Source organism: Lotus japonicus, chromosome 3, assembly GCF_012489685.1.
Source record: "Lotus japonicus ecotype B-129 chromosome 3, LjGifu_v1.2".
Taxonomy (NCBI): domain Eukaryota; kingdom Viridiplantae; phylum Streptophyta; class Magnoliopsida; order Fabales; family Fabaceae; genus Lotus; species Lotus japonicus.
The window spans coordinates 63,934,210-63,999,332 of NC_080043.1; the positions used below are offsets into that span (position 1 = coordinate 63,934,210).

At 36.8% G+C, this 65,123-nt stretch overlaps 4 protein-coding genes, 2 long non-coding RNA genes and 1 pseudogene across 14 annotated transcripts; 4 read left to right on the forward strand and 3 right to left on the reverse strand.

Annotated features, from left to right (window-relative positions):
* Positions 1–5,322: 5,322 nt before the first annotated feature.
* On the forward strand, positions 5,323–5,989 carry LOC130744502 (uncharacterized). The gene is made up of 2 exons (XM_057596680.1): positions 5,323–5,691; positions 5,801–5,989. The coding sequence occupies exons 1-2, from the start codon at positions 5,323–5,325 to the stop codon at positions 5,987–5,989; spliced, it is 558 nt and encodes a 185-aa protein (XP_057452663.1).
* Positions 5,990–14,490: 8,501 nt separating this feature from the next.
* Positions 14,491–16,021, reverse strand: LOC130749834 (trifunctional UDP-glucose 4,6-dehydratase/UDP-4-keto-6-deoxy-D-glucose 3,5-epimerase/UDP-4-keto-L-rhamnose-reductase RHM1-like; annotated as a pseudogene).
* Positions 16,022–23,443: 7,422 nt separating this feature from the next.
* LOC130745255 (bidirectional sugar transporter SWEET2-like) lies at positions 23,444–25,502 on the reverse strand. 2 transcript variants are annotated; one of them, XM_057597434.1, is made up of 6 exons: positions 25,263–25,502; positions 25,090–25,126; positions 24,628–24,844; positions 24,373–24,531; positions 23,896–24,015; positions 23,444–23,787 (listed from the first exon to the last, which is right to left on the reverse strand). In XM_057597434.1, exons 1-6 carry the CDS (start codon positions 25,321–25,323, stop codon positions 23,674–23,676), a joined length of 708 nt encoding a protein of 235 aa, XP_057453417.1. In that variant the 5' UTR covers positions 25,324–25,502; the 3' UTR covers positions 23,444–23,673. The 2 variants fall into 2 exon arrangements, with proteins under 2 accessions (XP_057453417.1, XP_057453418.1); XM_057597435.1 differs by lacking the exon at positions 23,896–24,015.
* Positions 25,503–28,555: 3,053 nt separating this feature from the next.
* LOC130745254 (probable sodium/metabolite cotransporter BASS1, chloroplastic) lies at positions 28,556–32,165 on the forward strand. The gene is made up of 7 exons (XM_057597433.1): positions 28,556–29,183; positions 30,321–30,414; positions 30,490–30,523; positions 30,607–30,661; positions 31,309–31,392; positions 31,478–31,765; positions 31,887–32,165. Exons 1-7 carry the CDS (start codon positions 28,680–28,682, stop codon positions 32,037–32,039), a joined length of 1,212 nt encoding a protein of 403 aa, XP_057453416.1. The 5' UTR covers positions 28,556–28,679; the 3' UTR covers positions 32,040–32,165.
* Positions 32,166–32,303: 138 nt separating this feature from the next.
* On the reverse strand, positions 32,304–45,210 carry LOC130745256 (uncharacterized). Of its 6 annotated transcripts, none has more exons than XR_009021612.1 (5): positions 44,726–45,210; positions 44,485–44,558; positions 37,622–42,776; positions 37,381–37,449; positions 32,304–32,919 (listed from the first exon to the last, which is right to left on the reverse strand). It is a non-coding gene; the product is annotated as an uncharacterized LOC130745256 (long non-coding RNA). The 6 variants fall into 6 exon arrangements; XR_009021611.1 differs by having other exon boundaries at positions 37,381–37,454; XR_009021610.1 differs by lacking the exon at positions 32,304–32,919 and adding an exon at positions 33,283–36,340 and having other exon boundaries at positions 44,726–45,209.
* A 1,082-nt stretch (positions 45,211–46,292) lies between these two features.
* On the forward strand, positions 46,293–54,056 carry LOC130745257 (protein NEOXANTHIN-DEFICIENT 1). 2 transcript variants are annotated; one of them, XM_057597436.1, is made up of 11 exons: positions 46,293–46,404; positions 46,490–46,556; positions 46,674–46,757; positions 46,928–46,991; positions 47,350–47,396; positions 48,806–48,860; positions 49,319–49,357; positions 52,175–52,343; positions 52,797–52,863; positions 53,408–53,464; positions 53,591–54,056. In XM_057597436.1, exons 1-11 carry the CDS (start codon positions 46,293–46,295, stop codon positions 53,856–53,858), a joined length of 1,029 nt encoding a protein of 342 aa, XP_057453419.1. In that variant the 3' UTR covers positions 53,859–54,056. The 2 variants fall into 2 exon arrangements, with proteins under 2 accessions (XP_057453419.1, XP_057453420.1); XM_057597437.1 differs by having other exon boundaries at positions 46,308–46,404; positions 46,490–46,584; positions 53,591–54,049.
* A 2,644-nt stretch (positions 54,057–56,700) lies between these two features.
* On the forward strand, positions 56,701–58,809 carry LOC130749835 (uncharacterized). Of its 2 annotated transcripts, none has more exons than XR_009023113.1 (4): positions 56,701–56,944; positions 57,333–57,412; positions 57,524–57,734; positions 58,103–58,809. It is a non-coding gene; the product is annotated as an uncharacterized LOC130749835 (long non-coding RNA). The 2 variants fall into 2 exon arrangements; XR_009023112.1 differs by having other exon boundaries at positions 56,708–56,944; positions 58,344–58,800.
* Positions 58,810–65,123: the final 6,314 nt, after the last annotated feature.

Here is a 65,123-nt window from a genome sequence, read left to right on the forward strand (position 1 = left end):
ATAAAGCAATATAAGTTTGAGGGTTTGTTGTGTTTAACATACTTGTGATGAAGAGCAAGAATTATAATTCAGATAAAGAAGTACCCTGGACAAAGCTCCACTTAGTCCAATTATGGTTCTCAAATCAAATTCTTATATGAAGTTCAGAATCCTTATCCATGATGTTATAGCCTCTACATCTACTTGTTAATTCCTTAATCAAGTAAATCATTCAATTTCATTTGCCAAACCTAATGCCTTAGTGCCTAGTCAATTCAATTGAAGAATGAAGTTTATAAGTTCAGGCCAACACAATAAGTTTCTACCCTTATTCCTAAGTGATAGCAAACAAATCAATCTAATCCCAAGTCCCTTAATCCTCACCAACTTCCGTTGTGCAAGAAGAAAGCAAAACACTTGTGTGCACTCAAGAGAATATTGATTCAGAGAAAAGATACATGGAAAAGAAACTTTATTCATATAAGAAAATAAGAAGTTTAAACCATAATCAGAACTAAGGTTCACTTCACCCAAAGTACAAAGAGAAACTAGCCAAGCATGGCTAAGGAATTCATAATGCAAACTAAATGAACAAAAACCTGAAAGAAGAGGGCCAAGAAGCCTCCCACAAGCTCCAAGGAACTAAAACTCTAAGTTTTGTTCAAAAAAGTACAAGATACCTAAAAGAAATAACAAAATCCCTATTTATAGAGTTTCCAGCGGTAATCCACGCATGTGCGGGGTCTCCACCAGGCACATGCGTGGGCAAGACGCTCAAAATCGCACAATTCACAGCATCAGATTTTGCCACCACGCATGTGCGGGGTCTCCACCATGCACATGCGTGGCCAATCTGTCAATTTTCAGCTTTTAAGTCTGTTTACCACGCATGTGCGTGGCCATAACGGCGCACATGCGTGGTCTTCACGTTCCAGCCCCTTCCTCATACAGAACCACCACGCATGTGCGGGGTCTCCACCACGCACATGCGTGGTCTTCACCAGTTTTTTCAGCAGCTTTGTAACTCCCTTTCCCACAATTATCATTGCTCATTACTTTGCCTTCAACCATCATCATTAGCCATCAAGAGTCTATCAAACCTGAAAAGCATCTCAAGAACTCTATGAGAACAACCATGTAACTCCTGAATATATCTCATTAATGAATATTTCATCAATCCCCCATTCAATCCAGCAAACAAAAACCCCCAAAAGCTCATCAACACTCATAATCTCACAAAGTTTCAGTTTAAGTCTGACCAAAAGAATTAACCCCAAACTAAAACTAATAGAAACTAATAAAAAGATTAAGTAAATAGATTAAAAAAACTAAACTAATGCAAATGCATTTATGAACTAAAAATGGACTTAACTTGACTAATAACTCAATAAAGGACTAAAAAGGTAAAAGAAAGAAACAAGAAGGACTCGACAAAGATAGAATAAACATCGGGTCATCACACCACTATACTCAACGACAGCTTGTCCTCAAGCGTAAACTCAAGGTAGCTTGTCCTCAAGCACAGAATAAATCACCCCTTCTTCAGCTGCTTAAGCTTTTCAAAACAAGATACTTCACAAAACAAAAGAAAGGTCAAATAAACACTACTAAAGATGAGAAGTCAGCAAGAGTAAGCAAGACTTCCAAGCAAGAGCTCATCAACTTCCTCACATGTCAAGCACTTTCCTCACATTTTGGTGCTCTAACATACAAGCACAAAACTTCAGCCATGGTAATCAATCAAATCAAAGTTAGTTGCAAAGTAGCAAGAATCAGAGAGAGACTGAAAATGATTGTAACTTTGGCTAGGGTACAGGTAGGGAAACCAAGAAAAAGGGTAGCACAAGGGGCTCTCAAAACATGTTGGGGTGAGTGACTTCTTTATTCAACACAACCTGAGCAGAATGTTTAGACTTTGGGATTTCTTCCTTCTTTTTATTTTATTTTCTTTTTCTTTTGTTTTTCAATTGTCAAGGCACTTGCCCTTCTTTTGACAATTCAGCTAGCTTTTTTTTTTCTTTGTTAGGAAGGAAGTCCTTTTATAATTTTACCTGCTCAAACAAAACCATAAGACACTCACCAACAACACAATTCACCATAGTTTGGGGGCCAAGAAAAATTATTCAATTATAAGGCTCAACTTGGGCAACTAGGGGAAAAAGTGCAATTTCAACAAAATTATGAGGCCAGAAAGAATTTCCTACCAAGTCTCTTCAACAATTCAAGCACACTAAGCAACAACCAATATGCATTTCAAAACAGAGCTAAATGTGTGCAAACATGTTAGGAATAAACTTTGAGACACTCAGAACTCAACAAAAACAATAGGGTGTTGAAGTGAAACACCCTTTCTTATGAACTCAAGCAAGTAAGATCAAGCTACCTCACCTCCCAATCACAATAGCATGTACAAAGACCACAAGATAAAAACATGGAAGTATCATCAACTTTCAATAAGAAGCAGCTAAGTCAAAGGTGAAACCACTTAAGCAAGTTCAGCATAGCAGCAAGAAACCCAAGGATATTCATACTGACTCAGAGGTAAAAAGCAAAACATGCAAAAGACTCGATGCATTAACTACCTAAAAAGAAAATGTTTTTTTTTTCTTTTTTCAGAGAAACACAAAATTAAAGCAAACTCAAATTAAAGAAAAGAAAATCTGGACTTGGGTTGTCTCCCAAGAAGCTCAAATTTTAAGTCTTTGATAGACTACCCGGACTCAAAGTTCTATCCAGGGTTTATAGCAAACTGCATTAGATCCTTTAGATCATGCAAATTTTGACACAACTGCATCATCATATTACCTGAATTTCCAGATATCATGGAAACATAAATCAAATTAAGAATAGAGGATTTAAGAAAATTCTCACGGATTTGTTTCCATTTTGTGTTGAGAAAATTCCACCCTCTTGCTTGTTAATTGCCATGCTTTCCATTGATCCACAGGTCCTTGAGGTTGATGCTAAGATTTGGAGTTTCCTCCTCATCTTTCTGCATTTTGTCTCCAAAGACAAAATCCTCTATGGATAAATCATGAACATCATCACATTCAATCACATTTTTCATTTGTTCACCCATTGTATTATCACTTTCTGTCTCAAGAACATTGGTGAAGTCTCCTTTTGTGGGAGGCTTCTTGACACCACTCTGTGACTCCTCACTTTTCTCCACAATGTCACTTTCATGGATAGTAAGTGATTGCTCTCCCTCCTCCAAAGCTTGAGAGCATAAACATTCTGGGACCCATTCAGCTATGGTTTTGGCTAAATGACCCAACTGAGTCTCCAAATTCTTGATGGAAGCTTCTTGATTCCTCAAGCTGATCTTGGTTTCATTCATGAAACTCATGGTTTCGTCCATGAAAATCAGATTGATAATTACCAAATCAGCCACAATCTCTTCCAAGCTCTTTTTTCCGCTCTCGTGATATTGATGGGGTTGTTCTTGATCAAATGGTTGACGTTCAAGATCTCCATAATATTGATGACTTGGTAGATCCCATGGATTGAAATTATCATCACATTCCCAAAAGATATCGGGTTGTCCTTCCCATCCTTGGTCATAGTATTGATGTTGGTCATATCCATGGAATCCACTCAAATCAAAAGCATCAATTGAACCTTGTAAAAATCACTTTCACACACAGGTTAGTAGCACCGATTCAATGAAGCAATGGTAATAAAATTTCCAAACAGCAAAACTCAAGACTCAATCAACAAAACAAAACTATCCCCGGCAACGGCGCCAAAAACTTGATAGCAATTCCGCAAGTGTACGGATTGATCGAAGTAATACAAAAGATTGTCGAACCACAGGGATAGTTGTTCATCAATTGCTTCTAAGAGTTTTGTGTTCAGAATGTGAAAAATAAAGCAATATAAGTTTGAGGGTTTGTTGTGTTTAACACACTTGTGATGAAGAGCAAGAATTATAATTCAGATAAAGAAGTACCCTGGACAAAGCTCCACTTAGTCCAATTATGGTTCTCAAATCAAATTCTTATATGAAGTTCAGAATCCTTATCCATGATGTTATAGCCTCTACATCTACTTGTTAATTCCTTAATCAAGTAAATCATTCAATTTCATTTGCCAAACCTAATGCCTTAGTGCCTAGTCAATTCAATTGAAGAATGAAGTTTATAAGTTCAGGCCAACACAATAAGTTTCTACCCTTATTCCTAAGTGATAGCAAACAAATCAATCTAATCCCAAGTCCCTTAATCCTCACCAACTTCCGTTGTGCAAGAAGAAAGCAAAACACTTGTGTGCACTCAAGAGAATATTGATTCAGAGAAAAGATACATGGAAAAGAAACTTTATTCATATAAGAAAATAAGAAGTTTAAACCATAATCAGAACTAAGGTTCACTTCACCCAAAGTACAAAGAGAAACTAGCCAAGCATGGCTAGGGAATTCATAATGCAAACTAATGAACAAAAACCTGAAAGAAGAGGGCCAAGAAGCCTCCCACAAGCTCCAAGGAACTAAAACTATAAGTTTTGTTCAAAAAAGTACAAGATACCTAAAAGAAATAACAAAATTCCTATTTATAGAGTTTCCAGCGGTAATCCACGCATGTGCGGGGTCTCCACCACGCACATGCGTGGGCAAGACGCTCAAAATCGCACAATTCGCAGCATTAGATTTTGCCACCACGCATGTGCGGGGTCTCCACCACGCACATGCGCGGCCAATCTGTCAATGTTCAGCTTTTAAGTCTGTTTACCACGCATGTGCGTGGCCATAACGGCGCACATGCGTGGTCTTCACGTTCCAGCCCCTTCCTCATACAGAACCACCACGCATGTGCGGGGTCTCCACCACGCACATGCGTGGTCTTCACCAGTTTTTTCAGCAACTTTGTAACTCCCTTTCCCACAATTAGCATTGCTCATTACTTTGCCTTCAACCATCATCATTAGCCATCAAGAGTCTATCAAACCTGAAAAGCATCTCAAGAACTCTATGAGAACAACCATGCAACTCCTGAATATATCTCATTAATGATTATTTCATCAATCCCCCATTCAATCCAGCAAACAAAAACCCCCAAAAGCTCATCAACACTCATAATCTCACAAAGTTTCAGTTTAAGTCTGACCAAAAGAATTAACCCCAAACTAAAACTAATAGAAACTAATAAAAAGATTAAGTAAATAGATTAAAAAAAACTAAACTAATGCAAATGCATTTATGAACGAAAAGGGACTTAACTTGACTAATAACTCAATAAAGGACTAAAAAGGTAAAAGAAAGAAACAAGAAGGACTCGACAAAGATAGAATAAACATCGGGTCATCACTTACAATATGTAGATGAAGTGATAGATGTTGTTGGAGATGGTAATTGTGGCTACAGAGCGGTCGCTGCATTACTGGGACATGAGAACGGTCAGGAAGGTTGGCGAGGTTAGGGAAGAGTTGATTGGAGAACTCTCACTATATGTGAATGACTATACATACATGTGGGGTTATGATGTAGTACATGCCATGCACCATCGTCTCATTCTCCCTCCTGGTGATAGAGCCACCGAAGACAAATGGATGCATCTCCCGAAGATGGGGTACCTTATTGCTACCCGGTTTCAGGTGGTTTTCATCTCCATTTCGTTAGACTCTAGTTACACTTACCTTCCACTAAGAGGAGGCGCCCCACCGTTGGAACATCCAGTCATAGTTGTTGGTCATGTGACCAATCACTTTGTACAGGTATGTCTTCTGTTAAGTACTCTAATTTTTTATTGTTACACTCTCTTGTCACGTTAAACAATTTATGTTTGAAAGTTATCTAATTTTATTGTTATACTCTGAAATGTAGCTGAAGTTGGTGTCTGTACATCCTATGCCGCCAATTGCTCTCCAATGGCCATACAACGCCGTACCACCTGCGACTGAATGGTGTAGCCCGTATGAAGAGCGTTTTGCCAGATTTATGGTTGAACACACTGCTTGGATTGGTCCTCGTGTTCCTAACAAGAATGATTACATAGACATCACAGAAGATTGATAATATGATTCATGTTTGTAATTTTTCCCATGTTTGTCTTGGGTTTCACATTTTAAAATTTGTCTACATGTATTAAAATAATGTTCTCGTATTTTAATTCATTATGCACTTGCAATGTTTCTGCATTGGACTTGCAATGTTTCTGCATCTGGTATTATGCACTTGCAGTATTCCCGTATTTTAATTAACCCGCGACCGAATGGTGTAGCCCGTATGAAGAGCGTTTGGCCAGATTTATGGTTGAACACACTGCTTGGATTGGTCCTCGTGTAAGAATGATTACATAGACATCACAGAAGATTGATAATATGATTCATGTTTGTAATTTTTCCCATGTTTGTTTTGGGTTTGACATTTTAAAATTTGCCTACATGTATTAAAACAAAGTTCCCGTATTTTAATTCATTATGCACTTGCAGTGTTTTTGCATTGGACTTGCAATGTTTCTGCATCTGGTATTATGCACTTGCAGTATTCCCGTATTTTAATTAATTATGCACTTGCATTGTTTCTGCATCTGGTTGTATCTGGTTTGAAAGGTCGGAATATTTAAGTTTCGAATGTTTCCGGTTTATCAACTCTCGAACGTTTAACAAAAGGTGTGTTAAATTTAAGTACCAAAGCAGTTCCAAACTTATGGTCCGAATTATTAAGTTTCGGATTAATCCGATATATGAAATCTCGGACATTTTAAAAAGGGTGGGGTGGCAAATTTAATTATCACTGAGGTTCGAAACTTATATTCTTGGAGTGGTTCGAAACTTATATTCCTGGATCACTCAAACCAGATGTAACCAGATGTAGGAAGTTAAAACCAAATGCCTATTCCCCAATTACACTCTTAACCACCATCACACAACCATCTCTGACCACCATTACTCTTCACCACCAACCTTGCCACCAGCCCCATTACTGCTTCATCCTACACCATAAATCTCTTACTTCAACATTAGTCCCCCATGCCCCAAAGTCTACACCATCACTCCTCTACTTCTTCTTCCCTTGTTGCAGCAAATCACCAAAAGGAATGGAACAAGATCCACCATCAACCTTCATTCGCCCTTGCAAACTTCGAGACAACCCTTCCTCCAACTCTCGTCCTCTCATTCCCGGCCTTGCTGGCGCCGTCCAAGCTGCCATGATTCACCGTAGATCCACCGATCTGTCACTCCTAGACGGCCACGATACCGATCCCGATTTCCACTCCAATGCTTAGCTTTCAGCCCTGCAATTAGGCGGATCTGTCACTCCTTTGGGTGCAATCACTCACCATCATGAAAGAGTAGATCACGTTGTCATTGTCATCAAATCCTGCACTCTCAATGGGTTTGGAGCTGCGACAGTTACCCTCAAGGTATTTCCTTCTTCCTCCTTATATTTCAATGAAATGTTATCTTCATGTTTTTCTCTCATGACATATGAGATTGAGATTCAGGACCCTACGGGCACTATTGGCGCTAGTATCCATCACAAGGTCTTCACTGAAAGCGTATTTGCGAACGACATAACTATTGGATCTGTTCTGCTTCTCCAAAAGGTTAATCTATAGGCAACTTTAACATTGTTTCTTCACTTTTCTTGCAAGTCGTTGTGTTCTCTCCTAGAAACTTGATGACCCTATCTTAGTATTGTTTTTAGGGTCATTTCTTTATTTGTTTTGAGTCTTTTTGTTGAGTCTCATGTAATGTTTCATGCATTCTCATGCATTTTTATCTTTATTTGTGTTTTTGCTTTGTTTTGGTAATTTTGTAGTTTTCTAAGGGCCTTTCTTGAATTTTAAGTAAATTTAGGACTTGCATATCTTTTCTACTTGAATTGAAGGTTCATTATGCTAATAAACTCTTGGAGCTCCTAGATATTTTCCTTGCTTTGTTCCTAGGTAATCAGGTCTGAAACTGATGAAGAAAGAAGGCCAAGAGGCTTGAAGAATTGAAGGGAGGCTTAAAGAGGAGTTAAGAAGAAGATCAAGAGGCTTTCCAGCGAGCAATGGGCGCCTAAGCGTGCTCCATTAGCGCCTGAGCGCCAATTGGAGTCAAAGCTACTGTTTCAGAAAATGGAATTGGCGCCTAGGCGTGCTCAATTGGCGCCTAGGCGCTACTTACCTCCAGAAGCTACTGTTTGTCATTTTGAATTGGCGCTCAGGCATGCTTTTTTGGCGTCTGAGCACCCAGACTCGTATGTTTTGCCTATAAATAAGGCTTTGATCATTTTCTTTGATACACTTAGACATTTTACACATTTGGGATCAAGTTTAGAAGCTGAGGAGAACCTTGGGGCTTGTGAGAGGCTTCCATCTTGTTTCCTTTCTCAAGTTCTTTACATTTTATTGTATGAATTCACTAGCCATGAGTGGCTAGTCTTCCTTCTTGCTTTGGGTTCTTTGTAAGACTTTGGATGTTTTAGTTATAATTCCTTTTCTATTCATGTTGTTCTGAGTAAACCCTTGAATCCCACTCCTATGCTTTATCTTTTATGCTTGAATGCATGCTAGCTTTATGTTTTTCTATAATAGAACGAAAGTTTGTTATAGATTAGGGACTTGTTGTGGGATTACCCCTTCTATGCTTGCTACTAGTAATAGAGGAAGGGTTGGGGTTTGTTGGCCTGAATTGCATGCTTAGTGCCTTTAGCAAATGTCTAGGTTGTCAAGGAATTGTGCCTATCTTTTGACTTGAGAGGGTTGTCTATGCGAGGCATCGATAGATAGCTAATTAGGCAAGAACAACAAGGAGAGACTCCGAACTTTGTGAGTAGAAAAGGTTTGCTAAAACTGAATTAGTTGAACAAGAACCCAAGGCATCCTCAATTCTGAATTTCACACATTTACCTTTATTAGCTTGATAATTAATCAACTCAACATTCAACCTTTGAAACTTACTTTTACTTGTTTTCCAACCTTGAACTTGAATCTTAAACTGAATTCGCAATCCAATATCCTGTGGTTCGATAAATTAAAACCGGGTAGATTCTGTGCACTTGCAGATTGACCAACAAAACTCTACTTGTTATCTGAATAAAACATTGCCTAACGTAGTCAAGGTATGAGAATCTTTTTCCACATCTACAATAAAGCATTTCAATCTTTTCACACTTGTGTTCTCAATCTCAATTATTCGTTTATGTTAATATACAGGTATTTCCAAAGGAATGTGCACCTCCACCTGGAACCTTCACAGACATAACAGAAGATTAATATTAGTTATTTGCTAATTCTATATTAAGGACTATTTGTAACTTTTCAAATGCTTAACTTGAATTATGTATGTTATTTTGCTTGACTTCAGGATTATGTAAGTTATTTTGCTTGACTTCGATTTGAAACTCATGTTATTCTGGCTCCAATTGGACTACACTTATGTTACTGAACTGTCATTAACTTATTCGAAAGTTTAACTCTCAGACGTAGTTCGAAACCTCAACTACCAGACTAATTAATAAATTACGACAATTTAAATCCCAGAGGGTAGTCCCGACATTTTTTTAAAAAGCCTGGGGTGGCAAATCTAATGCATGGGGTGGGAAATATAATTCCCATGAGTTTCCAACTGCCCTATAGGAACTCCATCAGGGCACAATCCTAACATGACTGTGAGCTCCCTCGTCTACTACTAACCAGGAAAATGGGATACCCCAAACTTATGTCCCTATTTCCCATACCCATAATGCTTCAAACTCTACATTACCCAGCAGGAAGACAGGTTTCACTGGCCTCACTCCAAGAATGGAGAATACACAGTTAAAACGGGCTATCAAGTGGCTTACTCCCCCAATCCTCACCCACTAACAACAACCCAAGATGATCCACTGAATGACCCCACTTTCTAGAACCACCTATGGAGCATGCGAGTACCAAAAAAAAATAAAAATGTTCCTATGGAAGTGTTGTTTCGATGCCATCCAGTTAAAGCTGATCTATTCAGTAGAAGGCTCATTAATAACCCCACTTACTAACCATGTTCCTATGGAAGGCCTTGTTAAACACGCCTTGGCTGAGCTTGCTCTCGCAGCTGCCACCGCTGTCAGGGTAGAGGCCAGACTCACCGTCGGGACCAGATCTGGATCTGAACCATTAAAAACAGTGACAGAAGTTTCTGTAAGAGTGAAATGCACATGCGAGAAGGGCGGTGTAGGCTTGGAACGCTATAGCAGTGCGGTAGTTATGTCTGGAAACACGACGGTAGCGACGACGGAATGAGAGGAGACTCCATCGTTGTCGGTGTTGACTAGATCGACGGTGACCTGGGTGTTCAGCAGCGAACCTGGTCTTAGTAACGACAAAGGTGTGATGAAGACGTTGGAGAGCCAGCAAGCCACAGTGGATCCAGTGAGAGAGGGATTGATGATGGTGGTGCTAGGTGGATTTCGTGTTGGGTTTGTAATTTTGAAGGGAGGAACAACTCGAAAGTCAAAGAAAGTTGCTTATTCAAAATGAAAACCAAGGGAAGCGTCTTCAGATGATGTTTGAGAAACATATCAAATCGGATGAGCCTTTGTAACGCCCCGATTTCTCGAGGGTCACTTTAGTAACCTTTCCAAAAACTAAATATGCTGACTAAACTTTCGAAGTCGATAATAACCAAGTATTTTTTTTCCAAAACATGCTCTAGCGAATGCACAGTAATTACCCAATAATATATAACTTTATATCCAAAAGTATGGGTACAATTGAGTCTTTAAAGAGAAATATCAAAAGACTTCTTATGCCCAACAAGCTCCTTGATATCTCCATACTGAGTAGACCACAAAATAGCAAAACATCAGAACCTACCATTTCTCTAAAACCAAAAGAATACAAACTCCTATGATCATCCTACAAGCTTCAACCAACAACGGTAAGCTTTCTACCCAAAAGGCTCAAGCCGTGCACAAGACTCTATTCCTCCTCCGAGGGATTCTCCTCGACGGTCGAACAATAAATCTCTCATAAGATCTGCAACAGGGTTCTGGCATCAGCAGACATGTAGTCAATCCCACGAACGACTTACTGTGCGCTTCACCGAACTAATGCAAAGACATGACACTTCATCCGATCATCATGGATCCTCCTCATAAGCAGCGTCACAGCAACTTTCCCAGAAGCATGGTGCTTGATCATGTTGCCGCCCATCACCTGGCAGTCGCCAGCCGCCCAAACACAAGCAATACATACAATGGCGTGCGAGGGTCAACTTCCAGAATATAGGTATATATATATAATAGTAGGTCACACAGTATACACATAATCACATATTTATACGTTTCACGCTCACACACGCAGATCTATCGATCACGTGGCTAACGTAAAATATGAGGGTTGTCAATGACAAGCCTCTCCCACACATATAACAATTAAATAACATTTAGCTTATCTCAAGCATATCAAAACTCATAGTACATATAAGCTCAATCGACAACCCTAAGGTTAGTCTATATGCTCGTGCAAATGCAGTGCCACAGAGGCACATCAAATGATCCGGATATAAACGCCTGTTCCATGAGGTAGGCGGGACAACACTTAGTCGGTCTGATACCCACTCCAGTATCGACCTCTGACTAGTGAATGCCACTTAGTTGATACCCACTCCAGTATCAACATAGTTGATACCCACTCTAGTATCAACATGGTTGATAACCTCTCCATTATCAACATCTGAAGGTACGACCACTACATCGTCCTCAGAAGACAGGCATGGCCACTCCACCATCCTGACAAAATGCATGCATGCATGATATGAATCATGGTTAGCCAAACAAACGGGAACTCCCTCTCCAGTGTTCACGTCTATCTCTAAGAAAACAGTCATACTAAAAAACCAAATCTAGATTCAACATCAACGGTTGCACTCCGCTCCAAGTGATCGAAGTTCACACAACGACAGGTTACTCCACTCCAAGTAACCGTGTCGTCGAGTCTCGTCTTTCTTTTCTCAAAAATCATCAAAGAAAGTCCCCCATTGAAATTCTCTTTTCTATAAAGAATTGATTGAAGTCCCTTTGAAAGTATCCTTCTCATTCTTTAAAAGTTTTTCAATGCAAATAAACTCTCTTTTAATTTACAAAATATGTGTACCCCTTGATTATTTATGAAATTTTATAAGTAAATCGTGAATAGGTTTGTTCCTTTTCGAAAACTTTGGTAAATTAAATTAAAGATCCCACCCTGTATAAATCTTTTTGAGAAAATCTCTTGATCAAAAACCACAGTAGATCTAAAGCATCGTTAGAATCTCCTCTAACCGAAACTTGTAAGAACCCTCTGGTTACACAATCGAGTTGTCAGACAATCAAATTTCACAATTCAGGTTATAGCATAATCACAACAAGCCATTATATCAAATAGCAAGCATCAAGGTGCTCTCACAACAATCATCTAGCATATATTCAATACTATAAATAGTCTAAGCGAATAGCTCACAACAATCACATAGCATATATTTAATAATATAAATAGCCGAAGCGAAGTGCCCTCACCTTAGCCACTTTCCTTCCAAAGTTGCGACTCTGATCCGATCACGTCATCGCTCATCGTACTGGCTCGTTTTCTTTCATTCTTTAGCCCGACACGTACGCATTCTCGCTCTTCGTATCCTTAGAAAATTAATTGCTTTCAAAAATGCTGAGCTTCAAGATCCTAGTTTCCGCTCCCAAAACTTAAGAATCTCTCACTCAAAACAAACACTTAAAAATTTTCACCACAAACTAATAACTCAAAACACTATTCTTTATACTTCCAAAACTTCTCTACATTTCCATTGGTTACCATTCTCATATGCGGCTTGCCAACTCTTTTATAGTGCAATGTCTTTGATTTTTTTAATTGGCCACCTCATGCTTACTAGACCCCTAGCTTTGCCAGATGAAAAATTCGATGCCTCCACGTAAAAGTATCAATCCTTGTCACACTTACCATGCAATCTTCCTTGTTACGTTTTCTGGCTAGCTATTGTTCCTTCCTTTCTTAATACATATATATTGATTTGAGTAGTGTAGAAGTGTTAACAAGTTAGATATACATATATATCTATTCTTACACTTCGTAGTATTCTTCTTCTTCTCTTTTACTTTTTATTTTCTATTCTTCCCTCACAAACTGAATTGGTCCTTACGTGATCTTTTTCTTTCTTTCTTTTTACTTTGTTTTCTTTCTTTCTTTTTTATCTAGTTTGGGAGAAAATACTAATAATATTAATAATACTTCATTTGCATAAAGCACGCAGGGTACAAAGAACATATCATCTTAAACTTAATCGCGCTTATCGCTCTTAAGCCGATAAATAACTAATTAATTAAACGTTTAATCTTACCTAGGTCTTACAGCCTTCTACTTCACTATCAAAGAGATATTTGTTGAAGATTATTAATTTTTCCTCGAGGTTGGGCGGTTGTAGAATGTTGAAGATGATAAACAATAAACATTTTTTAAGAAACATTTAAGAAATAGGTTAGAAAAATATTTTTTTATTTTTTGGATAAAAAATAAATAAATATTATTAATTACGTGGTAAGGGAAGAACCCACCCTTGTGTAAGGTTACACAAAAAAAAAAACTTAAGCTTCCTAGAGGGCTCTAAGAGCAAATCTAGGAACTGTTTCTTCAATTTGGATGCATCTATCTCATTGTTGGTTGGTGAAGCAACCAATCTCATTGTGGCTCACAGCCCCAGGATTTGTGAAGTTCCAAATGGCCCTCATGTCCCGCATCGCCATCTCAATTGAAGTTCATTCAAAATAGTCATGTTGTTTGGAATGTTAATTACTTTATTATAACGAGAAATCTTGGCGATGAAATAGCTTGGATTGATAAGTTCAAACGCTAGATACATCGTTTATTATATCTTAAATGATAAAAATTTCAAGAGTATAAGTGTAACAGATAAAACTTTCATGTGAATTATATTTTAGGAAATAACACTTATGACTCATATCCTCCATTGTCTGATGATTAGTTGCAAGACAATGCTACAAGACAGTCCACACAAGAGAAGAAAGGTCAAGTTTCAAGACAGTCTGCACAAGCAAAGAAAAGTTAAATTTGCTAGATCGTCTGCACAAGAGAAGACTACACTCAGTGAAGGCTTTCATCGTCTATCTAAAGCTAACCAATGGAAGCAATGTCCGGAGAATAAACGCCATCTTCAAATTAAAAATATCTCAGGTTGCCATATTTGCTCATCTTAAAGCAAGATCACGTAATCTGACAAAGCACAATGACCAAAGCTGAAGTTCAACTTTGTCACCATCAGGTTGCCATATTTGCTCATCAACAGATAGAAGCAAAGACCAATGCTACTACCACCTGACAAACTATATCTTTTAGGCAAAAGGTCTTCATTAAACAGTGTCATGCATTTAATGTACTTGACACAAAGTACACATAGTATCGTTTGATCCAACGGATAGAAGCTCTGTGAAGCACACGCTCCAACGGCTATCTTTCATCTCACAGAAGATTCATAAGTATAAAGAGGAAGATCTAAAGGCAATGCCTGCAAGTTTTCAAGCATATAATTCAAAAAGGTCAATCAATATCGTCTACTTTAAGAAGAGATAATTCTCATTACTATCCATCACTTACTCTCTCATGTTTTAGAACATAAAGTACACTCTTAGAGTCAAATCTTACCTTCAACACTTTATAGTTCATGGACTTAAACTTCTCTACTGTCCCTCTTGTATGAAGAGACCTTTGTAGAAGCAACTGATCTTGAAAAAGATTGCTTAAGGAGAAGTCCTTAGAATACTTATGGGATAAGTCTTAGAGAATACTTCTTAGCAGAAGTCCTTAGAATACTTTTGGGAGAAGTCACGGAGAATACTTGTTGGGAGAAGTCCTAGAGAATAATTGCTGGGAGAAGTCTTGGAGAATACTTGTAGGAAAAGTCATTGATACTTGGTTAGTTAAATATTAGTACAGCCAAGGGCTGGATGTAGCCATACTGTTCTGGGGGTGAACTAGGATAAAAGCCTGAGTTTCATCTGTTTACTAATCTGCTTGCTTATCCGCTCACCAAATGTTCTTGAAAAACTAGTTGAAATTGTTAATTGTTTGAAAAACAAAAGTTTTTGAGTGGCACAATTCAAATCCCCTTTTCTTGTGCTATTTTGTGCATTTCATGGATTTCTCAGGTCAGAGGAAATCGACATGAAAACCCTGAGGGTATTATCCTATTCTTTCAAGAGTTCTTCAACCTAGCAAGAATTCATAGACAAATTAGTACAAATATTCATGATCATAATGAAAAGGGAATAAAACCACATCATGTTTGCAAGCTTACCATGGCCTTAGTTTTGAAATAGAAAGAACAATGAAGTTAGGTTTGTCTTCCTCCTTAAAACCAATGCAAGAACCCTCTGGATGAGCTTCATCATACTCAAATATGTACCTTATCGCGTAATTTATCATCAAGAGCCCACACTCTCTGCTGACATCAGCCAATGTCAAAGTGTCAGCAACATTGGCGTGGGTGGTCTCTATTTAATGAGACTCACACCAGTCAACATTGGGTCGGCCAGGCACCCTTAATGCATTAAAAATACGTGTTGGCATCACATTCTGAATATCAGCTATGAGTGATGACGGATCCTCAAGAACACCTTTTTCCATATTCATAAGGAATCCCTTGCTTGTCACAATTTCCCCAGAAAACCCCAATCCAACCCGTTCTTCCATAAATCAAAAACTTGATAGGATTTTTCTATGTAGAGCCAACATTCTTGGATTCTGGAACCACCATTCGAGTATTAGTTGAGACATATGTGGTGGATTTTTCTTCGTCAGATCCATCAAAAAGTCTTTCCATCCCACCAGGAACCATCATTCATCAGTATCCTTGGATGAGGAAGCAGTGCACCACTGACATCACCCCACCAATCAAGATTCTTGATGTACCAGTCCATGGTTTTCTTCAAGCCATTTTCCCATGTGGTCCTCTCATACCAACCCAAGATCTTCAGCTTTTGGTCATCAAGAAAATATCTCTGGTCATTAAATGGTCTGACCTCCACACACTTCACAGATCTACAACAGATTCCACAAAAGGAGCAACACCCAGATCATAAAAATCAACCATTAGCCTAAATTTCAAATCTTTTCCAGAGAAAAATCTGTAACACCAAATGGGGTAGCACCACAACCAACATCATAACAAAAAAAAAGACATAATTAGAGAAAGAAAATGGAGAAAAATATAGGGGAGTGTTGAAAAAAAATACGAAATGGAAGAGATGGACGACACCAATGAAGCGAAGCAAAGGAAAGAAGAGATGAAAATGAGAATGGAAGAAGATGGAATTTCAGGATTCTGATTTAGAGTCTAAACGTTTTCTCTATTTATAAGTACGCACTTGTGTATGAAATATGATCTAGTATAGACAGTTAAGGGGATCCAAAGGATGTAGTCGAATGCCATAAATGCCCTCCCATCTTGTTAGAATTACGTAGGCCCACTCATAATATGCATGTTACGTGGAAGAAAACCCAATTTAATTTTGCACTAATTAGCCTGCATAGCGAATTCCTACTCATTTATTTATGATTCGAGCCACACTAATAACCATTGATAAAGACAGAAAAAAAAAATACACACGATAATAACTTGTACTTTTGGCTTAATTTCCACATTTGGTATCTCATCTATTGTCATTGTGTAATTTGAATCTCATATTTTTTTTTTGAATTTCCTATGTTTGAAATGAGTGATTTTTGTCTTTAATTTCTTTGGCGTGTGAAAATTGTAAGACCCAGGATTTTAGAATTAAATAAATAATTAATTTCCAACTCACGCATAGGATTTTGTGTCAGCGTGAGAGGAACTTGACTCGTGTTTAAGGTTTGGATTAGCGTTATGAAGTTGAAAGTTCGCAGTATGTTTAAGGATGACACTTTAGTCATTTTGATTGATAGCACGAGCCATATTCGCACCCGACTAAGGTCGAGAGTGTCCGAAAAAGGCTATATCCGCTCCTAGAGAATTTTAGAATTAAAGAGAGAATAAGAACCTCTGAGTATTTTTCCCATGACTAGCTTTTCGATACGAAACCCTGGACTGTACGCTTGTTAGGTTTCGCTTCCCGGAAGTCCGCCGAAGCCAGACTTTAACGTCTCGGGAACTTTAACTAAGACCTTGAATGAAGGGTTTTTCTATTCGGAGCTTCTAACGAAGTTTCCATCCGCGGTGCCTCATTTCTTTCGACGTTTGTGATCTTTTTCCTGAAGGAAGTTTCCTCATCCGACGTCGACTGCAAAAAGTAGTTTTTCGGCATAAATCGACTCACACCGTCTTTGAGACATTTTCCTCAATTAAATGAACCTTGATTTGAGTTTCGACATTCTGTCGCCGAATACTCAATTTTTATCAGCAGACGAAAGTACCAAAACGATCGGAACCGCAAAATATCGATTTTTCGGATTTTCCCCTCTACTATAAAAAGGGAAAAAATAATAAAATATCTCATTTTCTCCCAAAGTGGCCGAGAGTTAGAGAGAGAAAGAGAGGGGTGCAGAGCTTTTTCCGATTCTTGCCCGATCGTCCTGATTTCAGAAGCTACGCGTAGGCAAAGAGGTAAGGATGCTTAATCTTACTTCTATTTCTGCTTTCTGTCGGCTTATTCTAGCTATTTTTGTGCTCAAAGTTTAGAGCTTTCTGCAACCCAACATGCTATAATCACTGTTGGATCGTTCGGATTTTCACCGAGTCGCCGTAGATCTGAAAAACTGACTAAAAACCCATTTTATGCTGAGGTTCCGCTTTTTAAGTCAAAAACTCTCGACTGAGCTTAGCGTCAGTAGGATTAGTCGTCATAATCGTCGTTGGTATCGACCCCATCCAATTTGTTTTTCGAAATTCTGATTTTGAGTTTCTGAGCTAAAAATATTGACCAAAATACCCCTGCGACAGTTTTCGACCCGATAATTTTTCTGAGAGTTTCCCTGGCCTAGATATCGCCTAAGAATACCTAAGAATTGATTTAGATCGAAGAAAAAGTTCGGAAACCCTATTTTCTAAAGTGGCCGAAACCTGTTTGTTAGGGTACCGTGTCCAAAAATAATGTTTGGGTCTCTATGACTTGAGCCATTGCGTAGCTCTTTTAATTGTCGAAATTTTGGCGTTGGTTTCGTGTCATTCCGAGTTCTGTAGCTCGAGTTATGCGCATTTTAGCGAAAACCTGTCTTATTGTCCATTCGTGCCTAAATGTCGAACTCTAGAGCTTCGAAAGCTTCTTTTCGGGTTTTGATAGTGTTATTAGTTGTTTTGTTTCTTAGCGACTAAGCAATGATACTTTGCTTAAGGTTTGGAACGAGTTGAGCTGAGGAAAGAGATTTTGGAGCAATTGGTGAGGTTTCACAACTGAGGAGGACGCCCGGGGAACTTGCTGGGTTCAGGAGCTTTATTTTGGATTGGACTGGGATGTTGAGCTTGGATGGAGAAATTGGCTAAGGTAAGGGTAACTCAGTTTTAGAGTGTCTTTGAGTCCTGCCTGCTTTTATCGCACTGCTTGCGTTTGAGATGAAGTTGTTTAAACTTGATTGGCAATTGATTGAAATGTTGGTATGCTTGCAATGTTGTATGCTTGCTTATGTTGACTGTTTCTGAGGCTTGTGCCAAATGTTTTCTGAGAGGCTTCGGTCGTTTACTGGTTTCTGTCATTACTGCTTTCTAGTGGATAAGACATGGTTATTGTTGATACCTTGATTGTTGTTATGTTGATATAGTGAGCTGAGTTAGTATGCATTTTGATGAGACGTATGTTTGTTGATAATATGAATAACATGTGATTTTGTTGATTTGATTATTGAATTTGAGATTGTTGTTTGAGTGACCACTGAGTTGGATGAGATGTTTTGGTTTGCTTGAAGTGGCGATGAGGTGGGTTTGTCCCACGGGATTGTCTCGTCTTTCGAGGCGTTATAAAGTGACATTCAGGGGAGTCCGTTCTCCGTCTGTCCCGTCTTTCATGGGCGTTATTAAGTGGCAGTGGAGTGGATATTTTCACAGGACTGTCCCGTCTTTCATGGGCGTTATTAAGTGGCATTCAGGGGAGTCCGTTCTCTGTCTGTCCCGTCTTTCATGGGCGCTATTTGGTGATAGTTCAGGGGAGTCCGTTCCTCGCTCTGTCCCGTCTTGCGAGACATTATTGATCGATCCATTTTGGTTGCAGCATATAGTTGCATTATAGGGCAATAATATTTGCTTCTGATGTTTTGGTTGATATCTGATTTAATGTTATATTGTTGAGGTTGTTTATATCTGGTTTAATTCTATGTTGCTGCTTCTATTGATATCTATCTTTGATTATATTGTTAGCTTATCTGTTTGTGGTATCTATGTGCTAAGTTGTTGATATTTGAGTTAAATTCATATCGTTGATTTTGCTGATATATGATTTGATTTCATGTTGTTGGATATATGTTGTCATTTATCTTGAAATAAGTTGCTAGTTTATGTGCCATGATATGCACTTAAATTTGAATAACATGTTTTTCTCTTTTCTACGTGGTAATTGCATGGAGTTAACCCTTTCTGTTTGTTATTTGTTGTTTGGGCGCTTAACGCTATTAGGCGATGGAGAATCTTCGAAGGAGCTTAACCTTTGTGCAAGTAGAGATGAGGACTTGAAGGATAGTGGAGTACTCGACGAGTAGAGTCTGGTTTAAGGCTAGAGCCTTGGGTTAGAGAGCTTACCGTTATTGGTTTAAGCTTGCATAAAGATTTTAGGAATTTATATTTGAGGTTTCGGGTAGGTTCTGATGCATTGCTTTCCTGCGGTTCCCCGATGTGGAGATCGTAGGGAGTATGTCGGATTCATGGTGTCATTGCATAATAGTTTTGTTGAGTTGTTTCTATTGGTTAGGTTTTGTAGTTGGGAGTATGCATGACATGTTTTGGAAATACACTTCGAAAAGAAAAAAAAAATAATACTCGTGTTTATACATTCGTTTGGAAAATATTGCATATTTACTTTGATAGGTTACTAAAGTGACACCCAAAATTCGGGGCGTTACAAAAATAAATCATTTCATCAGAGGAATATCTAAAATCTGACGAAAATGTGGATGTGTATATGTGTACCATGTTGGTGTCCAGTGGCGATGCAAGGGGGCACATGACCATGCCATGATCACCCTCAATATCTTGATTTTATTTACTAATACCATGTAAAATTTTATGTGGCACCACTGCATCACCCTAAGTATTATAAAAATATTATATTACGTCGAATTGTTATTGTCATTAACTTAAACTTTTGATCTTGTATTCTTCTCTTATTTGTAGTCACGTGAACTCATTTTCACCTAGTCATTTACAAGATGTTTTACATTTACAAGATGTTTTATATTATTTTAATGTTTTGATAAGTCTAAAGTGACTTTTTAGACACAACTTCCTTTAAAAGTTTATATCGCTTCCATTTTCACATTTACCTTTGAAACATATCAGAGCACACTCTTTTGACTTTTACGTCATGCTTTACCCACTCATTCGGTTGCTAAAGGTGCTAAACTGCTAATTATATGTTTGGAGAGACATCTATGTAGATATTTATCCTCCTTATAAAGATGTTAAGTATATATCAAATTCTTTTACAAAAATTATGCATGTGCAAAATTAATTTTCTTTATAAATCATATATACACTTTAACTTGGTCACCCGCAAGTCAAAATCTTGCCTCCGCCATTGTTAGTGTCACGTTAAAATGTGTCACACTCTTCTTCCCTTTCACTATATATCTCACTCCCACCAATTTCTTCTTTCCTCTCACCACCGTCCCACATTAGGGAAGGCAACAGAGCGGGTCGAGGGCGGGTTGTACCTTACCTAACCCGAGTCTGATCTCCTATGCCTAATTCTGAACCTAAACCCAACGAGGTTGAAACGATGAACTATGTCACCGAACCCAATGATTTTCGGGTTTCCCCGGCCCGACCTGTTAAGTTCAAACGTTTTATCATATTGTTTATCATGTTTTGTAAGATAACAATTTTAAGGGCATAAGTGGAATACTACAATTTTCATATTTCAGGAATACCTTGACTTATTGGCCATGTCTATGATGCGTTGTCCAAGTCTAAACAGCTTACACAAAACGACAGTTCAAGATCGTCTAACGGAAGAAAGAAGATCGTCGTCTGAAGAATAAGCGACATCTTTAAATCACAAAAAGATCTCAGATATACTTGGAGAAGAAGTTTCAAGAGAAGAGCACGTGATCTAACAAAGCTCATTGGCCAAAGCTCAAGTACAATGTTGTCACAATCAAGCTGACATATTTGCTCTACAACAGATAGAAGAAAAGACCAAATCTGGTACCAACTAACAAACTACTTCTTTTGGGAAAAAGGTCTTCATCAAACAATGACATGCATTTAATGCACCTGACCCAAGTACACTAAAGCACTGTTTGATCCAACGACTAGAATCCTCGTGAAGAATCAGCTTCAACGGTTATAATTTCTATTGAATCTTCAAAGAGTATAAAAGCAAGACTTGAAGATATCAAGAGCTAACGAAAAATATTTCTATTGAATCAACCACAACGATCAAAGTCAACAAGAAGCAATAATCCAAGTCAAGCCTAAGAGTCAAATCCTTTTGACATTGTCTGCTTCAAAGAGAGAATCAAACCCAAGAGTCAAATTCTCTTACCCAACTCTCTCTAGATCTAGAACTCAAAGTACTTCACAGAGTCAAATCTTATCTAGTACTTTGTAGTTCCTGTGATAAGAAATTTCTATTATCCCTCTTGTGAGAAGAGAACCTTGTAGAGCCAAACGATTTTGAAAAGATCTTAGGAAAAGTCTTGAATAATACTTGTTAGGAGAAGTCCTGGATAATTCTTGTTAGGAGAAGTCCTGGATAATACTTGATTGGGAGAAGTCCTGTCGAATACTTGTTGTGGGAGAAGTCATGTCAAATACTTGTTGTAGGAGAAGTCCTTGTAACTTGATAATGAAATCTTGGTTTAGCCATGGACTGGACGTAGCCCCATCTTTTGTGGGTGAATCAGGATCCTTTACTATCATTTTCTTATATCTTTTGCACCTAACGATTGTGAAAACGTTTCATAAACTTATAATCGATTGAAAAGTCAAGTTTTACACGAACACAATTCAAATCTCCCTTTCTTGTGTTACTTTATTACATTTCACGACTCACTTCAACCCCCGGCTCCAATCGACTTACTCAATACTTGAGACATTTTCCTTTTGCCATACAATCCTATTTTACACCATTCAACAGTATTTTTCTGTTAAGTTTTAGGTCTGAAAGAGTAAAAAATATGAGTTACACAAACTTTTTAGTACCCTTAGACTTAAAACCGACATATTTTATGAGAACCAAAATTTTAAATATTGAGTTTTTCACTCCATGAGGACCTACGGTTCTTTTACAATGTTCACGAAACAGGAAGCCAAAATGCTTGTATATTTTATGCAATTCTTAACCTGTATAGCGGGCAATTTTGTAATTTTATGTATACCTGCTAGTTTGTTCGTGCACGAATATCAGAATATTAAACTCAAACTCAAACCCGATCTTGAAAATCAGGTTAAACCCAATCAAAGTAGGTATTCCCTTCAACTCGGGTCGGGTTCAGGCTGGTGTCAACTATTAGTAGGAAAATCCAATTTTTGCCAAATGAAGAAGGCCAGATGCATAGCCAACGTGAGGCGCGGTTCCGGCAGGAAGAGTGAGGTGTTACATAAGGAAGAAGGATCTGTCCAATTTAGAGGCCAAAGTCATCAAAGCTCGAGGTTACGTGGCAAAGTTCAAGCCGGTGTGACAATTTCACCGCTAGCAGAGCATGAAAATCCTTATCGAGCTAAGGGTTGGTGCCGAGAATTTTTAGCATTGGCATCCAAGATCACAATTACAAAGCTTTTGGACAATGTGATTCTACCAAAAATTGATATTGGCAAGATCTATTCAACGCGCCCAGACCAAAATTTCTCCAAGTCTTGAGGTGTTAGCACCGAAAAGAGTCATTGTCGATACCGAAGGAGACATCAGCATCAACAGGCGAAGTGGAAAAGATTTAGGAGTTTTCAGTCTAAGCATGCATATCGGAGGCACTCTCTTAGGCACGAAACATTTGCTGGATATGAACCATCTATTTACAACATTCCTGTTTTTTGACACTCTCTTCGGCACTCTCTTTTAACTTTTTTTTCTTTCTTTCCAATTTTGAGCTTTTTCTGTGAAATTTGAAAGACAAGATCGTGTACCAATATAGTTTGACAGATAATAATGTACATCAGTAGTATGGACAAGCCCATTATTGAGAAGGGGAAATGAGAGCTACCACGCTTTAGTCGGCTAATCCTTTGATGAAAATGATTCTGAAAAGGAAACTTTTTGCAAGGAAACGGTGAAAAAAGTAAGCAACCTCTGGTAATGAAGTTAAAAATATTATTTCCTCAAAAAAAAAGTTAAAAGTATTATGAATTCTGAGGTAACTTAAAAACAAACTCAAAATTCACCTAACCCCCGCAAAATATATGCTCCATTCATTAGCCTTATTTGGAATATAAACATTCCATTCATAAGAAACATAGATTGGTTTAGCCAATTCTAGAGAAATATATATCATACAATTAAAGGGGATTCTAACAAAAGAATGCCCATGGCCAATTTTAGAGAATATAGCCTTCATGGACTCTGAAAGACCCAAAATTTGCTTTAACCATTTTTTTCAGTAGAACTGATCAAGCATATGACACCATCAATGGTTCTCCAGACTCTTTTCTAGATTTACTTTCATAATAGAAATATAGTATCAATTGCACCACTCCCAAAATTGTTCCTATCCCATTTGGCACCTACAAAAATCAAGCAGAGATGTACATGCATGTTATATTGCAAATACAAGCTACCAACATTTCAAGAATAGATGTACTGAAAAAGAAATGAGCTGAAAGGAACCTTACATATATGAAGGCATCATCGTTGAATAATCCATAAAGTAAGAAAGAGGTGCTCATTAGGAAGGTAGAAAGTGAAAGGTAAAATGGCATGAATTCAATGCTCTTTGTCTGAATGACCAATTTCTGAGAAATATACTTGTATAGGTCATGTTAGTAACTTCACCTAGCTAATTGAAACAGCTAAATGCTAAAAGGATAAATAGAAAATGACATGGATGTATGAATAAATCATGACCATTAGATCTAACCATGGATGGTATGAATGGTATGAATAAATCATGACCATTAGATCTAACCATGGATGGTCAAGATTATAAGTTATTTAATGGTCACGTGAGCACTAAAAAATGTCAAATGCATGTCTTATTGTTTTAATCTTTGACAATTCATAATTAAATCTAGCGGTCATGATTTATTCCTACCATTCTCACATAAGGAGACTATTCTCATATGATACATCTTTGCAAAGGACATACTTACAATTATAAACAATGGAGAAGCAAACATAGAAATAAGAGATGCACAACTCAAGAATCCCACAAAGTCCCGGCGCATTTCAATGTCAGGTATTTGCAAACTTCCAATTAATATGATTGCAAATATGCCAAGAACTGCCAGCAACAATCCAAGCAGTCTCACCTATCCAATGTTAGTTTAAACTATGAGATCATAGAAATTAACCATTGTTTTGAGCTTTCACAATAGGCTTCAAAATGTGTAAGAAAAGTAAGTAACCTTCTTTTCTTTCTCAGCATACATCAAGAAGAGGATTATATACACACTCTGAAAGACTGCTCCAATTGAATTTACAGTAGTAACCAACAAATTATCACGTGATACCAGAGGTGTGCCATACCACAAGCAGATAAAGCAGTTCATGAGGGAATAGATATATGGCAACCCTGAGAACATTTCTGTTGATCCATTCCTGGCAATTCTCCTAAATGTGGGTCTAAAGTTCGAAACATAACAGAGTTACATAGTGAGGGAGACAATTAGACAAACCACAACTTCTCTTTTTAGTGCCTGTCTGGAAACTCTTTCAAAAACCACGGTGAAGCTAAAATCATGGTGGACAGAAGCAAAAGCTAAGAGAAATTACTTATGTTATGTCCACCACGATTTTGATTTGACTTCACCGTGACGGGTTTCCAAACAAGCCCTCAATTATTCTTCAGAATCCATAAAGAAACTTACATGGGAGATAAAAATAGCCCAAAAGCAAATATGTTCCCTGAAAATAAGCAAGCATATACTTTGAATTGTGAGAAATGATACTCAACAAGGTAAAGTGTGGACTTTTTACTTCATCAATAAAACCCAAGAAAGAAAGCAAGGAAAATAATCCCTAGAAACTGAGAAAATTGTACCTGCGATTCCAGCTGCATCCTTGGCAACTTGACTGATGAAAAATGCAGCCAACATTGACATTAATCTTCAAAGTTCAAACACCAATTCCAGGCACAAGAACAACAACTTTCATTAAATTAGATGACTAAATTTGAGACATGTCCTCTGTGCTTTCTCTCAGTAAGATCCTCCCCCAGGTTTACGAATATTCATAGGCTTCAATCACAAATCTTTTGTTGACGAGGACAGATAAGACTAACCTGATATAAATATTTGAAATATTTCATTTATCAGGGGCTGTAGCAAAGAACTCCCCAAAAATAAAATTAAAAAAGGGTTTCGTGCCGAGAAATAGGTCCAATTTGCATTTGAGTTTTATGTCCACACGTTGAGTGCAAGTTGCTGCAAAATTAGGGCGAAGGTGAAGGTTATGTGTGTGTTGGGGTTTTGCTTAGCTGTTCGGGATAGGACCACAAGAGACGCAGTCGACGTCCGAACATTCAATTGGAAAAACAAGACAAACAAAATACAGCTGAATCCATCTGTCCAACTCATCGGTCTTTTTTTCTTTTTATTTATATGGGTAAGTGGATACGGTCCAATATACAATCGTTGTCGCCGCAATCGCCGCTACCACCACACTCCACCACTGCCACCATCGTTAATATCGTCTGTAAGACCAAGAATTGGTCATGTAGTACAACTCTATGTTTTGATAATTACAAGTTAATTATTGTATATGAACAATTATGGTACTCTAACGTTGTTCTCTGAGTGTTTAATTGACAGGCTCTGACTCTGGTCTAGAAACACACTTATCAGAAGCATAAAGCAAAAAGAGTAGTCAACACAATGCTTTCGCTCTCACTATGTTCTGATTGAACAGTAGTATATGCTTCAGAAGTTCTGAAGATTATAAGCTCTGATATGGATTCAGATCACTTCAAGTTCTGAAGACCAGAAGCTCTGAAGGTCCAGAAGCCCTGAAGGTCCAGAAGCTAAGAAGTGAAGGCTCTGTAATCCTAGAGTAAGCTGGCTCTGAAGACCAAGTACTTCCAACTCTGATGACTAGAACTTTTGATGAACAGTCCAGAAGCAGAAGCTACGAAGGTCAGATGATCCAAGCTTCCCTCTAACTCTGATCTCATAAGCTACACGCGTCCCAACATAAAGCGTCGCCAGATCAGAAGTCAACTAGGATAAAGCTCACGTCGCTATCCAAATACAAAAGCAATTGTACTATTCTGACGGTCTTACCTAAGATGTTCAGCCATAGCAGAATCTGGAAATTTCAAATTTACCCTCCAACGGTAGCATTCCATGCAACGGCTACAACCCTAAACCTTGGAGTATAAATAGAGGCTGAAGTTGGAAGAAAGAAGCGAAGAAACCTTGTGCAAAACTCAAGCAAATATTCAACCGATCAATTAGCAATTTTTCTTCACTTGTTCTTATTGTGTTTACCTTAGTTTTCTTAGAAGCACTTCATTGTAAACCAAAACCTTTCAAATAGTGAGTTTGTATTTCCTTAAGGGACCAAGTTTGGTCAGATCCTTGTGAAGACTAAGAGAGTGAATCTTAGTGTTTGCTAGTTCATTGTATTGTTAGTCACTGAGCAGGTTGCTAGTGCAGTTGTAATAAACATTGAATAGTTGATTGCCTTCATTCTAAGAAGGAAGAAATCACCTTAAATTGTGGACTGGATTAGCTTAAGAGATTATCAAGTGAACCAGGATAAAATACTTGTGTGCTTCTCTTCATCTCTTATCTTTGCACCTTGTGTTATTTGTTCCGAAAAGATTTGTCTAAATCTTTGAGTGGGAAAAGTTTTTATCTGAAAACTCTATTCAAACCCCCAGTTCTATCATTTTTTATACCTTCACCGTCATCGTTATCTCCACTACCATCACCGCTGTCGCCACCACCACTGCCGCCACCACCCTCCACCACCACCGCTGCCTCCACCCACCACTGTTGCCACCACCCACCACCACCACCACCACCACAATCGCCGCTACCGCCACTACTACCGTCACCACCGCCGCCACCAACCTTCACCACCAGTCCACCCTTCACCACCACCATGACCATCACCCACCACCACCACCACCACAAGCGCTGCTACCGCTACTACTACCATCACCACCGTTGCCACCACCCTTCACCACCACTGCCACTACCAACACCCTCCACCACCATTGTCGCCACCACCCTCCACCACTGCCACCATCGCCGCTACCGCCACCAATACTACTACTGTTGCCACCACCCATTGCCACCATCATCACCTTCCAATACCACCACTTTCACGCCCTCACCGTCGCCACCAAATTATACAGTGCATGACCAAACATTGTATAGTATTAAAATTTTATTATGTCTAATTCTATCAGGCCTTATACTATCAGGCATTATACTGTACATCATACCAAACGTGCTCTTAGTTAAGTTTTACAATTACCCTCTAACTCATTTACTTTTATCCTATGTTAATGTTTGTTCAAATTAATACTTAAGTTATTTATGAGTTTAATCAATATGTTTGTTTTGATGATGGCTGTTGTAGTTTATTTATGTTGAATTATATGAAATGTTTTAGTCTTCTTGAGATGTTGGATTATATGAAATTTACAATTATTTATATAATTTTTCACATTTTTTAAAATAAATTTCGTGCAAATTCTAAAATAATATTATTTTATTTCAAACTCGGTCACCTGATCTAATTGGTTTCGTTTGGTCCAAAATCAAAAATCAGAAAATAGTGTGAACTAACCCAAACCGCACATGATTCATCAACCATATCTTTTAAATTTTCTCTCTTTCTTCATATCTCTCAATCTCATCTCTCCACTCTTTTTTTTTTGTTACAAGAGGAAGGTTAAAAGACACAAAAAAATCAACTCGGTCTCGATATGATTACACTTAAATAAAGGCAATTTCCCAATGCACTTTAAATCTGAATCAACTTTTTTTTTTTGAACATGAAATCAGAATCAACTTGGGGGGTTAGATTTCTCACCCCCACTGTTAGATTTCACACTCCCATTTTCGGATTTTCAAGTTCCGAATTATTTCAGAATTTTATATTCCGAAATTAATTCGTGATTTGCAGTGCAAAATAGAATGTAACTCCCCCACTTTTGAGTGAGAAAATATTTCGGAAACTTTTTTTGAAATATTTTCGAAATTAAGTATTAGAAAAATGTTTTAAGTGGGGTAGTATTTCTAATGAGTGAGGTGCTAAATCCAATGATCATCCACTTGCTAATCTCGTGATGATTAAAACGTATTAAATCATTTTTTCTGATAAATAAAATAAATTTTCGATGACCTCAGTAGTTTCGGTAGAGCTGAGCTGAGTATATGCTAGTGTGGTTTCAAGCTTCGACGCTGTCGCAAATTTTTGGATGCCTGGTCACTCGGACAAGTAGAAAATGCAGGCATCCATAGCATGCTCTCCACACACAGATGGAGTTGTCAAATTCAGAATCACTTCCCCAATACAAAACCACACTATTCTCGCTCGAACAAAATCACCCTCTCAGTGCTCACTAGGATACAACAAGTTTCAATCCCAACCACTGTCCACCACTCCCACACCCAAATTCCCCAGAATTCATAGCTCCAATGTCGGTCCACTTCAGTGCGGCATTTCGTCGAACGGGTACAGTGCAGATGGAAGTAGAAGGAGGAGTTTTCGTGAGTGGGTTGAGGTGGTTGGTGAGGCCCTATCGACCGCGTTTCCTTTGTGGGTAACGGTCGGGTGCGTGTTGGGTTTGGTGAAACCGAGTTCCTTCAATTGGGTTACTCCTAAATTGAGTATTGTGGGTCTCACTATCATCATGCTTGGTATGGGTATGACTCTCACCCTTGATGATCTTCGTGGTGCTCTTGCTATGCCCAAAGAAGTCATCTCTGGTTTTTTACTTCAATACTCGGTTAGTATCATCTTTCAACTCTGCTTGTAATTTGGAATTTTTACTGCTTCATTTTGTTGCTTTTATCATTCACAATTAAGTCTCACTTTGACTACAAGTATGGCTAATGAAGTACTTCTAAATGGGTAGTCAATGGTCACTTTTGAACTAGCCTTTGAGTAGAGTGTCAGAAATATAATATAAAACCATTCAGAGTCATTTACGGAATAACTTAAGTTTTTGGGTAGTTGGTTTTTGACATGGTAGGTGCGCATGTGCATTTTCCACGTTTCGAGCCCAAGTGGGTTTTAGCATGAGGGAGCGTGTTAGACATATAATACAAAACCATTCAGAGTCTTTTACTCAATAGTCACCACCCATCCCAAATTTTAAAATTGACATTGGAAATTTTGAAGTTTGTTTGGATTGGTGGGAGATGTGGAAAGAATGGAAATGATATGGAAGAGAGTGGTTACATTGATTGGATTCGTAAAGGACGGGTAGAATTGAATGGAATGCATTGGGATCCATGATGTCATTTTATTTTCATTGTTCATATACTCCCTCCGGTCCTATTTATAAGCAACAAAAAAAAAATTCGCATAGTTTAAGAAATGTAGTTAAACTAGATAAAATGCATTAAATTTGTCTTAAATTAAAATGAACTTCCAAAATTACCCTTTGTTATTAGTGTTGGAAAGTGGAAAAGAGAGAGAATAATTAATGAGACACATTTTACAAGTTAGAATTAATAAGGGCATCATTGGAAAAAATTAATTAATATAGCTCAAACTTTCATTTGGTTCTTATAAAAAGGACCAAGATTTTTCTTCTCTTTCATGCTTATAAATAGGACCGGAGGGAGTATAAACATTTGAAAACAGGAAAGTAAATGCAAAATTTAGTGATATTTTGTAGTTAAAAGTGGAAACAATGTGAAGAGAAAGCCGTATTGTTGTAATTAAATTAGAAGAGAAAATGGAAAACAGAACATGTTTTATTGACAAGAAATTTATAAGCATTTGCGCACCTATGTGCATACCAGATACAGATGACTCTGATAGTGTGAATGTGATACGAAAGAGCACCTTAGTTTGCCTGTTTACTAGCATTCTAAACCTTTTATATTGATGGGGCATCATTGCTGACAATTTTCAGGTGATGCCAATATCTGGATTTCTTATAAGCAAACTCTTAAATCTTCCATCACATTATGCAGCTGGTTTAATATTAGTTGCGTGCTGTCCAGGCGGTATGACTTTTAACTTTGGTGTTCTGGTTTCTTCCCGTGCTTGACCTGATTTATGCAGTCCTTATTTGGTTGCAGGCACTGCTAGCAATATTGTTACATATCTTGCACGGTACATAACTGTTATTTCAATTGATACTTTTTATTAACAGATTTGATGAGGTAGGTGATCTGATGACCTATTTGTTTTGCCAGTGGAAATGTGGCACTTTCTGTGATAATGACTGCTGCAAGCACTCTATCTGCGGTGGTTCGTATACTATAATTTTGTTCTTATCTTTGAATTTCCTACTTGATGTGCAATCTTGATGACAAAAATGTGGTACTGGAAGGTTTTACAATCTCACATTTAAATAATATATGTGAGATTCTTGGAGGATCACCTAAAGTGGTTGGTTAAAATAAGTAATTTTGAGAAGTAGACACGACATTATTCTGAAGAATGAGGTTTTGAATGAAATGTTCCACTGGCCTTCAGCTTGTTGGTGGTGGAATTGTTGTGGTTCAGCTGTTGCCAAGGTTTGAACTTGGACCATGGCATATTTTCTCCATCACATCTTTTTTGCCTGGCCCTCTGGTGCTGTGATAGTCTTAAAGAAAGTTATTGTAAACAGAAGTCTCTTTGTTATATAGAACAGCATTTGGTGTATCTTTCCTATATAATTAAGTGCTGGTTAATGATTCTTTCTTCTTCTCTTGGTGTGTATATATTTGCTGTTTTGTTTAAAAAAGTTTATTATTTTTCAATATTAATGTGAAACATAGATTATATCCTGTACACAATTACACAAAATTGAATGGAATATTGATGGAACTGGTTTTCTTTTCGCTACATGCTAACAAAATTCTCAAGCAGCAAATTAAATTATCTATTTTCATAACATGTTAACATTGCAGATCATGACTCCTTTTTTGACAGCCAAACTTGCTGGTAAATATGTAGCTGTAGATGCAGCTGGCTTATTGAATTCAACATTGCAAGTAAGTTCTGCTTCTCAAATGCTGTCCCTGTTCTATTTTGTTGACATGCTTCTTTGTCATTTCACTCTCCCTTCTCTCTTAACAGGTTGTGCTTTTTCCTGTATTGGCTGGTGCATTTCTGAATCAATATTTCCAACCTCTTGTTAAAATTGTCTCTCCATTGATGCCTCCTCTGGCTGTAGCAACAGTGGCAATTTTATGTGGAAACGCTATTGCCCAGAGCTCTTCAGCAATCCTTATGTCTGGTGGACAAGTTATTTTAGCGTCCTCCCTTCTTCACGCTTCTGGGTTTTTCTTTGGTTATGTGCTTGCAAGGATTCTTGGGCTAGATGTGTCATCATCACGAACCGTATCCATTGAGGTTGGCATGCAGGTAAAGTTAGTATACTAAAATTGTATAATTATGCATTGCAAGCTTGCTGCAGATTTCTGTAAGCATTGGTTCGATTCAACTTCGCACATCAATTTACTCGTTTTCCCACTCCATATTGTAGAACTCAGTTCTTGGGGTTGTTCTGGCTGCAAAGCACTTTGGAGATCCCCTAACAACAGTACCTTGTGCTGTTTCAAGTGTGTGTCACTCAATCTTTGGTAGCATCCTAGCAGGATTTTGGAGACGTACTGTGCCAGCTGAGATGAAGGACTAAAACTCTAGCTGGATAAGTTTTTCCATGTAACCAGTATTTTGTCATTGTTGACTTGTAACATTGTCTGATGATCAAGTATAACTGCATCTCACTTGTCAAGTTCCTTTAATCAGACTTTTTCAGGTATCTGGTTTGATGTTTCAGTTTGGACAATGATTGAGGACTAGGTACCATGTTGAACTGTGAAAGCTGATACTAAACGATTAGCTAATTCAGATTCAGTAGATAACTGCACCGGATTTATATTAAACGCATCTACTGTATTTGTGCGAGGTTTTATGTGTATATAGAGGCAATGGGTTGGGTAAAAACCCGCATATGGGCATGAGCTTGGCCATAGGTAAATGCTTGCAATTACTAGCGGGCATGCGTGCAAGAAGTAGTACTATACTAACCAACCTACATACACACATGAGACGTATCTAGAGAAAAATGTCATTTTAGACGAGTGAGAGTGAGAGTGAGAGTATGAGAAGGATAAAGTATATATGGAATATCAAGGGCATGCGTGCAAGAAGTTTTTTTTGATTTCTTACGGGGCTAGAACCCAAAACTAAGGAAAGTCACCTCTAACATAGAGGGTATTACAAGAATCAAACATTAGAGCAATAGAGCTAAATGCAGGAATAAAATCATATATCTTGCTAGGCATTAACAATCCCATCACATTCTTTGCGAAGGAGTCTGCTACTGAATTGGCTTCTCGGAACACATGCTTGATGTGGACTTGCTCGAAGGTGTTGAACAATCGGTTAATGTCTTTGACCAGAGAGGTTGTAGGCTTTGTGGGAAGGCAACCTTTGTTGATTAGACTCAACAAGAATTCTACGGAAGCCTCTTGCGTGGGCAATTTTGGCTCCATGAAGGATCCCCCGTAACTCTGCAAGATTTATTGAGCAGAAACCAAGATTAACAGAGAAGCCAACAATAAATCTACCATCGTGATCCCGCAGCACCCCCCCCCCAAGCGGCTCGGTTTGTATCTGGAGAGAAGGACTCATCTGTATTGATTTTAATCCATCCCTCCATGGGTGCTGCCCATCTTATCGTGCATTAGCAAAGGCCAACTTTGAATCCTGGATCATCTTCGCTATTCTGCTACTTACTACAGCTGGGGACTGGCCAATTTCTTCAAAAATTAGTTCATTTCGTGCACGCCATAGCATTTGAAGCGTAATTCCAAAGGTGATATTCCACGGTGTGTTGTTGCTGGACTGGGTCGCATTTAAGAGGTTATCTGCGAACCACTCTTCCAGGTGATATTCATTTATTTTCACTTTCATTAAAAATAATATTTTTCTATTTATTAATTAATATCATTATATATTGAAATAAATTAATTTTGGGTTCCAATACCGAAAGAGAATATATAACTGTTATCCTATCCTGACAGGATAAGTTCTATCATAGCTCTCCACTCTGGATAACTTTTACAAATGATTGACATGATATGATAAGAGACATGATAGTGTTACCCTATCCTACTGACGCAACAAACACCAGATAACAACAAGATATGATTACTATCATATCCTGTCATTCCTTATCCTGTCCACCAAACGGACCCGCAATGTTAAAGAGGGAAGAAGACAAATATGTCATCTCTCCGGCCTCTGCGTCACGAAAACCACATCTTCACCAGATTCAACGCCCGAAACGCTATTAATCACCATTGCCTGATTTTGAACCTCGACTTCCTCATCCAAGCCCAATCGTGGCTACAACAACCCCTCTTCAAACTAAATCAACGTGACAAGTTAATTTAAATTAATTTTCTAAATTAGTAGTTTGATTAGAAATTTAAAGTTTTATTAGTTATTTATTCAAGTGGCATGCTGATATGGCGTGCCACATTAACTAATGAGTCTACATCTGAGTCTACATCAGTGAGTTCCGTTAGCTTTCTAACTGCAGATTAATGAAAGAACCAAAATCGCTCACGTAAAAAACAAGTAGGACAAAAAACACTCATTTTCAACACAAGGGATCAATTTTGCACAATCATTGTTAGATCAGGGACCAAAAGTGCAATTAAGCCAAATAATATGTATCCTTTACTTAAGCAATCTTATTCGAGCTGGGATACACCTTTATGAGAAGCAAAGTCTTGCCTATCAAGATATCTAACCATGTGCATTCATTAGGACTCAAAGTAAAGACTACTACTTAAATTAGAAACAACCTCGTACGAGTTGTAACCATAATTATGAAATAACAAGTATTCTACGTTTAAAAGAAATCATGTTTCTCCAACTTGACCATTGTGTTAGATTTGTACTTCATTAAATAAATCAACTTGTTATGTACGTGTATGATCTTTGTATTTTTAGTTACACTTTACTAAAGCATTAAATTTTGTTTGTTTTAAATGCAATAGTAAATGTTAATGCTTTCTAATTTTGTATGAAGACGAGAATTAAAGTTGCTTCCAATGCATATATGAGATTAGTAAGGGTTTATTTTTTTTAAAAAAAAATGAGGATATGGGATGAGCACAATAGTCTCACAACGCTTAAACGTAACCACACTTCCCTAAAGTCAGGACAGTTTCACAAGTAAGGAAAATTGTTTTCCAGAGGATGCGAATAACGAGAGCAACCAGGCAACACCTCTAAGTGACAGTGATGCAAATGTTCATTCACTTGGATAAAGTTATGAATGAACACCGCTTTAGATTTGCTAACATTGACAACAAGTCTCGTGGCATTACCAAACCCGGCCTAGATATTGGAGATGGTATAAACTTGAGCAAGTGACTTTATAGAACAATAAAATGTCATCTGCAAAGCCTCGATAGTTGAATGTGGATGCAAAGCCTTCTCACTCACCGCACGTTGCAAACAAATGGTTTTTCCATGCATAAAACAAACAGATAAGAAGACATAGGATCACTTTGCATGAGCTCTTTGCTAGGATGGGACCAAGGAAGGCGTTTGCTAGGATGGGACCAAGGAAGGCGGGAGTCATTCCAAGAGGAAAATAACATATATCGCGAGAAGGTAGACAATGAGAGGGGGGGGTAATTGACCCCACTAAAGTTTCAAATGTTAGACCAATGGTATACTCAGTATTTGGATATCAAGTTTTATATTGCCTCATAAAACTAGAAGTTCCTCCACAACCAAAAAGTTGTTATCTCACATGTTTTTCTCTCTTCCATCTACCACTCGCTCATACCAAACAAGACTTGTTTTTCAACTATAAGTTTCTCATTCTAAAATTATCTCTACCAAACATAATGTAATTTTTTTTACCTTTTTAACTTTTATTCTCAAATGTTGCGATCCACTTTTTTATTTTATTTACGGGTGTGTAATATCGATTGGAGATGGTATGAACTTGAGCAAGTGGCTTTATAGAACAATAAAACGTCATCTGCAAAGATGATATGAGACAAGGGTGGGCCTCGCCTCGATAGTTGAATTGTGGATGCAAAGCCTTCTCACTCACCGCACATTGCAAACAAATAGTTTTTCCAAGCATAAAACAAACAGATAAGAAGACATATGATCACTTTGCATGAGCACTTTGCTAGGATGGGACCAAGGAAGGCGGGAGTCATTCCAAGAGGAAAATAACATATATCGCGAGAAGGTAGACAATGAGGCGGGGGAGGGGGATAATTGACCCCACTAAAGTTTCAAATTTTAGACCAATGGTATACTCAGTATTTGGATATCAAGTTTTATATTGCCCCATAAAACTAGAAGTTCCTCCACAACCAAAAAGTTGTGATCTCACATGTTTTTCTCTCTTCCCTCTACCAATCGCTCATACCAAAGAAGGCTTTTTTCAACTATAAGTTTCTCATTCTAAAATTATCTCTACCAAACATAATGTAATTTTTTTTTTACCTTTTTAACTTCTATTCTCAAATGTTGCGATCCACTTTTTTATTTATTTACGGGTGTGTAATATGTCACGACCCAAAATCCCAAGTCGTGACCGACGCACAGACTACCACCCTAGCCTGGCAAGCCTCATCCTTATAGGATCATTTTTCAAACAATTTATTCAAAATAATCATGCACACAAAATTTGTAAAATTTTCAGCAGAATCTCCTTTGTATTTTCAATAGTTTCAAAATAACATCTGTCAATAAGCTCTTCCATGACCAGTATTTCAAGTAAAATGTCAACTCTTAAAATAAAACAATAAATCACAATCCCAAATCTAAATCCACCTAGGACTCCCTATAGCTGCAGATAACCAGGATTAAATAAAAGACACCAACATGACAACCTGCCAAAGGAATTAAGTCGAATGATCTGAATCTGACAACAGTCTGCTACTCAGTTGCCTGAAAATTTGTGGAGGGCAATAAGGAATGGGGTAAGTCACAAGGACTTAGTGAGCAATCAACAACCGCCATGAACAGGAAGGGGAAACATTAGAGGCACGAGTTTTTCGCTCTCAACTCAGTGTAGATAATCACTATCACCAACAATATTAGTTCAAACCATTTCAATGCTACAAGTACTGAAACTCATAAAGGTCATAAATAATCATGTCAAACAGATAAGTTAAAATCATGTCAAAAAGTGAAGAAATTTAAAATCTGAAATTTAATGTAATAGGGTCACACATGTAGAACCGTGAGGCGGCTCCATCTCGCTGATAGCCCTCTCCTCCTAAGGGATGGCCTTTCCGATAGGGGCGGCTCTATCTAGCGAATAGCCCTTTCCTTTCTCAAGTCACTTCGTGTCATCGGGGGAAGCTACATCTCGTTGATAGCCCTTTCCTCTTAAGGATTATCTTACCCAAGAGGCGGCTCCATCTAACGGATAGCCCTCTCCACCCGGAATCATGTCATATCTCATTAATCTCATCGGGGGAAGCTACATCTCGTTGATAGCCCTTTCCGTGCACTGGCGGCTCCATCTAACGGATAACCCTCTCCTCCCGGAATCAAACTAGCTAGGTGCACCTAGGCCGTTACCTCCGCTAACGGCTACGGGGTTCTATCAAGGATCCCCAAAACCGTTTTCTCAAACCAATACAAGTCCCATCGACAGTCTCAAAATCAGTTTTCAATTGCTCATCAAAGCTTTTCAAAATAACATTCTCAATATCAACTTTTCAATGCTCATCAAATCTTTTCAAGTTCACAATCTCAATTTCACATAATTTCCAAATTAACCCAATGTCATTCTCTTCTCATACCAATTCATAAAACATGCTCAAAATCAGTTTCATAAAATCAGCTTTCAGAGTTCAAGAATGATAATCAAACATACTAAAACACGTTTTCCCAATTTAGATAAATAGGCAATATGATAAAGTAATTAAATCAGTTATAAGACTGTTAAAAATATGTCATAGCAGTTGAAAACCACTCACAGTTACAAAGAATCAACACGATTGCTCCCAACAACTTCCGGACTCACGAATGAACCACTAGTCGCGAATCTGAACTACCAAATAAGAAATTGCAAACCTTCAGATGCTATTATCTCATGTTATACTACTCAGGAGCAACTATGAAATCATCAATTTCATGCTCAAAGTCCTAAAAACAATTCTACTTAATTCTAACATATGTTGTAATACTATTCTTTAAATCAATGAGTTGTGGGTATACCTCAAAAGTCAAATAAACAACCTTGAAGATGTGAGTACTCTTCTCTTTCCTCATAGCACAAACCCTAAGTCCCAATGTTTATCTCAAAAGCCCTTTCACTTGAACATCACAATTTTCCTTCACGAGAGTGTGGTTTTTGTAATAGGATTTGGTGTGGGTTCTACTGTGTAGAAAAAGAAAAGGATAAAATAGAGAAGAGGATGAAGGTTGCAGTCGAAAGGCACAGAAAGGGAATTCACGAGAGAGAGAAAGAAGTTATATGGATTTGACAAAATAAGGTAATGGGTGGGGTTGGTGCCGTGTGGGTTTATATTTGCTAGGTTATTTTTAGTTTTTTTTTTATTGTTTTGCTTCTTAGTTACTATATATATATATATATATATATATATATATATATATAATATATCAGGATGTTTCAATCTTCCCCCCTTAGAAAAATTCGTCCTCGAATTTTATAGTTTTCGCTAGCTTTGAGTTACCAATAGCAAGAGATACTTCTCACGTATGATTACTCCATGTTCCCAAGACTTCTCTTAACTAGATGTTCCTCACCAAAGAACTTTCACTGAATCAATTCTCGTAGAATTCATACACTTCCCTCTCATATCAACCAAGACTACCGGATATTCCATATATAAGATAAAACACATGGACTCAGTTTCCCTTTTTACCAAACCATGCCACTCCTTCGGAGAAACACTTAAAACACATGGTCGCTAATTGCAACCTCAAAAATGTGTCACCTCCTACCAGCATAAGACTTTTGTCTACCTTGAGCTGTAACCAAACGATCTAAACTAGCTTAACTATCTTTACTGCATCCTAGATAAGTCCTAAGCATATAGGCTTAGCTTCTCTAACTTCAACCCGACTTATTAGTGATTTGCAAAGCGGAGGATTTAAATAGTGTCATCTGAATTCTAGACTGACAGCTATAAGCAATTCCCAAGAAGGATAACAACTAATCTGAATTCCCTCCATGTACTATAACACAAACTCAAAGCATATCCTCTAACTTCTTAATAGTCCTTCTCATGCTTGTTAGAGCAATAGCTTGAGAAGAAAAACAATACTTAAATTCAAGTGAGTCCTCAAAGCAATTCAAGAAAGACTTCCACAGTTATGCCATGAATTGAGTTCCTCCATAATTATAGGCACATGGGCAAGGAGGGTAAATAATCACTTTTATCTGAGTAAAGCTTAGTATAATGAGCTACAGTATAAGTACTACTCATAACCAAGAAATGTGCATACTCAATCAATTGACCCATAATCACTGATACAAAATCATAACGTATTAAATTCCTAAGCAACCTCTCACCAAGTTCATAACAACACGTCCTCACTTTCTCTATGATATCTTAAATAGATTGAAGCAACATTGCTTGCTTTTGTGTTAAGCCTTCACCTACCAGCTTTCTAAACATTCAGAAGCCATTTTTTTTTCTATATCTTTCTTCGTCCTTTCCCACCAGTAAAATCCCTTTACATCTTGATACAATTTTTTTTTTTGTTTCCTAGAACCTTGATGTCTGGTTTAAAAATAATGATAGAAGTCCTCTAATATTTTCCTCCTCAAACTATTTATATTAGGCACACACAACTCTTTTCTTTTGATAAACAAAGATTGTATTAGAGGGAGCACAAGGGGTGCCCCAAACCCAAAATATATAGAGAAGTTACATAAGGAAGAGAAAATCCAAGAAGAGGATGTGCACGAAAGGCACAAACAGCAGTACAGCTACAACATCTATCAGTAAGAGCGTAAAATACAACAGATGCAATGAAAAGCAATGTTAATCCTTTCATCTTAAATATACCCAGCAGAATTGATCATTTAGAATATCACCATTGGCTGCACCAAACACAGAGACACGGATAGACAGGTCAATTACTCCATTGCCACCACATAAATCATCTTACAAACTATCTAGTCGAATAGGAACTCAAGCAAGCAACATGATTCTCAATCCATTCATACATGGAAACCATAAAATTCTTCTCCTTCACCTTGAGCCACAACCAAACTCTATACTGAATCAGGTCTAATGCTTTTACAATATGAAATTCTTCTCCCCTAAATATCACACCATTTCTCAGATGCTAGATTACCCCAACCGTTGCTATCTAAATTTAGAACCAGCACCTTTATCAGCATGTTATCCCTCACACCAGCCCTGAACTGAGTAAAATGATCCCCCACCGAAAATGGAACACAACTATCATTCAAGTCATAAAATGTTATCGAATTCTACTGAAAGTGTGGAACCTTTTCACTTCAAAATTCCTCTACAATCTTCACCACCTACGAATATTGACCTTGATCACGTTTAACATCAACAATCAAATCATCAACCAAATTTAAACGAATTTGTACAAAAGTCAACAATGAGTTGGGATGGACAATCCCAAACATAACTCTTCTATTAGCAAGCTTATGGTGCTCTTCTTTATCCTCAGAATAGACAAGAATATCTTCAATAAACACAATCACCAAGTGCTTAAGGCATGACTTAAAGATGCGGTTCATTCAATTCTTAAAACAGCATTGGCATCACTAAGTCTAAAGGCACGATGAATAACTCATTATGACCATAGTAACATTATGAAATCCTTAAATTGATGATACACATATCACAAATCAGTTTTTTTTCTCCAAAACAACATTGAGCTCCTTATAGCCGATCAAACAAACGTGGGAAACTTTATCTCCATGTTGGGCGGTACACCATAAATTACATTTAGAAGTTCACACATCGTAAAAAAATCTCTTATCGTGTTTATTTAAGCCTTTTGAGTATCCCTTATCAAAACTAAGTATCCTTGACAACCCTTCCCTAGTAACCTGCTAGTTCTCAATTTTGAAATTAGATTACATGGTTCCCAACTTCACTCACCCTGAATGAGAAAGATGACTCTCTAGGTAATTCAAATCTCATTACTTACTATGTCCGTCCAAAATATCATGATACCAAAAGATCACATCAAGATCAGCAATTCCTAAAGCTATGATTTCTACCAACAACTCTCAATATCTAATGGATACCTCAAATGAACGGTGTACAAAATTAACTATAGAAAACTCTCCATGAGATGTAGCCACAAGCCCATAACCAACATATCATTTAAAGAAAGAGAAAGTTTTCCAACTTTAGAAGCATACCAAAAATGGTACAATTGAGTATATAGCTTTAGGATCAAAGGGAAACTAGCATCTCAAGAATATATAGAAAGTATACTTGTAACCATGCATTGGTAGCCTAAACATCCTAAAAAAGTAAACACAAAAGCTAGAGTCTGACCTCTACTCAGCTATCTTTGATCTCTACAATGAGATCTTCTACCACTTTGTTGTTTCTAGTGACAGGGTTTAACCCACTGTCATGATTCGAATGATTATTATGTGACCTCTCAAGTCATTGTTTCTTATGAAAATATGGTGATTTAATGCTGGGTTTCATTCTTCCGCTGCTCTACTTGACACACCAAACTTAAAACCTTGGTAAAAGTATAATTCAACCGAACCATGTGTCCAAATAGATATTTTCCTAGTCCCCTAACAAACCTCCTAGCACACATTTCCTCAATAAGAGAATAAGGAGAATATATATCAACATATACAGCTAAAATGGGCACTATACTTGGTTACTGTCATGCCTTCAGCCTTCTTCAGTCACTTAAACTCCCAAGTTATGCCATCCCTAACACACTACAGAAGGAAACAATATATAAATTTTTGCTAAGAAATCAGTCCATGCTAACGGAGGCGATCTCATCGTTCTCGTATGCATAAAGTCAACAAACCAATCATATGCTAGTACTACACCATCTAACTGGAATGATGTTAACTCCACCGCTCTAATGTGTGCTCATCCCAGTGCTCTCCATAGTCCCCCTAAATCACTACCCTATGTTGTTCCTCAATTGCACAACTACTAGAAAATTAGAATAATTAAGCTTCATGTGACCAGTTAATACGACCTCAATCTGTCTAATGGCACTCACTTGTTACTTTCCTCTGTCGAACCTCTAACTGACGCTCATAAATTTTCTTATGTGGGTTCCCTAGTTGCTGCCCAACAACTACTCCAACACGTTATTTCAGATCATGTTATAACTCCTTCGGACCAACTGTAAGCTCTGACATCCCTTAAATTCATTACCTCAATATAAACACCTTACGTTGCCTACATCAGCGAACAACCAACGCCTACCAACAATGGTCCTTGGCATACATTACAACGCCAACCACGACCGCCTTGAAGAGGATCCTAGTAAGCTAACTCATCTTCTAATGAAAATCCTAATTTAGGTGGCATACTCACTAAACAAAGAACATTCATCGAATATAAGAAATGACTCAGATTTTTGTGAATGAGGAACGAACTCAAATCACACTTGGAAAGAACATTAAGACTCTCATGAGACGTTAATAGCATCTTTGAAGTAAGTTGTGCCGCGGTTCACAATTTACTAGAAAGATTCTATCACTACCTCATGTCTGCAGCTATTAGGACCTAAAGCCAAAGCTCTGATACCAACTTTGTCACGACCCAAAATCCCAAGTCGTGACCGGCGCACAGACTACCACCATAGCCTAGCAAGCCTCATCCTTATAGGATCATTTTTCAAACAATTTATTCAAAATAATCATGCACACAAAATTTGTAAAATTTTCAGCAGAATCTCCTTTGTATTTTCAATAGTTTCAAAATAACAACATCTGTCAATAAGCTCTTCCATGACCAGTATTTCAAGTAAAATGTCAACTCTTAAAATAAAACAATAAAGGCTTAATTGCACTTTTGGTCCCCCACGAATAACAAATGTGCATTTTTGGTCCTAAACATTTGAAAATAGCAGAATCAGTCCCACACGTTTGTCTCCGTTAGCGTTTTTGGTCCCTCCGTTAAAATTCTAACATAAGTTACTTATTGCACCCACATTTTACTATTCTCACCCCTCACTAGGACCAGAAATGCACATTTATCATTCGTGGGGGACCAAAAGTGCAATTAAGTTTAAAAAATAAAAAAAACCAAGAAACCCATCAACCACTTCTTCTTATTCTTCTTCTCCCAATTCCCATCTCTCCTTATGCTATGTTATCTGTCCATACCCAGGTGTAGGTTCATCATTAACTTCCAATGAGAACCTGTAAGAAAAAATAAGTATAAGTTTGAAAACTAACACTCGTATCTCACATGTTTGTGCATGATGAGTACTTGCAGGCCCTGGCAATAAAGACTTGCAACCATGTGTGTGAATGGATAAAAGATGTGGAAAATGAAATATTTTTGCTAGGAGCTAGCCCATTTTCATGGTGATTCCCATGCAAATACTGTAAACATGTACAATAATTTTAATTTAATGCAGTGATGCCAACAAGAAGTGGAAGCCATTGTGGATCATTAAAAGGAAATATTTCTCTAATCATTTAAGAACTTGATGGAGAAGAAGAAGTGGTTGGTGGGTTTCTTGGTTTTTTTATTTTTTAGGCTTAATTGCATTTTTGGTCCCCCACGAATGATAAATGTGCATTTATAGTCCCAGTGAGGGGTGAGAATAGTAAAATGGGGTGCAATAAGTAACTTCTGTTAGAATTTTAATGGAGGGGACCAAAAACGCTAACGGAGACAACTGTGTGGGTTTGATTCTGCTATTTTCAAACGTTTAGGACAAAAAATGCACATTTATCATTCGTGGGGGACCAAAAATGCAATTACAATCCCAAAGGAATTAACTAAAAGACACCAACATAACAATTTGCCAAAGGAATTAAGTCGAATGATCTGAATCTGACAACAGTCTGCTACTCAGTTGCCTGAAAATCTGTGGAGGGCAATAAGGAATGGGGTAAGTCACAAAGACTTAGTGAGCAATCAACAACCGCCATGAACAGGAAGGGGAAACATTACAGGCACGAGTTTTTCGATCTCAACTCAGTTTAGATAATCACTATCAGCAACAATATTAGTTCAAACCATTTCAATGCTACAAGTACTGAAACTCATAAAGGTCATAAATAATTATGTCAAATAGATAAGTTAAAATCATGTCAAAAAGTGAAGACATTTAAAATCTGAAAATTAATGTAATAGGGTCACACATGTAGAACCGTGAGGCGGCTCCATCTCGCTGATAGCCCTCTCCTCCTAAGGAATGGCCTCTCCGATAGGGGCGACTCCATCTAGCGGATAGCCCTTTCCTTTCTCAAGTCACTTCGTGTCATCGGTGGAAGCTACATCTCGTTGATAGCCCTTTCCTCTTAAGGATTATTTTACCCAAGAGGCGGCTCCATCTAACGGATAGCCCTCTCCACCCGGAATCATGTCATATCTCATCAATCTCATCGGGGGAAGCTACATCTTGTTGATAGCCCTTTCCGTGCACTGGCGGCCCCATCTAACAGATAACCCTCTCCTCCCGGAATCAAACTAGCTAGGTGCACCTAGGTCGTTACCTCCGCTAACGGCTACGAGGTTCTATCAAGTATCCCCAAAACCGTTTCCCAAACCAATACAAGTCTCAGCGACAGTCTCAAAATCAGTTTTCAATTGCTCATCAAAGCTTTTCAAAATAACATTCTCAATATCAACTTTTCAATGCTCATCAAAGCTTTTCAAGTTCACAATCTCAATTTCACATAATTTCCAAATTAACCCAATGTCATTCTCTTCTCATACCAATTCATAAAACATGCTCAAAATCAATTTCATAAAATCAGCTTTCAGAGTTCAAGAATGATAATCAAACATACTAAAACACGTTTTCCCAATTTAGATAAATAGGCAATATGATAAAGTAATTAAATCAGTTATAAGACTGTTAAAAATATGTCATAGCAGTTGAAAATCACTCACAATTACAAAGAATCAACACGATTGCTCCCAACAACTTCCGGACTCACGAACGAACCACTAGCCGCGAATCTGAACTAGCAAATAAGAAATTGCAAACCTTCAGATGCTATTATCTCATGTTATACTACTCAGGAGCAACTATAAAATCATCAATTTCATGCTCAAAGTCCTAAAAACAATTATACTTAATTCTAACATATGTTATAATACTATTCTTTAAATCAATGAGTTGTGGGTATACCTCAAAAGTCAAATAAACAACCTTGAAGATGTGAGTACTCTTCTCTTTCCTCATAGCACAAACCCTAAGTTCCAATGTTTATCTCAAAAGCCATTTCACTTGAACATCACAATTTTCCTTCACGAGAATGTGGTTTTTGTAATAGGATTTGGTGTGGGTTTTGCTGTGTAGAAAAATAAAAGGATAAAATAGAGAAGAGGATGAAGGTTGCAGTCGAAAGGCACAGAAAGGGAATTCACGAGAGAGAGAGAGAAAGAAGTTATATGGATTTGACAAAATAAGGTAATGGGTGGGGTTGGTGCCGTGTGGGTTTATATTTGCTAGGTTATTTTTAGTTTTTTTTTTATTGTTTTGCTTCTTAGTTACTATATATATCTATAAAATATATCAGGATGTTTCATAATATCGATTGGAGATGGTATGAACTTGAGCAAGTGGCTTTATAGAACAATAAAACGTCATCTGCAAAGACGATATGAGACAAGGGTAGGCCTCGCCTCGATAGTTGAATTGTGGATGCAAAGCCTTCTCACTCACTGCACGTTGTATACGAACAAATGGTTTTTCCATGCATAAAACAAACAGATAAGAAGACATAGGATCACTTTGCATGAGCTCTTTGCTAGAATGGGACCAAGGAAGGCGGGAGTCATTCCAAGAAGAAAATAACAAATATCGCGAGAAGGTAGACAATGGGGGGGGGGGGGGGTAATTGACCCCACTAAAGTTTCAAATGTTAGACCAATGGTATACTCAGTATTTGGATATCAAGTTTTATATTGCCCCATAAAACTAGAAGTTCCTCCACAGCCAAAAAATTGTGATCTCACATGTTTTTCTCTCTTCCCTAGACCACTCGCTCATACCAAACAAGGCTTGTTTCAACTATAACTTTCTCATTCTAAAATTATCTCTACCAGACATAATGTAATTTTTTTTACCTTTTTAACTTCTATTCTCAAATGTTGCGATCCACTTTTTTATTTTATTTACGGGTGTGTAATATCGATTGGATGATAGCTTAGTTCTTCATTTTCTTTCTTTTTCTCCAACGGTATAGAGTTCTCATAATCTCAGCTCCAGTTCTTCATCTCCTCTTTATCCAAAACCAAATTAGCTTTAAAACTACAAGTAATAGCAATTGCAACAGGTGAAAGAGTTTTCTTCACTATGAATTTATCAAGAATCAATGCAAAATTGTATGAGTGATGAATAATTAATTGATTGTCAACTTACTTATATAAAAAGAGAAATATTTGATAGTGTTCGGAATACAAAAATGGCATATAGTCACCAAAAAAGTGAAAACTCGTTCAAAACGATTATAATGTATTTTCAAACTTTAAATAAAAATTTACTACGTTTTTAATGTTATGAATTTATATGCATATATACTGTCCCGCCTCAATTTTTAAATCGGTTATGTGATCTCGAGTAATAATAATGTTACTTTAATCAAATTGTATTATTATTTTTATTCTAGGTTAGAATGGTAAACCAATGAGTCTTCATTTGTGAGGATTGGCGCCAAAGGAAGTGTTGTTGTTTTAAGGATAAGACACGGAGGATGAAGTACGGAGTTAGTATCCATTTATTTCCACACAATATTCCACTTCAGCTTCCTACTTCATCCTCCTTTTCTTCTTCTCCTCTCTCTCACCATATTCCACTTTCTCAAGGTATAATTAATCAATAATTTTCTGGCTTCCTAACGTAAAATCACACTGCAAATTAAACAGAACCAGTTTATTTGCGTGTCCCTAGATTCCATAAATGTGATACAAGTGGAAATTGATGGATGTTGCAGAGGCAAAATCTTCATCTGGGTACGGTAAGGCTCCATGGGTGTTTAGAGGCAGGCAAGTTTATGAAATCCTTATATATGTAGTATGTAGCTATTTTTAGGGGTTTAACTAACTAGCTAGCTAACAAGATCTGTATGTTTCAGTGCCTGGTATCAACTCCATCTTGTGAAAGCAGAGAAAGCTCGAGCTTACATTCCAAAAGAGTTCAAATTGGTTCAAGCTTTTGGGTAGGTAAATGTTAATTTTTAAGTTGAAATTTCTTCCTATTTTGGTTTCCAATTGCTCCTATCCTAAGATTTCTTTGTGAAGTTTAAAAAGGCTAGTGATCGATTTTGTTGTGTTCTGAGTGTTGTTTGATTAATTTTGAAACTTGTAATTGCTGATTAATTACTTACAGATACACTCTTGGTGGCTTCTTTCTGGCCAGTTATGAGGACAGTCCAGTTGGTGTCTTTGACGAGGTTCTGTTATATTTTTGTTCAAGTGAATGGTGAAATTGGCCTCTGACAAGTTTTTCTCCAAGAAAATACCCTCGCGATACCTAATTGTCTAAAATGTTTAGGGTAATGTCGGTCAAAGACTAACTTACACGACATTTTATCTGACCACATGTTCTAATTTTTGCCCGTCATTTTACACAATTAAGAATCATAGGGGTATTTTCTAAATTTAAATATGAACTTAACCCAACATTTTCCTGAATCCTTTTCACGATTCACTCATTTTTCTTCAGAACAAGTCTTTGATGATAATTAATTTGGTAATTAAATACAATGTGTTTGTTGCTGACCTTAGAACTTTGTGATCGATGTGTTACAGCTTGTGGTGATTGCAGGACTTGTATGGAACCGACCAACGTCCTGCGCGTATGTTCCAACTCTTCATATATATCCTCATATTATTGCACTCTTTTTTCATATTCTTCCATCGTTTATTAAAAGATGCAGCATAATATATAGACTATGTGCAATGGAACATGGTACTAGTTCCAACGTCATAAAATACTGTAAGATATAGCTAACAAGTGGTTTTCGTTCATATGACAGAATAATTGATCATGGTAAGGGTGGAAAAAGATCAGATTATTTGTAGGAGCAAATGACCTAACTTAGATCAGACTCCCTTTATTCATCTATTATAAGTATTTTTACCTAACTTTCTAGGATTAAGAAATGTAGTTAGAATTAGTTAGTAGCAATAATTTATGTATTTTTTAATATTTTTTCTAAATTACACTCTAGTTGAAAGTTCTTTCTCCTTATTAATATTCCAATATTTTTAAATGGGAGGTCTTTAGAAATAAAGCACAGTTTTAAAAAATGAATTTTAATAGGGGAACGGAAGGAGTACTAAATTAATACCTAGATTATGTCTAAGTTTTTCTAAAAGTCAATTGGTTAGGCTCAGTTATTTAAAAAGTCTTGTATGTGTGACAGACTCTAATTAATATAAATATATTTTAATATCTTCATATTATATAATTATTTACATTTTATATATTTAAACAATTTAACTTATATAATAATATATAGCACCCTCCAGGAATTGATCCCTGGATCTCCCTTTCTCAATCCATATGTCCCCTAACTCTTATAAGTTTAATAATGTGTTTGTTAATAAATTTAATTAGCAAATGTAAAAGTTTTATTATAAATACGTTACCCGGATCGAATTTTCAAAAAAGTTAGATCAGACCTGAAAAGAAATCTGCAACAGAACCAATTCCCACATCAAATCTCTGACTTAATATCCAATAATCTCTCAGTCTCAATTCGGTTAAAATAATTTTGTTAGAAATTACAATCACAAGGGGTAATGTTACTTACACACCTCTCTTTTGAGGTGGAAGAGGTGGAATGATGAGAGAGATAGGAAGAAAATGAAAAGTAAGAGAGAGAAAGTATGAGATGTAATAGATGGTAAGATGAGAGAGATAGAAACAAAAAGAAGTGGAAATGAAGTGTTTTAAAAATGAGGTGTGTATATATCATTACTGCAATCACATTGCTACTTGCTAGAGGTGTGTAGTCTTCCACGTGAGTTGTGGTTGTTGCCTATCTACTAGCCAATCAAAATTGGTGGTTTGGATTGAGTTGGCCTGGATAACCTCGATCCAAACAAGCCTATCACAAATCTTATCACCTCCAATATGCATCACCAGTGTTGTCAACAATCTAATTCATATATATGTATTACAATCTTAATCTATATAATTAAAATCTTTACCCAGTTAGAGTATCAAAATTAACTTAATTTTGATTTTTTATTTCAACAGTTGGGCAACAAGAGTGTACGTGAACAACGGTGAGGCTTGTTATCACGGAAGAAAGGTAGGAAAAGAAAAATCCTACATGCAAAAAACTTTTATCAATTTTTGTTGAATTTTACCCTTATCATAATGGAAGAATATCAAATTTTATGAGTTCTACAAAATAGTTCACAGATGATGTTATGCCTGACATTGACTTGATTTGACGCTTACATGTGAAACACTCTCTTTATCAGGTTAATTACCATTGTTTGAGACCAAATTGTTGTGTGCTTAGTTTTAGGGGTAATGATATATACACACCTCATCTTTTAAACACTTCATTTCCACCTATTTTTGTTTCTACCTCTCTCTTCTTATCATCTATCACATCTCATACTTTCTCTCTCTTACTTTTTCTTTTTTTCCTATCTCTCTCCTCCTCCACCTCCTTCCACCTCAAAATGAGGTGTGAAGAAAACATTTTCCTAGTTTTAGTATTATGTTGTCGTTGATTTGTAACTTGCACTTTTTGTACAGGAGGTGGGACTTCCAAGTCAGATGGCTAGGTTTTCTAAGGTAATTATTTTATGTAGTGCATTATTGTACTAGGGTGTGATGATACTAGTATAGTGTATCGAATCTCATCAAAACTTCGCATGTAAGTGTGTGTTTGGGTGAGATAGTATTAGAATGGGTGACTGTTGCGCTTCAAACACATACAAAGGAGCAATGAACTCTATCGCAAAAGTAACATAGGTTTAAGTCTCTATTATCGTACCAAAAGGATTAAGACATGAATACTTGGTTTCAATGGATAAGCTCATTGTGTAGGTAAGCGAAAGTTGGTTGGTTGGTTGTGATCATGCAAGAATTAAAAAACAAAGCAATTAAGGTGAGAGAGACTTCAAATTAAATTAGAAAAGTCTCATGATTGTGATAATAATGGAATCAAATCTCCCAATGTATTTATTTAATAATTCCTATGAAAGCCAAATATACTCCTTGAAGTGTTAATACGCCACCAAACTATACTAACTACTTACCCAAGCGCACTACCTAGCAGCAACCGTCATACAAGCGAGTCAAAATTAACTACCTACACTTTATTTCATCTCATATCAGTTATATTAATCCCTCCGCAAGAGAGAATCAATCACTATACATACGATTAATTACTTTGTAATGACATAAAACAGAGAAGATGTTTAGCTACTCAAGAGTCAAGAAAGCAAACACATAAAAATCATAATAGCTTTTGCATCATACAAAATAGGGAAAAGACACACGAACTAAGGCCCAAGCTGTCTCTGCTTCAATGGTCCTATGCACTGTCCCGAATCCTCGGTCTCCTCTCCAATATATCATCTCCCCAACATTGAGCTACGACTCTCCCTTTAAATGAAAATAAAGTAGGGCTTTCAAAAGTGTTGGCTCCGTGATCAAGCACGGTCGTGCACGCTAATAGACGACTGTAGTGAAAGTCAGAACAATCACCCGTGCTCGTGCCATGCATGGTCGTGCTTCATAATTTTAATTATGCACGGATGTGCTAAACCTTTCTCCATGGCCATGCTCCCGTCCTCGATCAGCAAGCTTGGCTTTTTGTTTCATTTTCCTTGTTTTTCTTCTCTTTTTTCACTTTTTCCACATGTGACCTACTGTTTACATTGATTTTTGGTAAACAAACAGAATCCAAAAACAATTTAAGGACCGGATTCAGAGTCCTCTCTGGGTTCTTTAGTGAAGACGTTTTAAGTGTCAAGGTTGGGTTTTTGTGAAGAACGGTATGAACAAAAGGAAAAAAGAGTAGAAAGGTAGACGATTGAAAGGAAAAAAGAAGAACAGAAAGTAAAAGGAAATCAAAATGGCAAAGGAAATGAAATTGCATTGAACATAAAAGGTGAGAATCACAACACACTCTTAGTCTCTTTGTAGCCATTTGTCACATGAGACTTGAAGGCATCCATGGAGAGTTTTGAGTAATTGTGACGCCTATTTTTACAATCAGATTTGCTACTTAGAATTTGGAATGAAACTGCTACTAGATCCTACGGTAGAGATTAAATCTTAGAAAATAACTCCCCACACTAGAGCCCTACACTTGGCATAAGTACAAATAGAATAACTTGCGGCCACTTCCATTTTCCAAGCCACACTCCATGTTGCATTTTCAATAACTGCCACGTTCTCCTTTATTTGACAACTGCCATCCTCAATTAATCCCATTATTTCTTCAAGTCAGCAGTTGCACCTTCATTCCACTTGAACAACCACTTCTATATTTCTGCATTGGGTCGAGGCAATTGTCGAATGCCTCTTAGAAATCTTAGTCGAAATACTCTTGATCGAAATACAAAAGCTTTGTCGAAATATATTCCTACTAAATTCGACCACTTCTTACCAACACTGTTCATGCCAAGTTTAAATCCAATCACAAACTCGTTGGCTTAAGATCTCAAGTATACCATGTCCTTTGATTCCCATCTTAATATCATAATGGCAATTAGAATCTGGCATCATAAAGCCCAAGCTTATATATCAAAATAAGAAACAAAGAAGTCTAATTTAACAATGAGTTAAATTGACATTGTACAATTGTTTCGAAGTACTCTATCAAAATATCATTTTGACTAACTCTTGCTAACACCATATATTTCGACCAATATATATTTGACAATAATTTGGCACTAGTTAGAAATTACACTGAAACATGCCATGTATCCATGTATATACCAATTTCAGTGGTTAATTTCTAAACCTGGAAATTTTGGTGTTAACACCTACCTAGTGCACATTTGTCAAAAAAACATAGGATTTTTATAGAGATAATGCAACATTTAGGCACAAAACAATATGAAAAGCATTTTTTATAGAGATAGTGCATGAGTGACCTTCTCGTGTTGCACCGTTTTTAAAAAAGAATGGAGCATTAAGCGCAACGATAAAAGTTATTGCCACGTGATTGAGGTCACACGTTCAAGTCAAAAGCAACCTCTTGAGTTAAAAGTGAGGTAAGATTGTCTATAATAGGCTAAGTGATCAAATCATTTCCCAAACCCAGCGCATTGCAAGAGCTTTTGTGCACCAGGCTGCCCAAAGTGCATCATTGTACTTAAATATCTAGTTTGATACGTATTGGCTCTGTAACTCTGTTTGTGTTCCTTTCCTACACCTTGGCCAAAAGAATTGTGTCATTTTTCCCCTAGAGGGACATGGAAAGGGACTAGACATTTGGTTTCTACTCAAACTAAGTTAATGATGTGATACGTACGTTTCAGTATGATGATATACTCTTCTGGAAACTGAACCTTGTGCAGTTGTATATACATTATGAGGATCTAAATCTAGTATGTTTAGATCAAATTGAGCTTTAATATTTCATTATTCAAACAGACAATTACAGCTATCTCAAGACAACCGAAGGACAATATGAATGGATTTTTTAATATGATTGGAACTGGTGCTAAGTTCTGCAATCCTAAGGAACACCTGAATGTTCAAGAGACCAAAATCAGATGTGTTGACGCAGCTGATACTTATAATATCAGTCTCAAAAGTGCTGGTGAGTGAATTCTAATATCAGCCAATAATGCCTTTTGTTGATTTAGTTGATTTCAGAATGACTGATTGTATAAACATTTTCTTCAAGTTTCACCTTAACTAATGGGTTTACATCAACTGATTTGCATGGTTTTCATTGCGGTTGCCACTCGCAATCCTTGAAATTGCAGAAAATTGCGGCAAAAACTGTTGTCATCATGATGCAGGTGTATACTGCAATTGTGGCTGCATACTGCAATTTAAAACCATGCTGATAAGGACCAGTGATATACAAACATTTCCAACACTATCTGACTAGAATTACTCCAAATTGTATGTGTGTAGTTTCAACTCTTTTCAACATGCCCAATAACAGTGAAGAAAACTGCTATGCTCTTATATAGCTTCTTATTCTATTGTTTTTACTTGATTCCAAAGTGACATAATCTGTTACTGATTACAAGCATGTTGACAGCAGTGCAAGCTTCAAGGTTCGACCACTGGATGGGGCCAACAATCAGAATGTCACTTCCGAGTTTTAGGTAAATCAGTTCATTGTGTGATGAGCATTAGCAGAATTGATTCTAGATAGAGTTTATTTTAGTAAAGTTGCGTACAATAAACGTAACTTAAAATGATATGATTTATGTTTTGTATTAGAATTAGGAAGACTTAACTCAACCAAAAAGCTAGCTTTGCACTACCCAAATATGGGGAGTCAACAAATCAACAAATTGATCTAGGACAGACTCTGATACCATATTAGAATTAGGGAGGCCTAACTCAACCGAAAAGCTAGCTCCAGAGTTGAGGTTTGCACTACCATTTATAAGTGCTTGATTGACCACATCTCTAGCCAATGTGGGACTCTAAGAGGTTGTGGCAAGTGGATCAAATTCTTGACCCATAAAATCAATTTTACCGGTACACCCAAATATGATTTCAACTGGTTAGAATTGATTTTAACGAAAGAGAATTGAATCTATAGAATAGAACTCCAAACATACTTGAAGTATCTAAACATTCTGCTTCTAGTGTCTTCAGTTTTCCATTACCATTGATCATCAATTTGTTTGAAAACTGCAGTGGCGGTACGGAGTGTAATCCTAACCTCCTCAAGTATTCTTGCAAAATTGAATGCAGGTTTCTCCCCTACTTCAAAAGCATATAAAAATGTATCTATACTTATTGATTCACATATTGTGTTTCCTGAATTTTGAGACTTCTTGCAATCTCACATAACTTGTCAATGTTTCAATATTGAAATAGGGTGCAAGCAGTGCAGCCATTGAAGGTTTCAAGAGCAATCCCTATTACAAATGATGATGACAACGAGAAATCTTTAGAAGACTATGGGAGCAGTAGCCACGAGGCTAAGGATCATGAAAATGATAGACAGAATTTCAGCACCTGTGTGATGTTATCAAAACCCATCTTAGCATTGAAGTTTAATCAAATGAAGATGCAGGTAGAAGCTCCCGTTGTACTTTCCCAATCCTTGAATTCTTTAGAAACTTCTGTCACCTCGGTTCCATAAGCAGCACAGTTGTACAAATACAGAAATGTATATTTAATTTGGAGCAGCAAAACCTGGGTTTTCAGTTGAAAATTTCGCTGCATTCAAATTCAAGAATGCACGTTTTGAGATTTCGTACCTCACATAGGGATGGCAAAGGGTCCAAGACCCATTGGGTAACCGCAAAAAATACTCACAATGGGTAGGGTAAAAACCCGCTAGAGGGGTATGAGGTTGGGTATGGGTAAATACCCGTAAAAACTAATGGGTACGGGTGCTACCCGCACACATATTATACGTATGCATACACATAATTGGTAGTATATGTTAATTAACTTAAAGTATAACTTCCTAACTTCTTTTAAAAAATATGTAAGTGAAGTCTTAATATTATATATACGAATCATAATTATTCTCACTTATTTTTAAAATAAATTATTAACCGACAACTTTAGGAGTTTATCAATAATCTAAATTTATAAATTTAAAGCTTCAATTCTCGCTTATTCCTTTTATAAAATTTATACATATTCCAATGATTTTACTTCTTAAATATTCGGATGATCGTTTGTATTTTTAATTTATGCTTTTTATTTTATAATAACAGTTATATTTTGATTTTCTATTAAAAAAAGTTAAATTTTCGCTAGTTAAATTGCGGGTAACGGGTACGGGTATGGGCATATAGGTACCCACAAGGTATGGGGACGGACATTCAAACTGCTACCCACGCGGATATGGGTACGGGTACGGGTACTTTTTGAAAAGTCGGGTATAGGGATGGGTACTATAATACCCTACCCAGATCCTACCCATTGTCATCCCTTCACAAAACGTGAAAGGAATAGTCAAATCTATACTTATATTAAAACACTAACATTCCAAGAATTTTTCTGTAAGAAGAGTCATCCAACCCTTTACCAACTAATCCCAAGCTTACACATGTTCCCTCATGTATTATTTTATTACTTTTTATTCTCTCTTTCTTCATTCTGATGGGCCTTTTCTCTAAAATAATAATATTTTATTCTCTTTCACTTCAGATGGACCCCTCCTCTCTCAAATAATATTATTTTATTCTCTCTCTCCTTCAATTTATTTTTTTCCTTCATTTGTTTTAATGATTCACTTTCTCCATGCATTATTTCCCACACTTTCGTATTCTCTCCAATCATATTTATTAATCCCCTTTTATATGCTCTTTGAAATTCTTATTAAAATTTCCTTTGTTCCCATAAAATTTCCTTTGTTAATAACATAATTTTTTGGAACTCGATTCATGGACTTGGTTCTTTTCAAATTCTTATTATATTTTTCTTTGATTTTTTTGAAACTCGATTCCTTAATTTATTTTTCTCCTTCAATTCTTTAAATTTCCACCTCTTTCCTTTCTTCATTTGCTTTTTCCAAGATTTTTTTTCTTTCCTCTTTATGGATTCGGTATTTTCAAAATTCTTATTAAAATTTACTTTGATTTTGTTTTTGAAACTCGAATTATATAGTTAATCCAAAGGTTTTGTGTCCTGACTTTTTTTTTTCTATATAAGCCCCTTTGGTTTGAAGTATTGATTCACTATCCAAATTTGCATTGGCTGTTTTATAGAACTCTAAGATTTTCTGTTTCATCTATCCTATGGCTCCCAAAGTTGATGATCTGTTCAAAATTGATGCTTCTAAAGAAACTTGGGCCGTAGTTGTGAAGGTCCTTCGATTGTAGTTAACTCCTAGCTACTCAGGGTCTAAGCTTCCTTCATCTTTGGAAATGGTTTTGATGGACTCAAAGTATCTTTTATCTTGATTTTTATTTTTTTTTATCGTTGCTTTAATTTTTTTTGATATTTTGTTATTTTGGACTCAAAGGTATCTTTTAATCTCATTGTAATTCTAATTCTGGAACCTTCGTATGATTAGAAACTGTTTATTTTTTTAAATGTTTTTTGTCTTTATTTTCATATATAAATATAATTCTAATGCTTATTGATGTGTCTCCATGGTTCTTTTTTTAAATTGCAGCCTCTTCCCCCTCATGCCGCTACATATATTAAGGATGCTGGGGTTGATAATTGGACTCTCATTGGTCCAGAACAATTTCCCAGTGAATATCGGATGCATGTTCTACTGATTTCAGGTTATGCGAAGATGGGTAGAGGATGAAAGCAATTTTGCACTCTTAAATCTTAATGATATCACCTCCGGGGTCCATCTCAGATTTAGACTCTACAATGCAGCTGATCGGATTGCTTATGTCGACATGGCTTAAACTACTTAAAAAATGTTCCATTTTCCATGGTTTTTGTGTCTTTGTGTAATGATGTTTTAATGATATCTATATGTCGTTGGTTGTACCCATGGTGGTTTAATTTTTGAAGTTCTTATTGTTAAATCATTTGGCGTTTGTAATATATCTTTTTATTTAAGTGGAGATTTTACATCTTATTTATATCCCGTTGCTATCCTTTTTTTTTAGTTCTTTTTCATTTTTTTATTGTTCAATTTCTTATGTTCTAAATATCTTCCAAAATTTAATGGTCTCTTTTTTTTTTATTAAATTAAATTATTATACTCTAAGAAATTTACCGAGGGCATATGGAATGAAAGATGATTGGAAAGTAATCTTCAAGTTATCGATAATTTAACTTCATTTTACGTGTTAACAGATTTAATTATCTTTTAGTTGTAAAAATCTATATCTTATCTATCTATCTATCTATTTATCTATCTATCTATACTATATATAAAAACAGAGTTTTTGCAGTCTTGAAGGCAAATAAGTCGTTCAACAATTCATTCCAAAAACTATAAAAGTTGGGCATGGATATTTTTGTAAAAAAACATTTTATTTCACTCATATTGGATCTGAGCCGTTGATTCACAATTGTGTCAGTTTCACTCTTTTATTCATTCAATCCGAAACGGTTTTCAGTTTCAAAAAGAAAGAAAAGCTTCTCACTTTACCTTTCTGACGTTCTAACTTCGTTCCTTTTCTCCTTCTCTGTTCCGTTTCTCTTCCATGGCTTTAAATTGCATCACGTTCTTCTTCCCTTCATTTTCTCTTTAGGGTTCCGAAATTGACAGATTTGGGAGAGAGGCTTTCTGCAATTTTTCAGGTTTGTTTCTCTTTCTCACATCTGTGATTCGTTCTTCCTCCATACATCCATTCTTTCCCTTCTTTTTTTAAGATTTAAATTTTAAGGATACGACGCTCTGAAGAAACCAGGAACGAGAACCCCCGTGCTGGTCTTGGATGAGGGAACATTTTTCTCTTTGAGACTATGAGTACGCGGTTTATTTTGGGAATCAAACGCAATGCCATCTTCTTCTCCTTGATGCTACTACTTTCAATTCTCGAGAATTAGGACTTTCTGCATCAAATTCACATCTTCCAAATCCTTGCTCTTCACTGCTTCTTAATCAGTAGAGCTATCTAGCATGGCACTCTTTTTTATATTTGTCTTTGATTATAGAAATCTAATGTTTGACATGTTCATCTTGCAGCTTTTGCAAAAATTTATTCCGCTGCAGTATATTACACTTCTATTGGTCTTTTCCTTATGCAGTATGAATATCAGCATAAGGTATATTGTTTCTACTGGCTGGCTCTTCTACCTCTGCTATTATTGTAAGAAACTAACTTATCTTTCTGCTGAATTTTGACTCAATGTTTTCTATTTCCTATTTGCATCCAGATAGCCCCAAATTCATGCCTCATTGAGGTTCTTCCTACAACCTTTCCTGAATGAGAAGGGATTTCATGGATGGATTTGTAGGATTGCTAAGGTTTTCACGAGGTGAGAGACCACTGAGTTCCTTACTGAACAGCTTTTTTATCCACTTCTCATGTGGCTTCATGGTGATCTTGATATGAGCAAAAGTTGCATCAAGAATGTGTTTGTTGAGGTATCTACTATACTGTTTTGATTAGAACTTTTGGTCATTATTGTTTCTGGAAGAGAATAAAAGATATCTTAAAAAAATGTGGGAATATTTTGTCCCACGAAGCTGCCCTGTCTGATGATGGGAAGAGCAAAAGATACACCTTTGTTCAATTTGAATCATAGGAATGCACAAATGATGTAGTGGGCTCTCCAACTTTTGGTTTCTTAATCTGTTGGTGGAATAGTTGCCTTTCTCATTCATTAATTACTATGAAAAAATCTTATAAACATTGCTTTAGTCTTGAAGTCAAAATGTGACAAAGGTGCTTACTTCAATTGCATTAATTTTTCCTTAGAGGTCAATGGTCACTAATTATTATTTTTTGTCAGATCAAAAGTCACCAATTAGATGTCCAAGTAATACGTTATTATTTGATCACATGGAAAATGCATCAACCGAAGTATTACATAAAAGGCATAAAGGAATGAATTGAATGACCTTTTAACTATGACATGATTTTGTTCAATTTGATTCAGGTGCAGTGACAATTAAGTTCCAGACTTTAAATGCAACTTTTTCTTGACCTACTCGATCATCCTCTATTGATTCAGCCTCATTCTTTGATTGTAGTGTATAGAAACAAAGCAGGAGATAGGTGCTGAAGTGAAAGTGAGATGACCAATGAGGCGAGAAAGATGGTGGTTCAGGAAACTTGCTTCCTTGAGTGGCAAAATTTAACTGTACAAGCTTCTAGACAAGGCCATGTTGATCAGAAAGAGCTTTAATGGAATTCCTATGAAACCTTGGATGAATAGTTGGAGCCGGAGTGGAAAACCTTGGATGAATAGTTGGTTCATATGAGTTAGGAAATTCCATAGAGCATAGAAAGTTAGTTTTAGGTTATTGAATTATTAGTTAAATAATAATTATAGATTAATTTCTAAGCACTGACAGTGTAAAAAAATTTACACTATCATTCCTTTTGGTAGATCTAACTCTAATAATTAATATTAATATTAATCCATAAAAGATAAAGAGTATCAATGAAGAAGATAACCTTCCCATTATCCCTTTTCCCTGCAACTACATAAGTATTAAATTAAATGGTTTTTAACTGTATTAAAACTTTAATTATTGACCTCAATTTTTGGAAATGAGTTTATTATTATTTATCTCATTACTATTCAGTTCATATAATTTAGAAAATTCCATAGGACACAATTAATATGTTTTGATTTAGAGAATTATTAATTAGTTATTAATTAATATTAAAAGATAAAGGTGGTGGTTTTCATATTAAATATGATTACACTCCAAAAAACAAATTTTCCACTAACCATCCCTACAACTATATAAATTAGTAACACCGCTCATTCAAAATGTTCACTTTATATAGTATTGAATTAAGGCTCAAACTTTTAGTTATTTTGCAGCTACATATACCCAGAGGTTAGATACTGATGTTTTAGCTTAGAATGTCTAAATATGCTATAATTTTCTCACGGTAATTTTTTTTTTCAAATTTAGGATTCTCATCTAAATTTAATTTTATGCTTTTAGTTATTAAAATTTATTTTGATAAATCTAACAAAAATAACACAGATTTTGAGAAATTATAGGCTATAAAAAGTGAATATTATATGAGGTTATTGCTAAATTTTACCAAGGGATTCATTCGTTTCCAAACTTAAGAAAAGTATATGAAGTTACATATGACACATTCAAGGATGTATGTTATATGATGAGCTTACTTGACGATGATAAAGAATACATTGATGAAGTAACATAAGCTTTGTATTGTGGTACTACAAACAATCTTAGAAGACTTTTTGCGACTTTACAATTATCATATCAGCTTTTAAGAACATAATTTGTTTGGAAAAAAACCTGAGAGTATTTATGTGATGGTATTTTATAAAAATGAAAACTTATTATGCGACGTAGTGGTGAGTACATTTTTAATCAAAGCTCATACAAAAATAAGTAAGTACAAAAAAAAAAAAATATACCGCTTATACAAAATAAAAACAAATACATTCATCACTTGAGAAAAATAGAAATTTATATTTACTTATATCTAAAATTAATTTTGTTCTTTTAATTCATAATACATTTTCTTTGAATAAACATAAAAAACAAAAATTTAGAAAGAAAAAATATACACGATAAACAAAAATGAATAACCTTGTGCATCGCACGGGTAAAAATACTAGTATGTCATATGAAATTTGAATATTCAGTCATTTTTTGACATTTTTTTCATTTCCCTCCCTTATTTTATTAAGCTATTCCAATGAAGGGTTTAATTTAATTGGGAATTTGGGGTTCTAACCTAATAACTTAGTCATTAATTCCGATTATTTTAATTACCAATATCGGTTTTTGTGGTTACATTTTAAAAAACGAAATTTTTAGAAAAGAATGTTTTATGTTTACTTTATTGAAACTAAAATGACAAAACTTTTAGCAAAATGTTCTGGTATTTTGAATGAAAGTCTAATAATTTTTTATTCTATTAATAATTGAGTGTTCCAAAAAGATTTAATATTCACTTATTAAAAGTTGCGTCCTTAATTAAAAGATGGTGGTGACTAGCATGAAAGTGTGTTTGGGTTGTTTACCGTGAATGACCACAAATTTACCATTAAATTAATTTAAAATACCAGTTATATTATCAATGTTATTTTCTATGTTTACTAATTTACCCTCTTCTTCACTAAATACACAGAACACAACCACCTCCACCTGAAGGGTTTGGTTTTGGTTTTGACACCCCATCTCTTAGGTTTGACACCCCACTTTATTCAATACGGGAATTAAATTTCCGTATTCAAAACGGAATTTAAAATTCCGAATTTTTTTTATATACAATGAATGGTTGAAAATGTGCCACATATGCTAAAATACAGTACGGTTTTTTAATTTCCGTTTTTTTCGTATTAAATTCAGAGCTTTAAATACCGTTTTTGATAAAGTAGGGTGCGAAACCTAATAGGTGGGGTCCCAAACCTAGTTCCCCACCTAATTCCCCACCTGAAGCCCCAAACAAACAGAACAGGAGCTCTTTCAAGAAGAGAGAAGAAAATCAAAGAGACCAGAATCATATCACAACTAATCACTAATCAGCCTCAATGCCTCATTGACCAGTAAAAATCATAGAGAACAAGAACAAGAAAATATATCAAAAGCTAAGAAGGGTCATCGTTGATGTATCAGGTTGTCAATTTTTTCACCATTAACAAACACAACTGAGTTTAGTGAGTTCCATGAAACCTAACTATCAAGTCTGGCCGGGTAGAAACATTAATTAAGGGTATAGAAATCGGGAAGAAAAAGTAGAATATAACACTTTTTTTTTTATTCAGATAATGAAAAATCCATTAAAAAGTCTTTGGAGAACAATTGAGATCATTACTAAATCTGAAACATTCCTCAAATTTTCAAGATTCAGACCTGCATCTCTCAATTTTTCCTGGACCCCAAAACAAAACCACAATATGAAAACTTTCAATAACAAAGTAGCAGATCGAGCCAACTCTTCTCCTCAACCACAGCTAAGTTCGAAATCGAGCGAGCTCACGATATGAATCGTCAACTCTACCGCTGCTTTGCCTCAACCAATACCAGTTTCGTTGACTCCGCCACCTGCTGGCTGCTGCTTCTCCGCCTCCTAGAGCAGATCCAGTGGGAGAAGGTCAACCCTTCCACCCAGATCCACTGAAAATGGAGAAGGAGGTTTGCATCACTAAAGAAGGATGCAAAAAAACCAAATATTTTAAATTAATGTGTTTAGAAGCCCAAATATTTTTGTTTTTTGGTTAAATCTAAATCTTGAAAATTTGAGGTCCCTGGTTTTTTATTTTTTTGATTAATGGAAAAGTCAATCCCTGGTTTCTAGATTCCATTTTCGAAATATAATTTATTTGTTATTAGAGCATCTTTAACCATGATATTCACTAAACTATTTAAATTTTGTTATGAATAAAGAGTAAGCAAGTAAATAAGAGAGGAGAATAGAGGAACAAGAGATAGAGAAATAGTGTGATGGAGATGCTCTGCTAGGTGCAGACTCCCTTGTATTTATACTATTAGGTTTAGAGTGTTGAACAAGTATACATGTGGGCCTGACCCATGGACTCCTAACTCTGATGGGCATCCAAATATTCATAACACTCCCCCTTGGATGACCATCCCTTAAGAATGTGCCTCATTAAAACCTTACTAGGAAAAACCCAGTGGGATAAAAACTTAGTGAAGGAAAAAGAGTGCATCATTCTATAGTTCGTCTCTGTACATTGCCTCATTAAAAACCCTACCATAGAAAACCCAATGGGAAAAAAACACGGTGAAGGAAAAAATAGTGCAATGCATTTTAATTGAGATCTTTGAGCCGACGAACTCCCATATTCCGGATAAGCTTTCCAAATGTTGTAGTTAGAAGAGTCTTCATAAATAAGTCTGTCAAATTATCACTTGAACGAATTTGTTGGATGTCTATGTCACCATTCTTTTGTAGATCATGAGTGAAGAAGAGCTTCGGTGATATTTGCTATGTCTCATCTCCCTTGATGTATCCTTCTTTTGATTGAGCAGTGCATGTAATATTATCTTCATATATAGTTGTTGGCGGCATCTTTCCAGAGGACAGATCATAAGTATCAAGTACGCATAAAATCACAAATCTCAGCCAAACGTATTCTCGTCTTGCGTGCTAATATTCCTGCATGGTTAGTTGAGGTGCCTGTTATATTTTGTTTCATATATCTCCATGAAATGGTTGTTCCTCCGAATGTAAACAAGTAATCTGTTTGAGATCTTCAGACAAATATCCAGCATCTGCATAACCAATTAGATCAAGCTTGGACATATAGGGGAAAAATAAACTGATATCCATTGTGCCTTTAAGATAACGAAAGACGTGTTTTATTCCATTCCAATGTCTTCGTGTAAGTGAAGAGCTATATCTTGCTAATAATTGATTGACTGAACGACGAAAAGATCGCTGTTTGACTTTATGGAGAAGGAGTGAATGTCAGAGAGCGCGTGTAACAAACGCCACAAGAATGGCGGGATATTATCTTCAAACACATTTGAAGACACTTCAGCTCATCACCAATCAGCATCGTGTCTTGTGGGCTTGTGGACTGGGCGGGCCTGCATCAACATGATGCTCGCCCAAAGCCACTCAAACAGTTTACAGGCATTAAAGATATTTTGGAAACATTTGAAGACACTTCAGCTCATCACCAATCAGCCTCGTGTCTTGTGGGCTTGTGGACTGGGCGGGCTTGCATTAACATGATGCTCGCCCAAAGCCACTTATGCAAGTTGGTCGGATTGGCGATATATAGGCATCCGGCGACCTTCAAGGCAAAGTAAACGCATCTACCTTGGGGACCCACTATGCCAGTTGTCTTGTAAATATCTCTTTTGTCTTATTTATATAGAGATTTGGGCCCTGCATGTAAGGCCCAAAACTAGGAATATTCTAGATAGGGACTAGACCCACTATATAAAGGGGACCCTCATTGTTCCATGTACCTTTTTGATCATTAATGAGTGTTCCGTACTAGAGAAGCTTACGTAAGAGAAGAAAAGAAAGCAAACTCTAGCAGAGCACTTAAAATGGCAAAGAAGTCATAAAAGGTAGATTCTCATTAATGTTCAAAAAAGGTGTCTCGTACAAGATGATGACCTCCCTTTTTATAGAGGGTGTGGTCATGATATGGACTTTTCCTATATTTGGGCCTGACAATCAGGGCCCAAATCCCTATACAAATCCAAAGAATCTTCCAGCTGGCTCGTGGGTCTACCTAAAGGAAGGGCAAGGGTACTTGTTTATGTCGCCAATCCCGCCATGGCTGTCTTCGTTCCGTTGATTGCTTATATTGGGCGGGCATTATGTCCCGCCCAGTCCACATGCCCCCAAGACATGAGGCTCGGGTAAATTGAGTCGAAATGTCTTTAATATGCTACTTCGTCGCCTGCTTTTATTGTTTATTCATTCACCGCCATTTCGTTTTTTGTCAATATGGCGCCACTTTTATGTTCCTTAATACATCGCCATTGTTATTTTTGTTGATAAGTCGCCATTGTCATAATCGTCAATCATGTCTTTTCAACTGACGCACGTAATCCTTGTTTTCCGGGATTTCGTCATCATTTGCCGTGAATACAGTTTCCGGTTGTGCGTCTCGAGGAGTTACATCTTTTCACTTCATACCTTTTCGAATTTCAAATCCCACGACTCTTCACTATCTTTCCCACTCATTCTCTCTCCTCCTTTTTCCTCTATAAAAACCCCTTTTTACCTTTCACTTTTCCGGAACTCTTTCTCTAAAACTTCTCTGGAATTCTTACTTTTTCCTCTTTGAACTCCAGCGAACCTCCGTTCACTCCGGCCGTCGTCATTGCGCGATGTTCTCCCATAGCCGACGTTCTCCTTACCCAATCCTCCATCTCTTCCTCCGGTGAGTTCTTTACATCTTTCTCCTCTCGTTTTGTTTTCTCTTTCTTAAAACTGTTCATCTTCCTCTTTTATCTTCTTGAATCTGTTCATCTTCTTCTTATTTCTTTTATGAAATTACCCAGCATGTCGTTGAAAAATGTTAGTACTTCTTCCCTAGAACTTTCTTCACCCTCTACGGAGGGGGAAATTTCTGTCCCCACTGTTATTGAAATCCAATCCTCGCCTTCCACCCACGAGGATTCCGGGCCAGCCGGCTCTGTCGATTCTATTCTTTCGTCTAATGGAGATTTATCTTCACCCGAATGGCGTACAAACGTGCATTTGGTTGAAGATAAATGTCTTTGGCGTTCCATTTGGGGTAGCATTGGGAGCATCAACTCGCTTCGAATATCTGCCCAAGGGTTTATGAAGATAAATCCCGCCACCTCTAATAACGAAGATCTTCAGTTGAATGTTCTTCCATGTGGCGAGGATGATTGTGTTCTTTTACGCAAAGAGTCATCCGATGAATCGCCCGATTTCTTTTTCGTTTATGGTAATTTTTTCACTGACTTGAATATTAAACTTCCTTTCTCGCCTTTCATATGTCACGTTCTATCCTTTTTGAACGTGGAGCCTTGTCAACTCCAGCCCAACGCCTGGGGTTTTATTCGTTGCTTCAAAATTCTTTGTGAACATTTGAGCTTCACGCCCACCTACCCCTTGTTTTTCCTTTTCTATAAGTCAGTCACCACGAAGCCTACGTCCGTGAAGTGGGTCCCCCTTTTAGCCCGCAAGAAAATGAGCCGATTTACCGCCCTTAAGAGCCATTACAAAGTGTGGCAGAAAAAATACTTCAAAGTTATGGAATCGCCTGAAATAAAGAACTTGTTTCGAGATTCCGACAATAATCCTCTCTTCCTCTTTTATTGGACAAAAAATCCTCCCCGAAAAATCTCCGT

Coding starts and splice junctions, on each gene's coding strand:
- LOC130744502 (XM_057596680.1), top strand. CDS start 5,323: ATGGTAATTGTGGCTACAGAGCGGTCGCTGCATTACTGGGACATGAGA. Junction 5,692..5,800: donor TGACCAATCACTTTGTACAG/GTATGTCTTCTG, acceptor TCTGAAATGTAG/CTGAAGTTGGTGTCTGTACA.
- LOC130745255 (XM_057597434.1), bottom strand. CDS start 25,323: ATGTCAATGTTGGCTGCATTTTTCATCAGTCAAGTTGCCAAGGATGCA. Junction 24,845..25,089: donor GGGCTATTTTTATCTCCCAT/GTAAGTTTCTTT, acceptor TTCGAACTTTAG/ACCCACATTTAGGAGAATTG. Junction 24,532..24,627: donor ATGCTGAGAAAGAAAAGAAG/GTTACTTACTTT, acceptor AACATTGGATAG/GTGAGACTGCTTGGATTGTT.
- LOC130745254 (XM_057597433.1), top strand. CDS start 28,680: ATGCAGGCATCCATAGCATGCTCTCCACACACAGATGGAGTTGTCAAA. Junction 30,524..30,606: donor ATTGTTACATATCTTGCACG/GTACATAACTGT, acceptor TTGTTTTGCCAG/TGGAAATGTGGCACTTTCTG. Junction 31,766..31,886: donor CCATTGAGGTTGGCATGCAG/GTAAAGTTAGTA, acceptor TCCATATTGTAG/AACTCAGTTCTTGGGGTTGT.
- LOC130745257 (XM_057597436.1), top strand. CDS start 46,293: ATGAAGTACGGAGTTAGTATCCATTTATTTCCACACAATATTCCACTT. Junction 46,405..46,489: donor CCATATTCCACTTTCTCAAG/GTATAATTAATC, acceptor GCGTGTCCCTAG/ATTCCATAAATGTGATACAA. Junction 47,397..48,805: donor AACCGACCAACGTCCTGCGC/GTATGTTCCAAC, acceptor TTATTTCAACAG/TTGGGCAACAAGAGTGTACG.